Source organism: Saimiri boliviensis, assembly GCF_048565385.1.
Source record: "Saimiri boliviensis isolate mSaiBol1 chromosome 3 unlocalized genomic scaffold, mSaiBol1.pri SUPER_3_unloc_3, whole genome shotgun sequence".
Classification (NCBI taxonomy): Eukaryota; Metazoa; Chordata; class Mammalia; order Primates; family Cebidae; genus Saimiri; species Saimiri boliviensis.
Window position 1 is genome coordinate 207,454 of NW_027412494.1, and position 72,089 is coordinate 279,542.

A 72,089-nucleotide genomic window follows, 5' to 3' on the forward strand; every position below is an offset into this window, starting at 1 on the left:
AAAGGAAAGCTCAGGCCAACATCTGGTGGGTACCCTTCTGGGATGAGGACAGTAGAGGGAGAAACCAGCAGCAACCCTGGCTGTTCTGCAGCCCCTGCAGGCGATCCCGAGGTGAGTGAGATCCGGAGTGGATCCCCAGTGGTTCTGCAGCAGAGGGGCCTGACTGTTAGAAGGAAAACTAAGAAGCATAAATAAATAGCTTCAACATCAACAAAAAGGATGTCCACTTAGAGACCCCACCTGAAAGTCACCAACTACAAAGACCACAGGTAGATAAAGCCACTAAGATGGGAAGAAACCAGCATAAAAAAGAAGAAAACACTAAAAACCAGAAGGCCTCTCCTCCTCCAAGGGATTATAACTCCTCACCAGCTAGGGATCAAAGATAGGTGGAGAATGAATCTGATGAACTGACAGGAACAGGTTTCAGAAAGTGGGTAAAAACAAACTTCTCAGAGCTAAAAGAACATGTGCTGACCCAATGCAAAAAAATTAAGAACTTAGATGAAAGGTTAGATGAGATGCTGACTAGAATAAACAGCTTAGAGAAGAATAGAAATGACTTGATGGAGCTGAAAAACAGCACAACAACTTCATGAAGCATCAAGTCTTAATAGCTGAATGGACCAAGCAGAAGAAAGAATATAAGAGATTGAAGATCAATGCAATGAAATAAAATGAGAAGGCAAGAATAGGGTGAAAAGAAATGAACAAAGCCTCCAAGAAATATGGAATTCTGTGAAAAGACGTAATCTACGTTTGATAAGCATACGTGAATGTGACAGAGAGAATGAATGCAAGTTGGAAAACACTCTTCAGGATATTATCCAGGAGAACTTCCCCAACCTAGTGAGGCAGGCCACCATTGAAGTCCAGAAAGTACAGAGAACACCACAAAGATATACCTAAAGAAGAGCAACCTCAAGGCACATAATCATCAGATTCACCAGTGTTAAAATGAAGGAAATAATGCTAAGGGCAACAAGAGACAAAGGGAAGCCCACCAGACTCACAGCAGATCTCTCCACACAAACTCTACAAGTGAGAAGAGAGTGGGGGCCAATAGTCAGCATCCTTAGAGAAAAGAACTGTCAACCTAGAATATGATATCCAGCCAAATTAAGCTTCACATTCGAAGGAGAAAGAAAATCCTTTATGAACAAGCAACTACTGAGAGATTTTCTCACCACCAGGCCTGCCTTACAAGAGCTCCTGTAAGAAGCACTAATCAAGGAAAGGAACAATCAGTAACAGCCACTCCAAAAATGTACCAAATGGTAAAGACCATAGATACAATGAAGAAAATTTGTCAACTAAAGGACAAAACAGGCAGCTAGCATCAAAATGGCAGTATCAAATTCACACATAACAGTATTAAACTTAAATGTAAATGGACTAAATGCCCCTATCAAAAACACAGACTGCCAAATTGGATAAAAAGTCAAAAGCGGCCCTGTGTGGTGGCTCAAGCCTGCAATCCCAGCACTTTGGGATGCCAAGGTGGGTGGATCACGAGGTCAAGAGATCGAGACCATCCTGGTCAACATGGTGAAACCCCGTCTCTACTAAAAATACAAACAATTAGCTGGGCATGGTGGCGCGCGCCTGTAATCCCAGCTACTCAGGAGGCTAAGGCAGGAGAATTGCCTGAACTCAGGAGGTGGAGGTTGCGGTGAGCCAAGATCGCGCCATTGCACTCCAGCCTGGGTAACAAGAGTGAGACTCCATCTCAAAAAAAAAAAAAAAAAAAATCAAAACCCATCTGTGTGTTGTATTTGGGAAGCCCATCTCATGTGCAAGGACATGTGTAGGCTAAAAATGAAGGGATGGAGGAAGACATATCAAGTAAATGGAGAGGAAAAAAAAAAAAAAGCAGGAGCTGCAATCCTAGTCTCTGATAAAATGGACTTTAAACCAACAAAGATCAAAAGACACAAAGAAGGGCATTACATAATGGTAAAAGGATCAATGCAACAAGAAGACCTAATGATCCTAAACATATACACACACAATACAGGAACACCCGGGTAGCACCCAGGTACATAAAGCAAGTTCTTAATGACCTACAAAGAGACTTAGACTCCCACACAGTAATAGTGGGAGACTTTAACACTCCATTGTTAATATCAGACATATCAACGAGACAGAAAATTAACAAGGATGTCCAGGACTTGAACTCAGATCTGGACCAAGCAGACCTAATGGACATCTACAGAAATATCCACCCCAAATCCACAGAATATACGTTCTGCTCAGAAGCTGGTTTTTTGAAAGGATCAACAAAATAGACTCCTAGCAGAGTTAATTAAATAGAAAAGGGAAAAGAATCATATAGATGCAATAAAAACTGACAAAGGGGATATCACCACTAATTCTACAGAAATTCAAACTACAATCAGAGATTACTACAAATACTTCTATGCACATAAACCAGTAAACCTGGAAAAAAAAGGATAAATTCCTGGACACTTACACCTCCCAAGCCTAAACCAGGAACAAGTTGAAACCTTGAACAGACCAATAACAAGGGCTGAAGTTGAGGCAGCAATTAATAGCCTACCAACCAAAAACAGTGCAGGCCCAGAGGTGTTCACAGCTGAATTCTACCAGACACACAAAGAGGAGCTAGGACCATTCATTCTGAAACTAACCCAAACAATATACAAAGAAGGAATCCTTCCTCAATCATTTTATGAGACCATCATCATCCTGATACAAAAACCCGGCAGAGACTCAAAACAAAACAAAAAAAATGGTCAGGCCAATCTCCATGATGAACACGGATGCTAAAATCTTCAATAACATACCGTCAAACGGATTGCAACAGCACATTAAAAAGCTTCTCCATCATGATCAAGTAGGCTTCACTCTGGGGCTGCAAGGCTGGTTCAACATACGCAAGTCTATAAACGTAAACCACCACATAAACAGAACCAAAGACAAAAACCACATAATTTTCTCAATAGATGCAGAGAAGGCCTTTGACAAAATTCAACAGCTCTTCATGTTTAAAAAAAAAACCAAAACAAAACTCTCAATAAACTAGGTATTGGTAGAATGTATCACAAAATGATAAAAGCTATATATGACAAACCTACAGCCAATATCATACTGAACGGGCAAAAGCTGGAAGAATTCCCTTTGAAATCAGGCACTAGACAAGGATGCCCTCTCTTACCACTCTTATTCAGCATAGTATTGGAAGTTCTAGTCAAAGCAATCAACCAAGAAAAAGAAATGAAGTGTAATCAATTAGGAAAGAAAGAAGTCAAACTGTCTCTATTTGTAGATGACATGATTGTATATCTAAAAGTCCCCATCGTCTCTGCCCAAAATCTTCTCAAACTGATAAGCAACTTCCACAAAATCTCAGAATACAAAATAATATGCAGAAATCACAAGCATTCGTATATACCAATCACAGGCAAACAGAGAGCCAAATCAAGAAGGAACTCCCATTCACAATTACTACAAAGAGAATAAAATACCTAGGAATATAACTAATAAAGGATGTAAAGGACCTCTTCAAGGAGAACAACAAACGAAATAAGAGAGGAGACAAACAGATGGAGAAACATTCCATGCTCACGGTTAGGAAGAATCAATAGGTCAAAATGGTCATACTGCCCAAAGTAATCTATAGATTCACTGCTATCCCCATCAAGCTTCCAATGACCTTCTTCACATAACTGGAAAAAGCCACTTTAAACTTTATATGGAATCACAAGAGACCCCACATAGCTAAAACAATCCTGAGAAAAAAGAACAAAGCTGGAGGCATCACACTGCCAGACTTCAAACTATATAGAGGCTACAGTAATCAAAACAGCATGCCACTGGTACCAAAACAGAGACATAAACCAATGGAACAGAACAAAGACCCCGGAACACACATCTAAAGCACCACACATCTAGAACCATCCGGTCTTTGACAAACCTGGCAAAAACAACAACGGGGAAAGGACTCCATGTTTAATAAGTGGTGTTGGGAAAACTGGCTAGCAATGTGCAGAAAGCAGAAACTGGACCCCTATTTGTCACCTTACACTAAAACTAACTCAAGAAGGATCAAAGATTTAAACATAAAACCTCACATGATAAAAACACTAGAAGAAAACAGGCAAAACCATCCTGGACATAGGCATAGGCAAGGATTTCATGACTAAAACACCAAAAGCAATGGCAATAAAATCCAGGATAGACAAATGGGATCTTATTAAACTCCAGAGCTTCTGTACAGCAGAAGAAACCAGCATTGCATGAATCAGCAATCAAGAGAATGGGAAAAAATGTTTGCAATCTACCCATCTGACAAAGGGCTAATATCCAGAATCAACAAAGACCTAAAACAGATATACAAGAAAAAAACAACCCCATTCAAAGTGGGAGAAGGATATGAACAGACACTTTTCAAAAGAGGACATATTTGAGGCCAACAAACACATGAAAAAATGCTCATCATCACTGGTCATTAGAGAAATGCAAATCAAAACCACACTGAGATATCATCTCATGCCAGTTAGAATGTTGATCTTTAAAAAATCGGAGACAACAGATGCTGGAAACGATGTGGAGAAATAGGAATACTCTTACACAGTTGGTGGGAGTGTAAAATAATTCAGCCATTGTGGAAGACAGTGTGGAAATTTCTCAAGGATCTAGGAATAGAAATTCCATTTGACCAAGCAATCCCACTATTGGGTATATACCCAAAGAACTATAAATTGTTCTACTATAAAGACACATGCACACATATGTTGATAGCAGCCTGTGTACAATAGCAAAGACCTGGAACCAACCCAAATGCCCATCAATGATAGACTGGACAAAGAAAATATGGTACATATACACCATGGAATACTACACACTCATAAAAAATGATGAGTTCGTGTCCTTTGTAGAGACTTGGATGAATCTGGAAAACAACATCTCAACAAACTGACACAAGAACAGAAAGGCAAACACCGTATGTTCTCACTCATAGGTGGGTGTTGAACAACAAGAACACATGGACTCAGGGAGAGGAACATCACACACTGGGGGCAGTTGGGAGGGGTAGGGGAGAGACAGTGGAGGGGGGAAGGTGGGAAGGGCTAACATGGGAAGAAATGCCAGATATAATATGCACCTAAAATAAAATAAAGAATAAAAAAAAAAAAATAGAAAAAGTCACGAGGGGCCGGGCACGGTGGCTAGTGGCTGAAATCCCAACACTTTGTGAGACCAAGGCAGGCAGATCACCTGAATTCAGGAGGTTGATACCAGCCTGGCCAACATGGGGAAACCCTGTCCCTACTAAAAATACAAAAATTAGCTTGGCATGCTGGCATGCACCTGTAATCCCAGCTACTCAGAAGGCTGGGGCAGAAGAATCACTTGAACCCAGGAGGCGGAGGTTGTAATGAGCCAAGACTGCACCACTGAACTCCAGCCTAGGTGACAGAGCAAGACTCCATTTCAAAAAAAGAAAAAAAAGTAACGAGAAAAGATTGAGGACTGAGCCCTAGGAAACAACAATGTGCAAAAGGAGAAAGTTGAGAAGCAAGTAAACAGACCATGACAAAAGGACTAGAAAGGCAGGAGGCCTGAGGGAGTGAGGTCCTTCAGCGGGCTAATTGAAGATGCTATTAGGGAGGAGATGCCCTCCATTTGGTTTAATATTGCTGCCAGATTACATAAAATGAGGTGTTAGAAAAAAATCCCTAGATTTATTACAGAGAAACGTTAAGTGATAACCTTGAGAACAATAACCTTGAGGAGCGTTGAATTTGAAGACTTACTGGCATGAGATCAAGACTGAATGGAAAGAAAATCTGAGTTCATGAGTGTAGATAGTTCTTTGAAAGAGATCATAATTGGGAGTCAGTCATGGAAATGTGATAGGCAAGAAACAGTAGTTTTCAAATTTTATATAGCAATGATATATTTTAAAGGTTATAAAAATTATACACTTATAGTGTTAAAAAATCCTAGACTGAGGTATTAAATTCTTAAAATTATAGAACTAAAAGACCCCTTGAACATTTCTAAATTACAAAAGCTGGTTATCATATTCATGCTTACACATAAAGACCAAGGAATACTAAAAGTTTCAAAGAGAGTATTTCTTGCTTGATAAAAATCATCCAATTCTAGGATAGTTGATACTCATCAAATATACAAAGTAATAATCACAGAAAAATACTGAATGCTATTAACAGGAATAAAATAGAAGAAAAGCAGAAAAAAATCATATTTTATAAATGAAATGTTAAAAATTATATGAAGTTACTGTTGAAAAATGTGGTGAGGTGACTACTTAAATATATCCTTATTTCAAAGGAAGAAGAATGCCACACATGCAGAGCACTTTTACCAATCAGATTCACTGCATTAGCAGCACCTTCCTTTTAGCGCAAGGATCAGCAAATTAGCACTTGTGGGCCAAATCCAGCCCACTGCCTGTTTTTCTAAGTAAAGTATTTTGGAGCACAGCCATGCTTATTCACTTTATAGTCCGTAGAGTCCATTAGCTGGCTGTGATGTTGCACACCTGTGGTCCCAGCTAGTAGAGAGGCTGAGATGGGAGGATCACTAGAGCCCAGAAAGTCAAGACTGCAGTCAGCCATGATCATGCAATTGCACTCCAGCCTGGGAGACAGAGTGAGACCCTGCCTCAAAAAATAAATATATATAGCCCACAAAGCCAAAAATATTTACTAACTGAGTCTTTGCAGAAAAAGCTGGCCAGCTCCTGGTTTAGTGGATAAAAGATCCTTTGATGTATTTTCATAAAAGTTTTACCCAATGTACTGAAATGTTTATATTAAATATAGATTTCTAACTAGTTTTCCCATCCCGTCCCTAAATTCTAAGTATAATCCTGGTACTCACTCCCAAGTTTATGTTAAATGCTAGCCTATACAAAAAATACTCTTTCTCTTACTTTCTTCTTTTTGTTATTTACATGTTGCTTTGTTTCAAGAAAGAATACAAAAATGCCCTACTAAAGGGATTCTGTTTGTTCACATGCTGCAAGAGGGGAAAAACACAAAGCACATTTTACAGAAAATAATTTGTTACAAGTCAGAACTAAGACATGAAGCCAAGCAGGGCACTCCAGGACTGAATCTGCTGGCTTCTTTAATAGGCTTCTTGCTCTCTTTCTTTCCTGGCAGCTGTGAGTCCCACAGGTAATAGAGTGTCAGTCCCTAAGAGAAACACAACTCCGACATTCATCTTTATCTATTAAGTTCATCTGTCCCAATTCTCTGGATGCTGACTTTCAGTCATTGATGATGTTACACATGGACATTTATCATCAACTTTGGATCTTTGACAATTATCATCAACTTTGGATCTTTGACAATTCTTATTATTAAGAGTCAAACTAGTAGGATGCAAGTTATAAATGCTGATTATCCAAATACCTACTCAAAATACCCTGTATGAATATTCCATTAAATATGCATAGAAAAAAATCAGTCATTCCTGCTACTGTTTACTCTTCTGTATTCACCAGAAAATGTCCTATTCCTTCCGCATGTCCAGGTTAAATGCTAGGGTACAATCTGGAAACCAGTGCATCATCTGAGCTTTCTCTCTATCCCCCAAACTTTTCTTATTCGATTATCACTAAATCATATTAACTATACCTCTCTTCTGTCTCTGCTTTATAGTCCCACTGCCATTTGGGACATAAACATTTAGAAAATGGCTTTTATTTAAATAAAAATGGCCAACTATTAATGTTATTTCTTACATAAAAAAAACTTAAGCAAAACAAATGAAAAAGACATAATACCACAAAAAAGGCCAACATTTTTAAATGAGAAACTAAGATTCCTAAGTTTCTTTTTTTTCACCATGCATGGGTGAAAACCTCTCACTACATTGACACTAGTTCAAGGATGTGTGACAAGGAAACTATAGCTGACTACTACTGCAAAAGCTTCCTTTGTCTCCTGGTTTCTTTACATGGTTACCTTCCATCAATCCTTTATGAGGGGTCAGCAAACTACAGGCCACAGGCCAAATCCAGTCTGCCTTATGGCTTTGTAAATAAAGTTTTCTTGGATCTCAGTCATGCCTATTTGCTTACATGTTATCCGTGGTGGTTTTCACACTACAACAGCAGGGTTAACTAGACACAACAGAGACCACATAGTCTAAAATATTTCCCACCTCATCCTTTACAAGAAAAGTTTGCTAACCACTTTTACACCATAACCAGAATGCCTTAATACTCAAATTTAATCTTGTGACTCCCTTACTCAAATTTCTCCAATGAGCCTCTGCAGCAAACACTGCTGGCTCCCTACCAATAGCCTTTCCTTATTCTTTCTTGCCTAAGAAACACAAGTCTATTGGGATGTTTATTATCCCAATTCCCCTCCTCAGCTTCAGAAAGAGAAATGAGTATTCTAAGCTAATCACGTATCTGCTTTCCCAGTGCCTGGTTTTGGGATGTGCATGTGGTTTGACCCATCCAATGAAATGTTACAGGAAGCCCCTTGCATGCTTCTAAGTTTTCTACCCATTTAAAAGACACAGTGAAGAAAAGCAGCCCTTGCGATGTTGTGTTGTGAGAACAAGATGTTTGGAGCTGTTGCGGATTAGCCAACTATGAAAGGAGACATAATAAAACACTGCCAACAACACAGCTGAAAGAGGGACAAGTGGGATCCTGGGATATCACTGAACAACCCAAACAACTCTGATTCCTACTGTTTTAGCCACTGCTCATCTAGTATGGGCAGTCCAAAGCATTCTACTGGTAAAATGCCCATGGCCCACCAGATAAGAGCTATTCATTTCATTCATTCATTCATTCATTCATTCATTCATTCATTCATTCCTTTATTTATGGAGATAAAGTCTTACCCTTTTGCCTAGGCTGGTGTGCAGTGGCACAACAGCTCACTTCAACCTCTAGCTCCCAGGTTCAAGTGATTCTTGTGCCTCAGTCTCCCAATTAGCTGGGATTACACATGCTGGCTACCACACTCGGCTAATTTTTGTATTTTTAGTAGAGATGGGGTTCCACCATGATGACCAAGGCTGAACACCTACTCGTTTCTATAGTATTAAAAAGTCTACTATAAACTTGCCTTAGCTGAGTATTCACCTCACTCCCAACCTCTCATATCTCACACTTTTGGTACTAGCAAAAGTGAACTGCTCACAAACCCTGCAAAGCTCACTCAAGCATCTTGTCTTCTGCACTTGCTGCTCTTCCTCCCAGAGGGAATCGTGTTAGAAGTTCCTTCCGGCAGACACACAATCTTGTTACATCTTCCTTCTGCCAATCATCATTCTTCTGCTTCTTTACCTTGAAACATTCTACTCAGTCTTCATGCTTACCTTCAATCCTACCTACCTTTATTCAAAAAGCTTTCATTCCTCATCAGTTATGTCTGGCACATAATCAATATAATAAATAATCATAATTATAAGTTTCCAGTGGGCATCCAGCACACAGCAAGCCCTGATTAAAGTAGCAAAATAATAAAAAATGATAATCATAATAATGAGCTCCTCTCTGTTTGTATTTTTATTTGTGTTCTGTAGCATTAGAAAAAAATGTATCTAAAAAACATTTCATAGTTATTTGTTAAGCGGACAAGTTAAAACATAAATAAAAATTTTTTTTTTGTCAATTCTGTTGAAAAAGCACAGAAATGAAATAGAGACAATTGTGTTATGAGCACCTTAAAGATCAAAATTACATCAATTTCATCTTTGTCTCCTTGTTATCAAAAGCTCTCTGATAAATAGATGGCTAAATTAAAGGTGTCCTTATACAATCTGGATTGTACAATGTATTAGGTGTCCACATCCAGGTAGCATACTAGCATTTTTGTTATTGTGAAACATTTTCTACTTTTATTATCATCTGCTGAGCCTAGAGTTGGGCAATTTGTATATTTATTATGACAATCTTTTGATGAATGGTAGCCGAGCATCTTGTTCTAACAAAATTACTGTTATCATGACAATTAACCCACAGATAGAAGAACACATCTTGTTCCAACAAAGTAAATATATCTCTTTTCATTTCAAATTAGGAGGAGGGAAGTCAGCAATAGTGAGACCTTGCTGGTACAAGCATAGGTTTCCTGACCAGTGCCTCACAGATTGGTACCAGTCCATGGCCTATTAAGAACCTCACTACACAGGAGGAAGTGAGCAGGAGGCAAACCAAGGAAGTGTCATTTGTATTTACAGCCACACCCCTGGCTCATCTTACTGCCTGAGCTCTGCCTCCTGTTAGATCAGGGACAGCATTAGATCCTCACTGAAGCATGAACCTTGTTGTGAACTGCCCACATGAGGAATCTAGATCATGTGCTGCTTACGAGAATCTAATGTCATATGATCTGTCACTGTCGCCCTTTGTCCCAAGATCAGACCATCTATTTGTAGGAAAAGAAGCTCAGAGCTCCCACTGATTCTACATTACGGTAAGTTGCTAATTATTTCATTATATATTACAATGTATTAATAGTATAAAGTAGCAAAATAAATGTAATGTGATTGAATAATCCTGAAACCACCTCAACCTTTCCCTAGTCCATGGAATAACTGTCTTCCACAAAACCGGTCCCTGGTGCCAAAAAGCCTGGTGACAACTGGCCTAAAGTAACTCACTATCAGAAGTCTTACCTGGATTGCTGTTTTCAGAAAACTTTTTTGATTTCTGTTTTTCTTTGTAGTCCGAAAGTAATTGGCAAATTCTGTGTATAAAAATGTAATAAATAAAAAGACTTTTAATACTGAGATAAAAAATACTTACCAAATGTGAAATGCTTAGAGTAATTCAAACAATATCAGAATATCAGAACTTAACAATATTATTCCATCCACCTATGTGTACATTCTACAAACTTATCATAAACAAGAAAAAGAGTAAAGTGAAATAGTCAGAAATCAAGGGCACTATGACCCAGTAAGTTAACTCGCATTAGTCTGACATAATGTGTACCAACTCTGCCTAAGTCCTAGCTGCATAATGAACAGCTATTTGTTCTTGGACAAGTTGCTCCTCTTGGGCTCAATGTCATCTTCTACAAAATAAGAACTTTGCTGTCTTATTTCACTAGATTGTTATAAAGATTTAACAAGATAACATTTTTTAAAAGCTCACAGAAATATTAAAGCAATGGAATAATCTGTTCCTAAATTTTATGACTGAAATCATGTTGGAATTTCAAATAAAACCCAATCTGTATTTTGTGCATACGTTCCAATATGAAAAGGTTGCTGTTTTCAGGAAATGTTATTAAGTCCTAATTTTGCTTATTAGTTGTCCTACTCTTTGTGGCTCATAGTTCAGGGCATCTCAACTATTTCACAGTTTGTAACTAAATTTATTGATAAATAACTCCTTAAAGTAGATGACATGATTGTCCACTATTATGGAGTCTATCAATCACACTAAGGACAGAAAAACCAATGGATGTTAAGACCTGGCTGGGACCAATGATCCTTCCCTATAGACTCAAACTCTCAAACAGCAGATGTTTGTCAGGATGATGCTTTATATCCATGTTCATCTCCAGCTGACATGAGAGACCAAAACCCTACTTTCATTTATTTTTAGGTTCCATGAAGAAGTTGCAAGATACATACTAACAACATATTTTGCACACAACACCACACACATTATTCAGTTCCAGTGTTATCTCATAGACCACCTTACATGACTATTTTTGCAGTACAAATAACAACTTCAATATTTTGGTGACACCCATTTTGCTTTGAATCACTCTGTTGCATTATAGCTAGTCAGCAAACAGTCAAATGACCTTCCACTGACTGTGTAAAATATGGAATGCTTCAAAAATCTGTGTGGCCTCCTTATGCAGGAAGCCATGCTATTTTTCTCTTTATTGTTTCAATTTGAGAATGTGTGCTGCTGAAGCAAACAGAAAGTTCTACTTTTACACGTGATTAGAAAGAACTTACAGAGTACCTACATAAATTGGTTATGAGTAACATATAAGCAGGGAATAATACACTGCAGAAGGCCACAGGAGGCCTCTGAGGAGGAAGGCCTCTTCATGCCTCATGCTCCAGTGCAGGGTGACCTTGGCTCTGTTACCATAAACATGGTGCTCAAGGCTATAAAAACCCTTCGTAGAACTATGATGTAGCCAGACTTGTGGGCTCCTTGTAAGGTCTGTGTTCCATCAGCTGTACTTAGATAACAAGCTAAAGATAACCACATGTTCTTCTTTTGTGAAACCCCCAAACTGCCACTGTTATCAATCCTTAGAATGACACACCACTTCCCGTTCACTGATTCAGTTCTGGTTCACTGGTTCACTCCACCATCATCCTCTCCCCACCATTACTCCACCCCTACCCTGTAGATCAAAGTGATTGTAACCAATAAATAGAGTGGATGGTCAGAGCTCAGGGCCTTCACTGTCACCTCCAAAGTAATAAGTGATGGCCCTCTGGTCCCATCATCTCTCTTCATCTTTCTTTTTCTCATTCCTTTGTTGCCACCAAACTCAGGGTACCCACAGGTGATGTAGGGGTGGCTCCCTACATTCTGGTGCCCAATGTGGGGCTCATGGAGCCCTACATTCTGGCACCCAACGTGTGGGGCTTATGGATCCCTATGTTCTGGCACCCAGTGTGCAGGGCTCATGGATTCCCTACATTCAGTGATGAGACATGGACAAGGTATGGCTCTGTTAAGTCCAACTAACCTACTTGAGATTCTGAGAATTCTCTTCAATAGCTTCCTGTGAGGTAGAATTTGAAAATATTTTTAAATATTGAGGTAGAGTTGCAAGTAGCTTGGGCAATTTTCATTATTATTTAAAACAGATCAGTCAAGGGGCCAATCACAACTGGGAGTCCGCCGCTTCTGGGAAGGTAAATATGGGATTTTCTACTGCCTCAGGTATTATACAGGATATAAAGGTGCATGAGGGTACAGAACTGGTAGCAAAGAAGAAAGAAACACTCATCTCTTCCTGCCACATTATTTCAACCTCTCTGACCATTTAGAACAAGCCCAATGAATATCTGCTACAGAAAAGACCAAAAAAGGCCTGAAAGGATCTCTTACCATGAAGGTCTCAGCTAAGTCTAGGCTGAATATGGGGGAGATGGTCAATTAGCTCATTTTGTGTGTGGATAAAGTCACATTGCCAGAGAATGGTGCTGGTGCTTTGGGAATAATGGCTGAGCATATAAGCATAGGTATGTGAATTTAAAAAACGCTGTAACTTCAACATCTTTGTATGAATCACCATGAAGACCTGAGGGCTCTGAATCAGTAAGGGCATCTTGGTGTCAAAGATCAACCATTACCAGGCAGCAGGACCAGTTTCAGGGGCAAAAATGCAACAGAATCAACAGAAACAACAGAATGATTGGAGTGCCCTTTGTTTCTAGTCCTTCTGATTTGATAAAAGGGATTGTCTTCCTTGGATTTAGTAAATCCCTTTGGTTCTTGAAAAATTCAAAGAGTATGGAAGAGATAGTCTTCAGAAGACAGTAAATGACTTTCTGATAAACTGGACATTTCAAGACCCAAATAACTAATCAAAAAAAAAAAAAAAAGAAAAAAGAAAGATGTGACACTATTTTTTATCTCATTCATAGGTGTTATACTTGGATGAAATGAACAATGTTGGAATCTGTAAACATAAAGGTCTTACAAGTCCTGAGATAAAGAATCCTGCACACACTGGTACTTCTAACCGGTCTACCTTTTGCTTGATTTCTAGCTGATGCAGGGGACTAACTCATTGCCACTTTAAAACTACCCAAACCAAACTACTACATCTCACTTGATATATAAGACACAGTTGTTGTAATTATTTTAAGCCTTAATTTAGTGTTAACTAGACTTTTCATGTAAACACTTACATATTATGTTGACTAGACACAGCATAATCCCTGGCAGTTTTTCCAGATTTATCTTGACAAAATGCATCAATATCTTGATCAAGTAGAAGGCCAACCATACTTGCTGATCCACAACATACGGCAAGTATAAGCACAGTCCTAAAATGACAGAGAGGTAATTTTTCCCTAACTGTAATAAAGTTGTAAGCTAATCTGGCATACTTTACCCATTTAGTATCTTGCCTGTCAATGCAGAATTAAACATTTGCATGCACTAAAAGACATAAGCATCTTGGGTGCTCAAGTGTTAATCTCTGTAAAATACCACCAAAGTTAAAAGGAAGGGACAAAAAGAAAACCTCTTATCTCAGTGGGTGTTAAATAGTAGAAGCTGCTAATTTAAAGGCCTTTGATGGGCAAGAAACTATGCTAGGGCCACTTATCTGAAGTGAACAAAGATTTAAGTAAAGATTTCCTTCCCGCTTCCCGAGACTGATATACGGTAACAGAAAATCAGCTGTGGGGTCACATAAGAGCTATCTGCATGCTGAAAGCAGTAATATTAATAAGAATGGTGAAAACAGTAGTCATAATAGTTTCAGTTAATGATGCCAACAAGCATGTGCTGGGCACTGAATTAAATGCCGCACACACACATCTTTCTTACTTATGCACAGGCAATTTTGAAGGAGATATTCTCCTCCTTTTCATATATGACAACACATTTAGTGGTAAATAACATTGCCAAGGTCACACACCTATCAAGTAAGAAAGCTAGGAATTAAACCCAGTCTTGTGTGAATCCGAAGCCTAGCTCTTTTCTCTTATCACCCACCTACACCTTGCCTTCATTAAAGGAACAGTGTACCCACTTAAAACTATCTCTACTTCCTCTCTCCATACCAATTAAAAATAAGGCCAGGCACAGTGGCTCACACCTGTAATCCCAGCACTCTGGGAGGCCGAGGCAGGTGGATCACAAGGTAAAGAAATTGAGACCATCCTGACCAACATGGTGAAACCCAGTCTCTACTAAGAAATACAACAATTAGCTGGGCATGGTGAAGCGTGCTTATAATCTCAGCTACTCAGGAGGCCGATTCAGGAAAATTGCTTGAACCTGGGAGGTGGAGTTTGCAGTGAGCAGAGATGGTACCACTGCACTCCAGCCTGGTGCCTGGTGACAGAGCGAGACTCTGTCTCAAAAATAAACAAACAAACAAATAAATAAATAAATAATCAAAACATCAAAATACACTGGAATTAAAACAAAAGCTGATGAACTTACAGTATGTGGGAATAGCAATTAATTGTCTTGGAGGCATAAGCTAACATTTATATTCTTCAAAGAAAGCAACTCATCACAGAGTTATTCAAAAGACAAAATGATTATCAACTCCTATTTATGTTTAATAAAGTGTATTAGTGGAAAAGCATATAAGACATAGAGATTAAAAACTACTAGAAAGAGTTAAGTTCAATACTAAGTCATAAATAAACTAAAAGTTAAAGTTCACACTTCATGAGACAAATATGAAATCCATTTAGCTAACATAAATCATATAACCAAAAATGTCACATAATAACATCAGTCAGTGTAGTAAGAGGAATCCCACTAAAACTGTTCTTTATGTTGCCCAGTCTAATTGTTTTTCTACTTAACTGATTTGTTGATCCTGATCACTATGTTGCAATAAGTTAATCTTATAAATGTTTATGACTTGAGTGACTGCTATCATTCTACAACACAGAGATTAAAAAAAATAACTATACCTTCCAAATTTATCAATTGCATTTACATTAGCTTTTTTCTTGATTAAAAATTTCATCATTTTCTCTTTTTGTCCATATACAGCAAGTGAAAGTGGCGTGAGGCCACACTGTAAAACAATAAAAGCAAAAATGATATTTGATTCAAAAAATTATGTACTTCTCAACTGAACTGGAAACTATATAAGATCCTATAAACTTACACTCATAGAAAGTAAACAAATTATAGTCACTTCCTTCTTACTCTTCGGTGCTTTCTCACACACTACTCTTTCCCTTGGAGACACCTCTCTTCTGCCTCAACACATTAACTCTGATCATCTCAAAAACTCAGTTTAAACACTTACTGGTTCCAGGAATCTTTGCTTCTATGCCAGCGTTTGGCATGGTATTATTGGATGATAATATTTTTTCCATCTAAACAAAGAGCTGTATCTTTTAGCTCTATATTCTCAAACTCTAAGACAAATTGTTGGGTATAAAGCAAGAATTTGTAAAATATTTCTTTAGTTTCATGTTTTACCAAAAGATCAAGCTCCAATGTGCAATAAATATTGCTACTAAGTCTCATACTGCCCATTTCAACAATTTTTCCAATATGTATTCATTTAAAATCAATTTGTATTTAAGTTTTCCAGATTGGTAACTAAATAAATAATCAGTTCACAGAACTAGTGAAACCAAATTTACAGAATCCCTACATGTAGTCTCAATAACTCCATGGTTTTCAGTGTTTAAAACTGCCATCCTGATTAAGCAAATGCTCTACAAACATTTTATTTTTTATTATTTATTGTACTTTAGGTTCTGGGGTGCATGTGCAAATCATGCAGGATTGTCGCATAGTTACAAACATGGCAAGGTGGTTTGCTGCCTTCATCCCCCTATCTCCTCTATCTTGTATTTCTCCCCTCATTATCCCTCCCTACCCTCCCCATGCCCCTGCTGTCCCTCTCCTAGACCCCTTCAACTGACCACAGTCTCTGATGCTCCCCTCCCTGTGTCCATGTGTTCTCATTGTTCAACACCCACCTTTGAGTGATAATATGTGGTGTTTGGTTTCCTGTTCTTGTGTCTGTTTGCTAAAATGATGGTTTCCAGAGTCATCCATGTCCCTACGAAGGACATGAACTCATCATTTTTTATGGCTGCATAGTATTCCACGGTGTATATGTGCCACATTTTGTTTATCCAGTCTATAATTGATGGACATTTGGGTTGGTTCCAGGTCTTTGCTATTGTAAACAGTGCCACAATGATCATATGTGTGCATTTGTCTTTATAATAGAGCAATTTATAATTCTTTGGGTATATACCCAGTAATGAGATTGCTGGGTCAAATGGAATTTCTATTTCTAGGTCCTTGAGAAATTGCCACACTGTTTTCCACAATGGTTGAACTAATTTGCAATCCCACCAACAGTGCAAAAATGTTCCTATTTCTCTACATCCTATCCAGCATCTGTTGTCTCCAGGTTTTTTAAAGATCACCATTCTAACTGGTGTGAGATGGTATCTCAATGTGGTTTTGATTTGCATTTCTCTAATGACCAGTGCTGATGAGCATTTTTTAATACGTTTGGTGGGCTCATATATGTCTTCTTTTGTAAAGTGTCTGTTCATATCCTTTGACCACTTTTGATTGGGTTTGTTTGTTTTCTTATAAATCTGTTTTATTTCTTCGCACATTCTGGATATTAGTCTTTTGTCAGATGGGCAGATTGCAAAATGTTTTTCCCATTCTGTTGGTTGCCAGTTCACTCTAATGATTGTTTCCTTTGCTGTACAGAAGCTCTGGAGTTTAATTAGATTCCATTTGTCTATTTTGGCTTTTGTTGCCATTGCTTTTGGTGTTTCAGCCATGAAGTCCTTGCCTACGCCTATGTCCTGAATGGTTTTGCCTAGGTTTTCTTCTAGGGTGTTTATGGTGTTAAGACTTATGTTTAGATTGTTAATCCATCTGGAATTAATTTTAGTGTAAGGTGTCAGGAAGGGGTCCAGTTTCTGCTTTCTGCACACTGCTAGCCAGTTTTCCCAATACCATTTAGAGAGATACTGGATAGTCTATAATAAAGCTTCAATTGATCAAAGAAGTTTAGAACTTGCTACAATTCTAACTGAGAAAACTCTGATCTTACTAACAACTTACTGAGCTAAGCACTTGAATGGTAACAAAGAGACACAAAATCCTGAGAGGACCATCCTCTACTTATTGAAGACTACTCACTGCAAATTTCTAAAGACCTTCTGAATGGCAGTGAATAACTGATGTTAGGAGAAGGTATTATTCCGTAAGCTGATTGATACTGCCAATAATATTCATTTTAACATCCCAACCACAGAGATAAAAGTCAGATTAGGCCAGCAATGGTGGCACACACCTGTAATCCTAGCATTTTGAAAGCCTGAAGCAGGTGAATCACTTGAGCCCAGGAGTTCAAGACTGGCCTGGGCAACATGGCAAAAAACTCATCTCTACTTCAGAAAAAAAATATATATACTAAAACTGAGGTTGAAGGACCACCTGAGCTTGGGGAGGTCAAGGCTGCAGGGAGCTGTGATCACACTACTGCACTCCAGCCTTGCAGAGACCTTGTCTCCCACCCCCCAAAAATGTCAAACTAGTATTATGGGAAATGAAAGATATAAAGGAATTAGCACATATCCAACTCCAACTGCAACTATTCTAGAGATCTTAAGTTTCTGAGATGTAAGAATTTATATATTACACGTATTTATTCAGTGATTCCTCAGCAGGAGTGTATCCAGATTTTGAGGAATTTGTCATCATTGTTTAGAGCAAGGTCTCATTATGTTGTCCAGGCTAGACTCAAACTCCTGAGCTCAAGCAATTTTCCCCCTCAGCCTCCCCAGCAGCTGAGACTACAGCCATTCACCACCATGCCTGGCTTCAAGGAAACCTTTTGAAACATACATGTCCAGGATTTATTAGACTTACTTTATGAAAATCTGCAGGGGAGAGCCTAGACTTGTAGATTATTTAAAATTTTTCCTCAGGTTACTGAGATGCACAATTCTAGCTGAAAACTAGTGCAATAGATAATTACTTCGGTGTCCTCTCTTAGCCACATGACCAATTCCCTTTATCATTTGAGGATTTGGCCAAAAAGAGAAAAGAGTAGGAGAGAGATTCATTTGCTGAAAACACCACATAATTTTCCCAGGGAAGAGAAGAACAGGGTCTAGTAAACTCAAAGTCCAACTTCATCTTGTTATTTATAAGCTCCTTATCTCCCACCTTCCCATCAAGACATTCTAGATTAGAAAGCAGAATTGAGACTCTAGTTGGCTATTTCTACCAGAAGAGGATCATGAGTCAGTTAAGTACCTGTTACTCCCTCTGCTCAAGGGTTTCCCACTACATTACCCCCTATTCACTGCCAATCTGGTTCCTCAGAGGCCTCCTAACATTGATCTCCAGGCAATTTATAACTAACTCCCTCTCCCAAACTGAAAACTCATTCTCTAAAACTGAAGAGAACTCTGTCTCACCATACAAAAGAAACGAATGAATACCACCACACACACACACACACACACACACACACACACACACACACACAACCGTTTCATGGTCTTTCCCCTCCATTACCTAATTTCCAAACTAGCCTTGATATTTCTGATTGCTCTTTTCTCCCCTTTCCATTTCTCCCTCATGAGCAATCAGAGCTACCCTAAGCCTTGCCACTCAAGATACATCACTTCATATCGATTACTTTTCTTAGAAATTTGCCAAAGCAGCAGGATTTCTATTCACTGAAACATGTTTTTGTTTTCTTGGAGTTTTAATGTAAAACTTATTTCCAGGGCAAATTTTACTATTTTACAGTCATTAGGAAAAATAAACAAACAAACAAACAAACAAAAAACCTGGGAAAGAAAAATTGGAAAAAGCAATAAGTATTACCTTTTACAATGTCAGTGTTTTCAAAAAAAGAAATTTACCACAAGTACATTTTTAAAAAAGCTGTACCCTCTAATTCTTCTTTAAATTTAACAATATTTAAAATAAAATCTTAGACAATTAAGTCATTTCAAAATATTTTCATTCAGGTACGCTTGAGCTTCCAAATACAGAAAACTAACCCTTACACAGGAGGTCGGTGTTAAAACAATCACATTTCAGTATTTTGAAAATAAAATGGATAGATCTATACCTTGTTTTTTGCTTCAATATCAGCACCGTATAAAAGCAGTGCTTTGGCCAGTAATTTGTCTTCATTGTAGACCGCATAGTGTAGCGCGGTATTGCCATACACATCCGGAAGGTCTGGGTCAGTGCCATGTTCTAGCAACGTTAACACACATTCATCTTCTTGGCACTGTACGGCCTGTCAGTATTAGACCAAAAACAAATCATAAATCCTAGGAACTCAAAAGAAATATTCCACAGGTTTCACCAACTAGCTATATTTAAATGAGAAAACTCATCTTTATTCTACATATTGAAATCAAATCCATCTCGTGCCGATACAGTCGGCTACTGCATACCTTTATTAGAGCTGTCCTCTTTTTGCTGTCAAAGGCATGAAGTTCACATCTTCTGTACAGCAAGAGTTTTACTATTTCTGAATTCCCATTGGCAGAGGCCAAATGGAGGGCAGTTCTATGGGAGTGAGAAGACTTTTTAGGAAATTGTAGTGCACTATCTACAGCCACCTCAGCAATTCATGTCATTGCAAACACTGAACAGTCTGCTATTACTCTGCCTTCAAAACAAACATTGCATTTTCCTTTGAAGAAAGTATACTATTTATTACCCCTCCTTACTCACTGTATGAGTGAAAGAGCAGCCTATTTGAACAGAAAGAGCATAGCCCTTGGATTCCATTCAACTTGGGCTGGAATCCTCTTTCCGCTCTGTCACTTCCTAGATGTTGCTTAGCCTTTTTGTATCTCAATTTCCTCAACAATAAAATGGGAATGAAAATAGTAACTTTCTCAGAGAAAACCACTGTAATACTTAATGAGACTCTACACAAAAGACAGAGAATAGTTCCTAACACAACAGCTCAATTGCTAGATATTATAATTTTTACTACTACTACTGGAGACATGTGAATTGAGTGAGATAATACAATTATACCTACACTTTGAGGTATTTTTTAAGGATTACAGGTAACATTCTATTTTAGTGATTCTAAGATGATTCCACGGTTGAACATTTCTTACACTGGAATGTCACTTGTAATTCATGATTTACTATAACTGTAATTGGCAGCATTTAAATAATTCTCTTATTGGGACGTAAAATAATGAGGCATCTTACAATGCCTGGTGCCTTACATTAGCTAGGCCATGTTATAATATAAGAGGTCTGGCACAGTTCTAGTCCAATGACTGGCATTTAGATGAAATAAGAAGGCTGAGGTGAAAACAAAAACAAATTTCTAAAATAAACTAATTCTTACTTTGGTTTTCAAAAAACTTTAAGCCAAAGAATACTTGCGATTTAAATGACTAAGTATGTCTCATTTTTTTCAATACTCAGAATTACAGAATGTATGTAAATCAGGTATTTCTAATCATTAATATTAGGATTTAAGACTATTAGCAATTTTCTTTTTTAAAAAAGGATTTGGAAAACTATTTGTGGAGTTTCTTCAACGTTTACATCCAGTGATACCTGTGCAGGATGCGCAGTTTTGTTACATAGGTAAATGTGTGCCAAGGGGGGTTGTACAGATTGTTTCATCACCCAGATATGAAGCCGACTACCTGTTCCTATTTCCTGCTGCTTTCCCTCCTCCCAACCCCCACCGTCTGATAGGCCCAGTGTGTGCTGCTCCCCTGTAGGTGTCTGTGTGTTCTCATCATTTAGCTCTCACCTGTAAGTGAGAACATGTGGTATCTGGTGTTTTCTGTTCCTGTGTTAGTTTGCTAAGGATAATGGCCTCCAACATCATCCATGTCCCTGTAAAGGACATGCTCTCATTCTTTTTTTGTGGCTGCTGTTTATGTATCCCATTTTAGTTCTTAAAAGTACTAAAACAGTCTTTATCCAAGATTGTTATAAATTTTAAAGGACAATTAAAGGTTATCTTTTTACTATTTCTACCTTCAGAAACGCTTTTGTTTGAAAGGAGAGAGGAAAAACTTCAATTGAGATTAAGTTCTAATACCCCAATTTTAAATATCTCAGTTTGCCCAGCCCCAGCATGTAAACATGAAGTTTTCAAAGATGAAGGACACTGAGAGGGAGTAGAACATGCCTGCCACGTAATAGGTGCGAGACAGTAGAATATGCCTGCCACAAAATAGGTGTCTGGCTTATGTTTGATGAATAAATAGATTGAAAGGATACAGCTGGTGAGTTCAATATTTAAAAAAAAAACTCCTGTAGAGGAATACATTTGTAATAGTAATAATCAGTTATATTTGCTCTTTTAATTTTCATATATAACTAAAGTAAAACCATTAATCCACAGTTTTTACACATTATATATAAGGAGAAGATAAATATATAATAAAATGAATATACAATAAAATCTACTGGAACAGGTAAACAGATTCCCTCTACTTCTGGATAGGGTAAAAGTTTACAGAAGATACCCATCCACAGAAATAAAAATAAATAATAGAATGTGAGAAACTATTTGTATCTATGCAAGTAGCATATTTCTTCTCTTCCCAAGGATTATTTCATGACTACTGAAACTTAACTAAAACTTTTGAGATGTTCATTGCAGAAATCACAGATAAGAGAAAGGGAAAAACTTCACTCACAAATCCCCAGAAATAAATTTGATCGTATTTTCTACATCTTTTCAGCTAACACAAAAGCAGATTGTTGGTGTATATGTAAAACAGATTTTTTTTCCTCACTTTATATACCAAATTACATCTTTGCATGTCAACATATCTCTATCTATTGACGCCCTCAATGGTTACATATTATTCCATGCCATGGATGCACTGAAATTTGTTCATAAAATCTTCATATGAGTTCTTCTCAATACATTGCTATTATAAGCAATACAAAAAAAAGATGTAAACATTTATTAAAGCTATTTCAGAATAATGAAATTGATGAGTAAAAGGTATATACATTTTAAAAATAGAGTTCTTACCAACAAAGTATCTATTTGAAAAGTCACAGCAACTTAAACTTTAAGCAACTGTGTAAATACCACTGTTCTTCATCCTCACACACTTTGTGGATAGAAAACCATATTCCATTACCCCCCCCCCCTTTTTTTTTTTTTTTTTTTTTTTTTGAGAGGGAGTCTCGCTGTGTCCCCAGACCAGAGTGCAGTGGCACAATCTTGGCTCACTGCAACCTAGGCCTCCCAGGTTGAAGCAGTTCTCCTGCCTCAGTCTCCCAAGTATCTGAGATTACAAGTACTCGCCACCAGGCCCAGGTCCAGCAAAGTTTTGTATTTTTAGTAGAGACAGGCTTTCACCATGCTGGCCTGGCTGGTCTCAAATTCTGAAATCATGATCCACCTTCCTTGACCTCCCAAAGTGCTGAGGTTACAGGCATGAATCACTGCACCTGGCTTGTCATTCCTCTTCTAACTTAAATTAGAATTAGAAAACAGTATTTTCTAATTCTGTTAGAAATTAGAAAATATTTTCTCATTTCTAAACAGTATTTTCTAATTTCTGTGAAATAGAAAACAGTATTTCATTCCTCCTCTAGCTTAAATTCCTTCTCTTACCAGAACACTATGTTTTCCTAAGTGTGTCGATCACTGGTAGACATACAAAGAAATTACTTTGCCCAATTTTAAATTGAGTTTATTTAGTTGTCTTTTGGTTGACTTGAAAGAATTCTCTGTAAAATGAAAATACATGTTTTGTAAAGATGTTGGACCTCTGTTAATGTTTTTTTTATATACGGATGTTTTTTATTTTGCCAAGCCAACCTTCAGAATACTTGCTTTGGGAGGTTCTTAGGAAGGTCATTGTGAACATAAAAATACATCTGCATATATAGGCCAGTCACAGTGGCTCACAACTGTAATCTCAGCACTTTGGGAGGCCAAGGCAGGTGGATCACAAGTTCAAGAGTTCAAGACCAGCCTGGCCAAGATGATGAAACCCATCTCTACTAAAAATACAAAAACAAATAGCCGGGCATGGTGATGGGCACCTGTAATCCCAGCTACTCGAGAGGCTGAGGCAGAGAATTGCTTAAACCTGGGAGACAGAGGTTGCAGTGAGCCGAGATCACACCACTATACTCCAGCCTGGGGGACAAAGACTTCACCTAAATATTTATATATGCATATATAAATAGGCATTTGTGTTTTTTTTTTCTGGTACTTTTCACCTTTTGTGTATTTAAAGTTTTTTACTCTATAGTGCAGGAATTTATTTTTGTCACATAAAAACCTAGCTAGGTTTCTCCAAACAGCCTGCATTTCACTTAGGAATAATTAAGTTTTTTACTAATATAAAACATCACCTTTATCAAGGACTAAATTCTTACATACATTTGACTATTTCTGGATTTCCTATTCTGTTCTGCTCATTTATGTCTTTTCAGCTGTTAGTAAACAATTTGTGGAAATAGCACATGCAAATTTTGACATCTGGAAAGCAAATCTTTTTCTATTCTGCTACAAAAAAATTAATTTATCACAGTAACAGACAGCATGCCTAATTTAAAAATGCTAAAACTTTGCTATTTTCATTTGGTTTAGGTCCAAGTGATAAATACAGAAAGAGCTCATATCTTTTTTTTTAGATTTTTTAATTGCATTTTACGTTTTGGGATACATGTGAAGAACATGCAAGACTGTTGCATAGGTACACACATGGCAGTGTGGTTTGCTGCCTTCCTTCCGCTCACCTGTATCTGTCATTTCTCCCCATGCTATCTCTCCCCACCTTCCCAACCCCCGTCCCGCCCCCATTTCCCCCCAACGGACCCCAGTGTGTAGTGCTCCCCTCCCCGTGTCCATGTGTTCTCATTGTTCAACACCTGAAGAAAGAGCTCATATCTTGAGAGAAATGAGTCTTCCTATTCAAAGACACAAACCATCTTCCCATTTATTTTCCTTCTAAGGTTTCTCAGTAAATAACATATTTACATAGGATACATTGATATGAAACACATATTGAATTTTATTTGAAGAATATTTAGCCAGAAGTTGATATACTATGGAACTTAGTTCTCAATATATACCTTTCTATAATGTATATGACATTGTTTTAAAATGTGTACATTAAAAATAATCCACTGCAACGATTTAGTTTTGCGAGGTACATCACTTTAAGACAGTCTATTAGTGTTCTACGAGGGAAATTATAATTTGATTGGAAATCAGTTAAAGTTTTGTTTTCACGTTGCTGCTCATAAAGAGGCCTGTGCCCTGACCCCTCTGAGGTTCCCACAGCCAGGACGGTGTGGGGCCTGCAGAGACGATAAAGCCGGGCACCCCGCCACCGCCCCCACACCAGTAGGGCACATCCCCACCGTCCCGCCTCCTCTCAGCGAGGCCCAGTTACCTTTGTTCCGTGTCCGTCTCGTTCACGTCAGTGCTCCTGAGCATGACGATGAGATCGGCTCTGGGGACTTTACCCCACCAGGCGGCTCTGTGGAGCTGGTCCAGGTCTTCTCGCCGGACCTGGTACCTTGGCTCCTCGAAGGCACCGTCGTCATAGTGTGCCCAAGTGCCCACGTTGCTCTTGCCGCTCCCCCTGCAGCAGGAGAAGCAGTGGCAGCACCATTTGCCCATCCTGCTCCTGAGACCAAAGGGCTTCTTCATAGCGGAGGCAGCCGGCTTTGAACAAACCTCAGCCACCATCTGCTTTTAACAGCCAGGGGAGGCCAGTAGTAGCGGGCAGATCGCCTCTACGAACCAGCTTGACCGACTAGCAGGAAACTCCGGGTTTCCAACCTGGTGGAAGAGAAAGGTCAATCCCAGCCCGAACCTGCCCACCCCAGGAGGGGAGCCCAGCCCAGCCCAGCCCACCCAGGGAAAGCCCACGCCCACCCAGGGAGAGCCCACTCCAACCCAAGGAAACACCCAGCCCGGCCAGGGGAATGCCAAGCTCAGCAGATAAAAGGTCAGGCCCAGCCAAGGAATGAGAGGGAGGAAACGTCAGTCAAAGCTAGGAACACGGAGCCAAGCGAGGAACACCACGCTAAGCCAGGAACAGCAAAGCCAAGCCACCGCGACAGGCAAGCCAAGCCGTTATGCGCGTGCGGCGTGCTCGAGGCTACGCTTCTACAGGCGAGCCGCAGCGCGCGGCGTGCGCGTGTCCCAGCCTCCGCGGGCGAGCCCCAGCGTGCGGCGTGCGCGTGTCCCAGCCTCCGCGGGCGAGCCCCAGCGTGCGGCGTGCGCGTGTCCCAGCCTCCGCGGGCGAGCCGCAGCGTGCGGCGTGCGCGTGTCCCAGCCTCCGCGGGCGAGCCCCAGCGTGCGGCGTGCGCGTGTCCCAGCCTCCGCGGGCGAGCCCCGGCGTGCGGCGTGCGCGTGTCCCAGCCTCCGCGGGCGAGCCCCGGCGTGCGGCGTGCGCGTGTCCCAGCCTCCGCGGGAGAGCCGCGGCGTGCGGCGTGCGCGTGTCCCAGCCTCGGCGGGCGAGCCCCAGCGTGCGGCGTGCGCGTGTCCCAGCCTCCGCGGGCGAGCCCCAGCGTGCGGCGTGCGCGTGTCCCAGCCTCCGCGGGCGAGCCCCAGCGTGCGGCGTGCGCGTGTCCCAGCCTCCGTGGGCGAGCCACAACGTGCAGCGTGCGCGTGTCCCAGCCTCCGCGGGCGAGCCACAACGTGCAGCGTGCGCGTGTCCCAGCCTCCGCGGGCGAGCCCCAGCGTGCGGCGTGCGCGTGTCCCAGCCTCCGCGGGCGAGCCCCAGCGTGCGGGGTGCGCGTGTCCCAGCCTCCGCAGGCGAGCCACAACGTGCGGCGTGCGCGTGTCCCAGACTCCGCGGGCGAGCCACAGCGTGCGGCGTGCGGGTGTCCCAGCCTCCACAGGTGAGCCACAACGTGCAGCGTGCGTGTGTGGCGTGTGCGTGTCCCAGCCTCTGCAGGCGAGCCACAGTGTGCAGCGTGCGTGCCTCAGGTGCCATCACTGCACGTGGCTCAGTGACCGACGTGTGCAACCCATGCGCGCCAGTCCTGGCGCCACCAATGTTAGGGACAGCCTTGTGTTCCCCGTAAATTTCGTGGGAATTGATGGAGGTTTCAGGCCATTGAGAAGAGAAGGCCGCCCCTGAGAAAAAGCCTCTTGAAGCAGTGCTGGGTCTAGAGCCCCTGCAACTTGAGGATGCTGACAGCTTCCTCTGAAGAAAGCCCCCAAGACAGTCTGGGCGGTGCTGGTGCAGGTGGCTGCAGCTGCAGCTTGGAGCTCGGGCTGTCGGAGCTTGCTGCAAATGGCCTCAATATTGTGAGCACAAGCAGCTCATCCAGCCCAGACCCTGCCCGAGGCACTTTTGCCACCCTTCTGCACCCACATGGCTATTGGCGACGGGGCACTCTGGAGCCACAGGATTGGAGCTGGGCGGCCAGCTCCCACTCTGGTTCCCCAGGCCCAGTGTCCAAGCCAGGGCTAAACGCTGTGGGGCTTCTGGTCTGGAGAGCTCTGCTGGAGTGCAGTAGGGGTGTGCTTCAGGCCGCTGTCTCCAGGCCAGCAGGAGGGAGCTTGGAGGAGCACTGACCTGATGGCAAGATGCAGAAAGGCACCCCCATGTGCAGATCCAGGTAACAGGATGCTATGAACTCCAGAGAACCAGACTGGGGCATCCCTGGTAGCCTCTGAGCTGGGCCCCAGGCAGTGGCACGTTGACTTGCTTCAGGCTGCTTCACCCAAACCGCAGGCGCTTTGGTGTGAGAAGACATTTATGCAGCCAACAAACATATGAAAAAAAAAGGCTCATCATCACTGGTCATTAGAGAAATGCCACATTGAGATAACATTTCACGCCAGTTAGAATGGCTATCCCTGAAAAATCAGGAGACAACAGATGCTGGAGAGGATGTGGAGAAATAGGAACACTTTTACACTGTTGGTGGGAGTGTAAATGAGTTCAACCATTGTGGAAGACAGTGTGGTGATTCCTCAAGGATCTTGAACTAGAAATACCATTTGGCCCAGCAATCCCATTACTAGGCATATACCCAAAGGATTATAATCATTCTGTTATAAAAACACATGCACACGTATGTTTACAGCACTGTTCACAATAACAAAGACTTGGAACCAACCCAAATGTCCATCAATGATAGACTGGACAAAGAAAATGTGACACATATATGCCATGGAATACTATGCAGACACAGAAAAGGATGAGTTCATGTCTTTGCAGGGACATAGATAAAGCTGGAAACCATCATTCTTAGGAAACTGACCCAAGAACAGAAAATCAAACACCACATGTTCTCACTCATAGGTGGGAGTTGAATGATGAGAACACATGGACACACGAAGGGGAACATCACACACTGGGGTCTGTTGGGGGGTGGGAGCGAGAGGAGGGATAGCAGGGGTGGGGAGGTTGGGAAGGAATAGCATTGGGAGAAATGCCTGATGTAGGTGATGGGGGTTGGTGGCAGCAAACCACCATAGCATGTGTGTACCTATGCAACAATCCTGCAAGATCTACACATATACTCCAGAACTTAAAGTATAATTTAAAAAAAGACAGATTTTTTGAAAGAGGTGGACAAGCCATGTGCAGACATTTTCCATGAGAAATTTTTATGTCCATTCTTATGGTGCATCTGGTGCTGACTATAAGCTCCTTTTATCTGCTTAGAACTGCAGTAAAGACTTTAAGTAATTTGTTTCTCTGTAAATATAATAGAAAGGGGTTGGAGCTATGTTCCATCAGTGCCAAGATGTGAATAATAAGAAATAACAGCAAGCATGGAGCAGAGAATGATTCGGCGATGTTTGGAAGTCATGGCTGCAGGTGATTATGAAAACGTAAACCTCTCCAAGAATTCACAGTGCATGGGTAATGGCAGCAAAATTCTGGAGACTATGGGGAAAAAAATCCACAAGTACAGGTACATTTATTGGAATGACTCATCACAGAAACTTACTGTTGGGGAGTGATTACTATATGCTAATGTACGTTTGTACAAAACCTTTTGTAGTACCCCCATGATAGAATGACTTATTGAGTTGAAGAGAAAGGAATTCGCCCTACATACCTGAATTTGGTGGAATGACCGCTTGCCCAATATAGACCATTAAGGATGACTAGAGCAGGTAGTTCTTGCTAGACAAGCTTTCCTTCAAATTCTCAATATAACATTCCTGCTAGAGGGTAAGTACAACTTGCTTATGAGAGCCAGTGCTGGAGTACCCAAAGGCTGTTCTGTAATTGGGTTCTTCTCCCCTTGTCCTCTCTGAACTCTCCCCTGCACTAGACGGTTTCAATGTTGGAGCATCTGAGTGCCAGCCAGGTAGACAAGTATGAGAATTTTGCTTTCATGTAGGGTCGTGAAGCATTCAGGGACCTGAAGTAAGTCCAGGAGGATCAAAGGGTGGCCCAGGAGGCAAATCCCTAATTAGTATTGAGTTAAAGCCAGTAAAAATCAGCTCACATGTCCAAGAATATGAGCTGAGCCAAATCAGGTTGAGAAATCTAGACCAGAAAGAAAAAAGAATTGTAATAAAATGGGAGGATTTTAGGGGATAGGACAGAGGAGACTGTCTCTGTTAAGCTGGTGGGTCCCAGGTTTACAAATATTTGCTCTCAGGTATTTGGTTTGGGTTTCTGGCTGTGTTGATTTAACTTAAACGTACAGGTTTAGGACAAATTGTACAAAGAAAAACGCACAGAGGACTCAATGGTAGCTGAGTCCTCACGACAGTGACAGAACCCAGAATGACTCAAACGTTCTGGCTAATTCACCAAAGCAATGATGAAGGTTTTGTTGTATCGTTGAAAGAACATTAAATTCAAAAGAAAGCAACAATGAGTGATTCCCAACTTGCTGAACAAATTTACTAGTTTTCATTTTTTTAGTTCAGGAGACCTGTTTCATGCTTCTGAGCCTATACAAATTAAAATATAAAAAATACTTACCTTGGGCTGCGTGCCCTGGCTCATGCTTATAATCCTAGTACTTTGGGAGGCTGAGGTGGGTGGATTTCCTGAGCTCAGGAGTTCGAGACCAGCCTGGGCAACTCAGTGAAACCCCATCTCTACTAAAATATAAAAATTAGCCAGGCACAGTGGTGGGTGCCTGTAATCCCAGCTACTTGGGAGGCTGAGACAGTAGAATCACTTGAACCCGGGAGGAGGAGATTGCAGTGAGCCGAGATCACACCATTGCACTCCAGCCAGGGTAACAGAGCAAGACGCCATCTCAACAAACAAACAATCAAACAAAAAAACCCCAAAACGAAACAAAACGAAACAAAACAAAACAAAAACATACCTTACCAGGCTGTCTGTGAGGATCAAATAAACTACAACTGTGAAAATAAATCGCACAGTGTTTAGCAACTATTTTTTTGGCATCTTTTTCTCCCTGCCTCTTTTCTTCTCTTTCTCCCTTTCTTTCTCTGTTCTTCCTCTTTATCTTCCACAGTCGTCACCTTAGAAGCATCCCTGCCTGAGAATCAGACCCACCAAGCTGTTCACTGCAGTCTGACTTTCTGACATCGCCAGGGTGACCTTCAAGTGCATTAATTTGTTGGTTTCCTGCCATGCCGTCTCAGCTGGGGGAAGCTCTATGCCCACATAGAAGTAAGCAGAGGGCAACTGAAGCCTTGAGTCAGGGTGCCTCAGAGAAGATGAGCGGAAGCCTCAGCAAATTCAAAGCATGTGTTTTATAAATCAGGAGAGCACACAAGGGCAGACTGTCTGTCAGTTGTTTCCACAGGTGAGTAGGGAGGCTTTACTGACATCACCCCACCAGTCAGTGTTCACACCTCTTTAGTGATGACACATTTCCCTCTGCCCTGTAGCAAATTTGTCTTATTAGCTGGAATGATGCCAGTTTGGAAACATCCTCTACAAAGCAGTTACCTACAGAGTTACAAAGCAGGGCTTAGGCAGACCACATATATATTCATGTGACCAAAATTGTACATTATTTGTTTTGTAAGCAGATGAAAAAAGGCAACTGTAACCTGGGGGGAAAGTTTTGGAGGTATCTATAAGAGGGTGATAGCTGAAACCGTGCAACAGGGTGAGATCACTCAGGGAAAGAGTGGAAAGCAATAGTTAAGGAGCAGACAGACATTAGCCGAGCATGGTGGCAGGTGCCTATGATCCCAGCCACTCAGGAGGCTGACGCAGGAGAATTGCTTCAACCCCAGTGGGGGTGGACGTTGTATTGTGTCCAAATCACATCTTTGCATTCCAGCCTGGGCAACGAGAGCAAAACTCCCTCTCAAAAAAATAGGAGCAGACAGAGAAAAATGAAGTTGAAAAAGCAAAGCCAGAGTAATGGGAACACAGTCAGAATAAAGTAGTATCTCTAAAGAATCAAGGCTAAGAATGTCAAGATGTTGGAGGGCTAGCAAGTTAGGCATACAGATTGATATACAGGTTGGGGACAAGGGAGGAGCCTTTCAGTGGTGTCCTGTTTCTGCTAGGATAAATTCCTAGGATAAGTTCCTAATTCAGCTCACAATGCCCAAATTGCCCTTCAACCTCATGTCACATCATTCCCATTCTCCCACTGCCAATTCTCTGGCCTTCTTCTCCTTTGCCCAGTGCACCATGTTCACTCCTACCGCAGAGCCTTTGGATGGGCTATTTCTCTGCCTGGAATACTCTTCCCTTAAGGTGCACTTTAATTCATCATTCCAAACACAGATGAAGCATCATTTCCTCACTAAAGCCTTACCTGGCTAATCCAGGTCAAGCCAAATTATTTATTTTTTTTTTTTTATTTTTGAGATAGAGTCTCACCCTGTCACCCAGGCTGGAGTGCAATGGCACGACTTGGATCACTGCAACCTCCACCTCCCGAGTTCAAGTGATTCTCCTGTCTCAGCCTCCTGAGTAGCTGGGATTACAGGCATCTACCACCACGCCCAGCTAATTTTTGTATTTTTAATTCTTTTTTTTTTTTTTTTTTTTTTAGACGGAGTTTCGCTCTTGTTACCCAGGCTGGAGTGCAATGGCGCGGTCTCGGCTCACCGCAACCTCCGCCTCCTGGGCTCAGGCAATTCTCCTGCCTCAGCCTCCCAAGTAGCTGGGATTACAGGCACGCACCACCACGCCCAGCTAGTTTTTTGTATTTTTAGTAGAGACGGGGTTTCACCATGTTGACCAGGATGGTCTCAATCTCTCGACCTCGTGATCCACCCGCCTCGGCCTCCCAAAGTGCTGGGATTACAGGCTTGAGCCACCGCGCCTGGCCTAATTTTTAACAGGGTTTCACCATTTAATAGAAAAAGGTTTCACAATATTGGTCAGGGTGGTTTCGAACTCCTGACCTCAGGTGATCCACCTGCCTTAGCCTCCAAAAGTGCTGGGATTACAGATGTGAACCACTGCACCTGGCCAAGCCAAATTATTTAACTTTATAGAATCATGCCTCTTTCTATTCCAGCACTCTTCCCAATTTATAATTATGCCAGCACACGTGTTTTTTGGTGACTATGTGTCATTCACTGGATTGTAGACTTTATTAGAATGAGACTTGAGAAATTCTTAGCACAGCAATATTTTAACTAAACACCAATGGAATAAAGTTTCCCAATGGAATAAAGTTTGATGTAGAAACAGACATCCTGTACTTTCTTCCCATTAGTGCATGCCTAAACAACCCCGTCAGAATAGATGAACCTGGAAATCATCATTCTCAGCAAACAGACACAAGAACAGAAAATCAAACACCACGTGTTCTCACTCATAGGCAGGTGTTGAACAATGAGAACACATGGACACAGGGAGGGAGCATCACACACTGGGTTCTGCAGGGGGGGGACTAGGGGAGGGACAGCAGGGGTGGGGAGTTGGGGAGGGATAACATGGGGAGAAAAGCCAGATACAGGTGATGGGGAGGAAGCCAGCAAACCACATTGCTATGTATGTACCTATGCAACAATCCTCAATGTTCTTCACATGTACCCCAAAATATAAAATGCAATAAAATATCTATTTTTAAAAAAGAATTACTTTAGTGTTTCTCCATGATCTGGCACTCAAGACAACATGGCCAGTCTCAAGTATACAAGCTTGTTGATTAGGTTGGTATGGGATAAGCCATTATGAAGTTTACAGTCAACAGTTCCTAGTCTTTGGAAGGGCCACAGACATCTTTACGAATCCAATGAAAGCTAGATTCTGTTATGGGTTGAATTGTTTTTCCCCTAAGAGATGTTGAAGTTTTAACCCCGGTGTCTATGAATGTGACCTTATTTGGAAATAGAATCTTTGCAGATGATTAACTTAAAGTCATTTGGGAGGGCCCTAATTCAATATAACTGATGTCCTTATATAATGGGGCAATATGGACACAGAGATGAGTATGTATGGAGGAGACACAAGGAGATCGCCATCTATAAGCCAAGGTGGCCTGGCACTACCAGAAGCTGGGAGAGAAGGATGGAACAGGTTCTCCCTCCCAGCCCTCAAAGGAACCAGTCCTGCTCACACCTTGATTTCAGACTTCTAGCTTTCAAACTCTGTGGCAATAAGAGTATGTTGTTTAAGCCACTCAGTTTGGTAGTTTGTTAAAGCAGCCCCAGGAAGCTAACAGAGACACTTGAGAGCATACCCAACTTTCCATGTAATTTCTGGGTGTTGACAGATCCACTGAGGCCCAGGTTCATCATTTTACAGCATCAAAGATGCTATAAAATTTCCAAACTAAAATCCCTCAGGATAAAGGCAAAGGAAAGAAGAAAATTGGCAACAGCTACTATTTGCTCTGCTTGACCCTTGCCTAAGCACCTGGCATATATTACTTCACCGAATCCTCATAACCACTCTATGAAATAAATGGAAATACAGACCCAGAGACATTGAACGTCATGCAGAAATTCACACATCTAGAGACTGACTGTGCTGGGAATAGGACGTGAGTTTTCTTTTACTCTGAAACCAGTGCTTTTTCTGTTCTTGCCCTGCCTCTGAGTGACCTGTGAGAGCCAAAGCACATGATATGTGGCTTCCTGGACTGTGAGGTTACAGCGAGACCAGGGTTGTGTGAATGTCAGTAGCTTAAAGGGAAATTGGAGAAGAGTTTTCTTCAAAAAGTTAAGCAGGGCATTGTGGCTCACGCCTGTAATCCTAGTGCTTTGGAAGGCCGAGGTGGGTGGATTATGAGGTCAGGAGGTCAGGAGACCAGCCTGGCCAATATGATGAAACCCCCGTCTCTACTAAAAATACAGAAAATAATTAGCTGGGTGTGGTGTCAGGTACCTGTAATCCCAGCTACTTGGGAGGCTGAGGCAGGAGAATTGCTTGAGCTGGGGAGGCAGAGGTTGCAGTGAGCGGAGATCACAGCACTGCACTCCAGCCTGGCACCAGGCCTCTGTTTAAAAAAAAAAAACAAACTGTGAAGTCATTATCAGGATCCTTGATTATATATGGATGAAAAATGAGGTTCAGAAAGGTCTATAGCACAGACCAGACCAGAATTTCACAGGGGTCATTTGACCTGAAAGCCCGTGGCTTCCCAGCATCCCCTGCAGTTCAGCTGCATCGAGCCGACAGCGCCGCATAGTGGTTAGAATCTGACCAGCGTAAATCCCAGCTGTGTCACTTCCTGGCTGACATTGGAAATGCTACTTAATCCCTCTGTGCTTCAGATTTCTCAACTATATAAAAAAATAAAATAGGACTATTATAAGTTAACTGAATTAATACTTGTCAAATACTTAGGACAGTGCTTTGTGATTTGTGAGTGCTATGAACAAGTTAGCCATCATTATTACTATAACTGGAAAGGATACCACAGTCCCAAGTTCATCAGGGGAACATAGGATATTGCCCAATGTCTGGGATAAAATTAAATCCATTTATAACCACATAAATATATTTTTAAAAAAGGAGACAATGAACATTTAATACCTAATCTCAACAGCTTTTTCCAAGAAACATTCCCAAAAGAAAGAAAAAGAAAGAAAGAAAAGAAAAGAAAGAAAGAAAGAAAAAAAGAAACAAAAAACTGTGAGGCCGATATTTGAGAAATGTTGGCTTTAAAAAATTGTTTTCCGGGCAGAGCAAATTCCTTTATTTACATCTATCTCACTCCCCTTCTCTTGTCCTGCAACCTTATTAAGAACTGGGATGAACTGAATAATACCACACTTGTCCCATGATTACCATTATTATTGGCATCCCAAAATAAAGCCCATCCAGGGACTCTTAGAGGAGGTTTATCACTATTAAAATCTTCAACCTCAAAGTTTATTCAGCTTATCAGCTATAACTGCGATAATGGAAAGATAGGGATTTAGTGACAGTCTTTAACTGGGCTACACACTAAATCCTAAATTCTACCTATTTCAGATTTAGTGTTTAATCCACTTACAGGTCCAGAACTTTCTATGGACTCTCTCTTCTCAGCGTATGTTTGATTTATGAGTTCAGTTCAATTAGTAAATCTCTAGCGATTCTTTACTTGTGCAAATAACCATGGAGAATTCCAAAAATGTTTAAGATGGGAATTTGCCCTTGCGGAAAATAAAGCCTAATTGGAAAACCAAGGGCTGATTCACATTAAAAAGTAGTAAGTGACTGCCTGAGTCTGGCTAGGATATCTCTCACACACTGGCTGATACTTACTTGAAATTGTTCTATCATAGTTTCATGTTTTTAATTCAAACTTTTGCTCCCTCAAAAACCAAGTGACTGCCCATCCCGCTCACCTTAGAAACACTTTCCTCTAGGCCAGTGGTTCTCTGCCAACATCAGCGTCACCTGGGAGCTCATTAGAAATGCTAATTCCCGGCCGGGCGCGGTGGCTCAAGCCTGTAATCCCAGCACTTTGGGAGGCCGAGGCGAGTGGATCACGAGGTCGAGAGATCGAGAGCATCCTGGTCAACATGGTGAAACCTCGTCTCCACTAAAAATACAAAAAATTAGCTGGGCATGGTGGTTCGTGCCTGTAATCCCAGCTACTCAGGAGGCTGAGGCAGGAGAATTGCCTGAACCCAGGAGGTGGAGGTTGCGGTGAGCCGAGACCGCGCCATTGCACTCCAGCCTGGGTAACAAGGGCGAAACTCCGTCTCAAAAAAAAAAAAAAAAAAAAAAAAAAAAAAAAAAAAAAAAAAAGAAATGCTAATTCCCAGGACCTGCTCCAGATCTACTGAATCTGAAACTCTGGGAGCCGGGGAACCAGCAACCTGTTTTATCATCTGTCTCAGGTGGTTCCAAGTCATGCTACAGCTTGATTCACTGGTCTAGGAATTTTACTCTAATCCCCAAAATTGGACTAAAGGCTTGTGGAGGACACAATGTAGTTTTGCCCAAGCATGTGCATTTCAAAGGAATGAGAATCAAAAGATTCAATGGCTGGTAAAGAGAAGACCCTCAAGGTCTCCATAGCCCATTGGCTTGAATTAATACCCTTTAACGGAAGACTAAAAACAGATGGATAAAAGATTGCCCCAACAGTCAACGATGAATTGACGAACGGCCAATGTTTTCTTTAAAAGTAGTGTGGAGGTAATTCCAAGAAATGGTCAAATGATTCATTAGAACTTAAAAGTTCTGGCCAGGCAGGGTGGCTCACACCTGTAATCTCAGCACTTTCAGAGGCCGAGGTGGGTGGATTACAAGGTCAGAAGTTCATAGACCAGCCTGGTCTATGTGGTGAAACCCTGTCTCTACTAAAAATACAAAAATCAGCTGGGCATGGTGGCATGTGCCTGTAATCTCAGCTACTTCAGAGCCTGAGGCAGGAGAATCGCTTGAACCAGGACCCAAGTGGCAGAGGTTGCAGTGAGCCGAGATGGTGCCACAGCACTCCAGCGCTCCAGCCTGGGCTACAGAGTGAGACTCCATCTAAACAACAACAACAACAACAACAACAACAGCAAAGAACTTAAAGGTTCTACAGCACACTTCCAGACTGCCAGAATTTCGCTGGAAATATGTTTAAAGTTGGCAATACTTAAATGTCCTTCTTACTAATTGGAGGGTGGGAGTTGATGGACGATGTTCTAATAAATTTTATAAGGCTTTCAATTTTGTATCATCAAAATGCTTTCCAGAAGTGAGCCAAAGAATAGAGCAACCACATAAGAGTAATATAATGGACTCTAGGGACTTGGCTGGGGGGAAGTTTGGGAGTGGGGTGAGGGATAAGGGTTACATATTGAGCACAGTGTACACTGCTTGGGTAATGAGTACACTAAAATTTCAGCAATCACCACTAAAGAACTTCTCCACCAAAAACCACCTGTACCCCAAACACAATTTTTAATTGTTTTAAGTGAAAAAAGAATAGGCCAGCAATAGCGTATGAGAATACTTGTCAACCCTTTCACATCTCTGGGGGTTATAAACATTTTAATATTTATAAATCTCAGAGGTAAAAATGGCATTATATCAGTGTTTTACATGCATTTCTTTGATTACTGTTGAAGCTGGACATTCAAAAAGTTATTAGTTTTTTGTCTTCTTTTATGAATGCCTCCCTGTATCTTTTACATGTTTTTTAATAAGTTACATTTCAATTGCTTAGTAAAATGTCGTGTAGAAAATACAAGATTTTTCTCTAGTTGTTTTTAATTTCCTATGTGTACACACACACTCACACACACACACACATACACACACGCACCCACAGACAGCTTTATATTGTCAGTTCTCTTTTTTCCCACATGGTTTCATTCAATGCTTCCTTTTTTCTTAAAAATTTTTAAACCAAGATTAGAATATGTTTGCCCACATTTTATTTTAGCATCCTTAAAAGAATTCCGGAGTGGTTTCACATTGCTTTTACATTTATCTCTTTACTATACTACAATTTATTTCAGTGCATGGTATGAGTTACATCTCCACCTAGACTTCTTTCCTGAATGGAACAGATGACTTTCCAAATACTCTTTGGTAAGAAAACCTATCCCTTATACAGCTTTAGGACGCTTCACTATGAAATGTTAAATTCATGTTTCTGTTTCAAGATCATTACACTCAGCAGTTTATCTGTGAATTCTAGAGTCTGTGCAGCTTTCTAAGAACACATTGTTTTGAAATGCATTCAGAACAATGTTATGAAATACCCAGCATTTCATAGGGAGCATTCACAACTGCCCTTCCTTTTTTTCCCCTAATCTCAACTGTTTCTTTTTCCAGATGAACTTTGAAATTATTTTGTCAAATTGCAAAGAAAATCATTTTGGGATCAGAATTAGACATTTTAACAGCTCATATTAAACTGAAAATCTCATATTTCTGTAAAATGTTTAGTAGATAGATTCAAAAATTTGTTAAAAATTATTATGTATTGCTGTCCATTTACGAAGTGTACGCATTTTTAAGTAGAGGTTATGCAAATTTCTTATAAGGATTACTCCTAACAGTCTGTTTTTCTAATGCTGGTGTAAATATAATTTTATTGTTTTATTTCTAATTATTTCTGGTATTTAGGAAACTATTAATTTTAAAAATATTTATCTTCAATTTTTTTCTGTCTAAGCAGATGCTCAGGTGAGTAGCAAGATGCAGGTCTCACCAGAGGACACACAAACATCCTCAGTTTGGGCCAGGGCTGGCAGACCCGCTGTTTGGAAGCTGTGTGCACCCAGTGAGACTTCTCCCTTCACCCTCCTCGGCTTGCAGGAAGGGAAGGAGATAACATAGGAGTTAGTGGTAGAGTCAAGTCTTCATTAGTACCTCTCAGTACCAGCAAGAGGTGGCTGCTTGGCTTTGGACCATGAAAATAGAAAAAATCTATTTGACATTCTGTTACATAGCATCACAGACAGACACAAGCACGCATGTATACACATTATTTCATAAATTAATAACATTTTCCCCACAGTTCTAATAGCGCATAGACACATTAGCCCCCTGGATACTAGCTTGAGAGATTTCTTCCTGCCACTGTTATCCAGTTCTCTGAATATTACATCAATTTAATCATGACCAGCACTGAACTGGATTTCCTCAACTCCTTCCTCCCTCAGTTTGCACAGCTAATCCATCAACAAGTTCCACTGACTCTTCTTCCAAACATCCCCTGACCCTGGTGCCTTCTCGCCACTCTTCTGCAGCCTCCCCCATGCAAGCCACATGGTCTCTCTCCCAAGCTGCCGCACTGCTCACCAGTGCTCTCCGTTTCTGTCCCACACCCCTACCATCCATTTCCACACAGCAGACGGGAGGATCTTGTGAAATAGAAATCAGATTTTGTGACTCATCACTGAAAACCTTCCAGCAACTTCCCACTGGCCTTGGAATGAAGTTCAGACTTGTTGCTGTGGCCATCCCGGTATGTGAGGTCTGGCCTCCCCTGTCTCTTTTGCCTCATCTGAGCCACTCTCTTTGAAGGTCTCAGCCACGAAGCTCCAGCTACTTGACCTGTGCGTTTCCTCCAACAACATGAACTCCTTGCAGTCTCAGCCTTTCCTTTCTCTATTCCCTCTACCTAGAATGTGACCCACTGGAACTTCCCCTGACCAGCTTCTTCCACAAATTCACAGTATTGCATTGTATGGATGTACTGGGATTTATTTAAATATGCCCCTCTTAATGCGTATTATTTCTTCCTTTCTTGTTACTATGGTAAATAATGCTGAAATCGAGTTTTTTTTTTTTTTTTTTTTTTTTTTTTTTTTTTTTTTTTAAGAGATGAGATCTTGCTATGTCGCCCAGGCTGGTCTCCAACTCCTGGCCTCAAACGATCCTCCTTCCCTGGCCTCCCAAAGCACTGAGATTACAGGCGGGAGCCCCTGAGCCCGGCTGAAATCAATCCTCTTACACAGACACTTGCACAAATGCGGCCCACACCCGTTTGCCGTCCTTCGGCCCGGCTGCGCTGCAGGTGCAGGTGACTTTGGTGTGGTCACGTCGTCTGCTTCTCCGTCATGTCCTTGACGGCTTCTGGGCTTTGTTTTCAGGTTTAGAAAGAATTGCGCCGGGAAACAGTGGAGTGAAAGGGGACTCACCCACACCCTCTCCCGGCCCGTCCTCGTTTCAGGCGTCAGGTCCCTGCCTGCCAGGATCCCGGTGGGGAAGTCCTGGCGGGGGGCCCGACCTGCTCGCCTGGAGAAAGGCCCCGTCCTCTCCGGAGCGCGGACCCGCAGGCGCCCGGGGGTCCGTCTCCGTCCCGCAGCCACCCTCGTGGGCCCGAGCTCGCAGACCGCGAACAAACCATCGGTCCACGCGCGCCGTCTGCCGCCGGGGTCGCGCTGCGCGGGCCGTGGCCGCGGGGAGCGCCCACGCGGGGACTCCGGGGAAGCGCCGGGCCGGGCGTGCGCGGCGGCGGCGGCCCTCGGCGGCCCGCGGTCTGGAGCGGCCCGCGCGGTTCGCGCCGGTCGCCGCGCGCCGCCTAGGCGCCTTCCCAGGTGCTTCTCCCCGGAGCTCGGCCGAGGGGCGCTCCCGGGCGCGCGGATTCCCAAGTCCCCGTCACGCGCGGTCTCATCGCCGCGATGGGGGCAGAGTTTCCCTCCCTCCCGCTCGGACGTTTAGGACCACGTGAAAGTCCTAAACACGTCTCCACTGAGACCTGTTAAAAGGTGAAGGCTTTAAGGATAGAGACGGAATGCGCGTCTCAGGCCACGTGTTCCTCGTGGCAAGGTATTTGGGTGTGAGACAGACACAGGGGCCGCCCTCCGGCACCTGCACGGGTGTTTCCACGCGACTCTGGGAAGAGGGCAGGACAGGCGTGGGGCTGGGTATGGGTCCGGGCAGACAACGACCATAGGGAGGGCACTGCAGCCAGGCACAGGCTGGGGACCGCGCAGGACCCGGCAAATCAGAGCATCCTCACTACCGAGCCCGCCCGAGACCACACGCTGGCTCTTGCCCTGAGCTCTGGCTTTTTTCTTTCCTTTCCTTTCCTTTCCCTTTCCTTGATGGGTTTTCGCTGTGCGCCCAGGCTGTAGAGCAGTGGCGCGATCTCAGCTCCCTGCAGCCTCTGCCTCCCGGCCTCCCGCGCTCCTCCCGCCTCACCCGAGCAGTTGGCACCACAGCTGCAGCCACCACACCGGCCTCTGCATCCGCGTCCTGCGCGATCCCCTGCGAGAGAGGGGTCAGAGACTGCGGCCAGGCCTCCTGGTTCTGGGTAGCACAGCAGGGCCCTGCCGGGCGCGCACCCTGGGCGACCTCCCATGCTCTCAGGCAATGAGCAGGAGCCCTGGGCCTGGCTACGCTCTGAGTACTGAGAGGGGACCCAGATCCCGGCCTCCGTCCTTCCCAGGGTCCCGTGGGAATTGCTCCAAGTTCCCCTTCCAGAGACAAGGAAGGGTCTCTGCATGTGCCCATGAGAGGGCCAGGAAATGCAAGCGCAAGGGGGTCGGGGTGAGACCTGGCGTCCCGTGGGGCAGTCACATGCCTTCCCCCACCGGCAGGTCCCTCCTGAGGACCTTGGCCCAGTAGTTGGATGCCCCCGCCTCCCGCAGCCACTTCTTTTCCTGGCTGTGTCCCCAAGCTGGCCTCCAATTCCAGCCTCAAGCCCTCCTCCTGCCTCAGCCTCCCGAAGCAAGGGGATCCCAGGCATGAGCCACCGCACCAGAGCTGGACGCCGGTATTTTAATCTGTGAATTAGTCTAGCACTCTGGGAGAGTCTCCTTATCCCGTCTCCCAGTGCCCTAAATGACCCAAGACTGAGTCCTCTCTATCCTTCCTCCAGTAGGAATTCCCAAAAGCTTCTCTCCATTTCCAGGACCCCCAACTCATTGGGCCCTGAGGGGGTGCACCACAGGCAGAGGAGGGGCAGCCAGTGGCCAGTTCACACCTCTGTGACGTCATCCCAGAGTCAGCGAAGCTCCCCTCCTGCTGCCAAATTGCAGAAAACCCAGAATGCCTCCCCAGCACAGCCCTGGTTGGGGTCAGCCTGGTCCTCTCCTGCTGGGTGAGGACAAATGAGGTCATGGAGAGGTCAAGAGGTCACACATGGGATCAAGGTCACAGAAGGACCAAGTCAGTCTCCTGCCTGGGAATCAGGGGCTCCCTGGGGGAGTCTGTTTGCTCTGGAGAGAGAGTTTGTAGTCCAGTGGGAGGGGACGAAGGTCAGAACTAACATGGGTCACTCACTGCAGCTCCTTCGGCTCCTTTTGGGTCAGCTGGTCCCTGTGACACCAGGAACAAGAAAGAGACAGTCACAGCAGGGGAAGGACAGGGCTCAGGGGAGTGCAGAGGCCGGGTCCTGAGGCCACAGCAGCCCTGGTTCCTACAGGAGGAGGAGGGCTGAGGAAACCCTGGGACACTGGAGTCCTGGAAGTGTGGGGAGGAAGCACTGGAAGGGTGAGGACAGACGGCGACCCTGAGGACTCGGTGTGTTGTGCGGGAGGTCATATGAGGGAACAGTGGAGTTCTGCATTTAGTGGAGGAACAGAGGCAGTGCTCACGGGGAGGCCAGAGAGCCTCGAGGACCAATGGGACTGGATGCTCTTGAGGTACCCTAGGGAAGGTCCCTAGAGAGGGACCTGGCTCAGCTGGGCCCTCCTCCCCCTCCACTCCGGACCATCTGCTTCCTCACCCACAGCTGAGTTTTAACCCCACCCCCAGTGCCACCTGAATCCCCATCCCTCCCCCTCCCCTCCAGGACCAGGCCCTCCACTCACCTCTCCCCTTCTGTCCAGGGGAGCCCCGAGGGCCAGGATGGCCCCGATCCCCATTCTCTTCCTGCTCCCCCAGGGGGCCCAATAAGTCCAGTGAGACCTGTGTGGCCCCTAGAGTTGGGAGCAGGTGGTCAGGAGGACGTCATCACACGGACGGGGGAGAAGGACCAAGACACAGAGAATGCCCCAGGCACAGGGTCTGTGGGTGTCCCTGAGCAGGGACCCCGAGGCCTGGGGCCTGGAGTGGAGCAGGACCCTCCAGGTCGCTCAGGCCTCAGGGCTGAGGGTGATGGAGGCACACCTGGCTGTGTGGCTGTCACTCCCCTTCTCTCCCTCAGCTCAGCATTGCCCCCAAGGCCAGGAAGCCGTGGGATCCCTCTGAGGAGACAGGAAGTCCCTCTCTCCAGGGAGAGGTGGAAACCGGTCTCCCATCACCCCCCACTTCCTGCAGGGCATTGGCTCACCCCTCGCCACCCCATCCCAGTCACTCATCACAGGACCGGAAGGCCCAGCCCGGCCTGTGGCTCCAGGTTGGTCTTGCTGACCCTGCAGATTCCAGAGGACCTTAGCGCTGGGGAGGAGCACCCCCACATTGCACTCCTCCTGGGCTGTTAGACCCCCTCGCCAGCCGCAGCCCTCCCTGCAGTGACCACACTGGGCCCCAGAGTCCCACAGACCATCAGTGCCAGGCCTTCGTGACGGGCCTGTCTTCCCCGGGGCACCCATGGCACCCAGAGGCCCTGAAACACGCACAGGGAATGTGTCTGGAGGGCAGCAGAGGGGGTGTGAACTGGGGCAGGGGTTCAAGGTGGGAGGGGTGAGCCAGGGAGGAGGGGCTGAACCCTGGGAGCCCCTGAGTCACCAACAGCTATAGGAAACCCTGTGCCCAAAGGGGTTCAGCATGGGACAGGTGAGTGGCGATGGGTGGACACCTGGAGACAGAAGCGCCTGAGGGTCAGGAAGGCAGAGGGGAGGCCCCAGCACCCAAGGACAGTCTCTCCCTCACCTGGGCTTCACTCTTCATCACCCCTGGGAACCGCGCATGCTGGCAGGCCCTCGCAGGTGGGATGGGAAGGGAGAGAGCATGAGGCCCTGTGGAGCCAGGCTCCACGCTGCCCCTTCCTGTGGCACACAAACACGCACACACACACAGGCACACACACTGCACACAGGCACACACACTGCACACACACTGCACACACAAACAAGCACACACAAACACGCACACACACAGGCACACACACTGCACACAGACACACACACTGCACACAAACACACACTGCACACACAAACACGCACACACACAGGCACACACACTGCACACAGGCACACACACTGCACACAGGCACACACACTGCACACAAACACACACTGCACACACAAACACGCACACACACAGACACACACTCTGCACACAGGCACACACACTGCACACAGACACACACACACACAGGCACACACACTGCACACAGACACACACACTGCACACAGACACACACTGCACACAAACACACACTGCACACACAAACACGCACACACACAGGCACACACACTGCACACACACACAGGCACACACACTGCACACATGCACACACACAGCACACAGGCACACACACTGCACACAAACACACACTGCACACACAAACACGCACACACAGAGGCACATACACTGCACACACACACACACAGGCACACACACTGCACACAGACACACACACTGCACACACAAACACGCACACATACAGGCACACACACTGCACACAAACACACACTGCACACACAAACACGCACACACACAGGCACACACACTGCACACACACACAGGCACACACACTGCACACATGCACACACACTGCACACAGGCACACACACTGCACACAGGCAGGCACACTGCACACAGGCACACACTGTAGACACACTGCACACACACACACACACACACACACACACACACACAGGCAGAGGCCCCGCTGTGAAATGGGCAGGCATCTCCCTGCACACCTCACCTGCCATTGCCCGTTCACCACACAGAGCCCACCTCACTCACCCACCTGCCAAGTGGTCCAGGGGTCCATTCTCCCCAGCAGGACCAGGAGATCCCTAGGGAAAGCGGAATTGTGGTGGGTGAGTGTTTGGCCTCCAGCCCAGGGACCCCTCAGGGGTGAGGGCACAGAAGAGGGGTAAGGGGCTGAAAGCTGGGGCTCGGTGGGGGTGGCGGGGTCACTGGTCATTCACAGGCTGCTCTGGTTCACCGTCCTGGCTACAGTCACCCTTCGCACTGTCCTGGCACTGCAGGGCTGAAGCAAGGCCAGAGGTTGCCCCAACCTGGCTGGCATCACCCCTAAAACTGCCAATCCTCCCATGGCCCTGCTGGTCCTGTCACATCCCCAGCTTCCCAGCACCAGAGCCCTTTAGCCACAGGGAGCCTCCTCACAGAAACCCCACCCTCCTTAACCCTTCCCCTCCCTAAGACTCACCCGAGTCACCTTTTCCAGGGGAACCAGGGTCTCCAGGAAAACCAAGACCCTGATCCAAAGAGAAAACGAGGACCAAGGTCATAGCCCCTTCAACCCCTTCACCAGAGACTCACAGGCACTGCCCTCCTCCCCCTCTGCACAGGCAGCGCCCGCCGCCTCCCTAGGAAGAGGGTCTCTGCACCCCTCCCCACCTCATGCACTCACTGCACACCTTCTAATGCTTTAGCGGACCAGCCACAGGGCAGCTCTCTCTCTCTGGATCCCAGACTCCATGCATCCTCCTAGGAGACCCCATTCCCAGAGCCTCCCTCCCAGGCATCCCCCGACTCCTGGGCTCCCCACACTCCAAGATCCTCGCTCACAGACACCCATATTCCCAGGGCTGCCATTCACAGGGGTTGAGAGGACTCAGCCCCCATGCCCCCAAAATCATACGGTTCCCTTCGGGGCCACAGTCACCTGACCCAAGGGCCCTTTAGGCCCTGGTGGTCGTGCCTCTCCCAGCTGCCCCGACTCTATTTTCTCCCCATGCTGCCCATGTGAATGTAGCAGAAAAAGTGGAGGGCACCAGGGGTCTTGGAAGATCAAGGGTGCAGCCTCTGCTTCCAAGACACCTTCAGCCACCCCCAACTGCCCTCAGAGAGACACAGAAAGTCCAGCCTATAAGGGAAGGCCCTCGTCCCTTTCCCCTGGAGGTAAGAGAGGAAGAGGTAAGAGGGGAAGGTCTGGAACAGAGACTCCTGGCCGCAGAGGAGTTCCAGCTCAAGGAGGTCACAGGAAAAGTGGGGTGCAGTGAGCAGGTGAAGGGGATTGGGGGGAAGTAGGGCCCTGGAGCTGTCACTCACCTTGACACCTGGCTCACCCTGGAGATCCCGACTCTCCTGGCTCCCCCTGCAAAGAGATTGAGGTCAAAAACCTCTTTCCCCCCTCAAAAAATTTTGGTATTCCCCACATCTTTCTTTTTTGTCTCCCCAGCCAACGTGGGCAGAAATCCAACTTTCATCCCTCACCCAAAATGCTTGTCCATTCACCCCTTCCCAGTGACTGTCTCTCCAGGGGGACCCAGGTTTGCAATGCCTCCCAGGGCACCTTGTGGCCCCGGAGGAGACACAGAAATAGAGGTCATTGCTTAGGGGCCATTCCTGGGGCAGAGGCCCGGAGGAGAGCTCCAGGGTCACCACCGTGAGACAGCGGAGGCCCCCCCAGGGAAGGGGCTTCTCTTGACCCCTGAGAAAAGACTAGAGTGTATGACCTGGGGAAAGGGAGGCAGAGGGCCACACACATCAATCGGGAGGACCCTAGGGACAGAGGTGGGCTGAGTCAGGAGCGTGGGGTAGGGGCTGGGGTTCCCGCTGGGGTGAGGAGGGAGCTGGCTCACCCAGACTCCCTGCGAGCATGGAGAGAGACACTCATGCCACACACGCCCTCTCTCTGGGGGACTCATGGAGGCCATCACCCCCAATGTTCCCTATGGGGGAAACAGAGAGGGGGAGGAGCTTCTCCCCAGCTGTCCCCAAGGTCAGGGGCTTAAGGGAGAGCTGGGGCTCGGTGGGCAGGGGGCAGAAGGGACCTTGCAGCGACCTTAGCTCTAGACTTCCCAGTGGCGCCTGCTGACCCTGTGGAACCTAGAGTTCCACAGCGGGGAAGTGGGGTTGTCAGAAAAACCCAAACAAACCCCTTTGGACATTGACCCCTGTTTCTCTCCCTTGCAGTTACCATGAGGCCCTGTTCTCGCCAAGGCCCTGGTGGGAAGGGAGTGGACATCCCCTGGGGCATGACTGCCCACGGGGTGCCTCCACCCCCTCCCACCCTTCCCCTGACACCCTCTCCCTGTCCCCCAGCTTCCCCAGGCTCCCTTCTCCCCACTGACTCCAGGAAAGCCCAGGAGCCCCTGTGAGGATGGAGCAGTGCGGAAATTGAGAAGTGATGAGAAGTCCGACTCAGGAAGGGGCAGAGGACGCCCACAGAGGCCACGGAGGCAGCAGCGGCACGGAGGCCCAGGTGCTGCCCATAACGAGGTGGCCGGGGACAAACCCCTGCTGCTCTCGGAGCCTCTGTCTTCGTCTGTAGATTGGGGGCTGGCTAAAGGCTCCTGGGGGCCTCCCGCAGCTCTGCTGGTCTGTGCTTCCTGGCATCCGAAGTCCGGGAAGTAAAAAGGAGGAGGGGCACACACCCGGTGCCACCCTGGGCTCCTGGCATCTGGGAAGGCCAGGCAGACCAGGAGCACCCAGCTTGCCCTGTGGAGGGACAGGGAGCAATTAGGAGAGAGAGGAGGCCCAGGTGCCACTCCACTCTGGAGACCCCAATCCTCACATGTGAGGGCCATGCCCCATTCCTCAATGCACCCCCGCACCCCAGCTCCTAGCCCCTTATCTCCTGCCCCACAGCCGTATTTCACAGTCTCTCCTTCCAGAGATTGAATTTTCCCCAATTCTAGTACCGGGATCCCGCTTCCCCGTGCCTGCAGCTCCGTCAAGTCCTTCAGGGTCACTGCAGCCCCCTGCTGACCTCAGCACCACCTGCCCCAGCACCCACTCCTGCTCCACCAAGACGGTACCCCCGCAGGCCCTGCCCTGTGTGCACGTGGCACCTCATGCCGACTCCCCACCTGTCTTCCTCCTCCTGATGCTGCAAGGCTCCTCCTGCCCAGGCAGCTGTGGGGCGCCCGGATTGGGAGCAGCGATTCTGCAAGCAGACTGCCCTGGCTCAGCCCCCTGCCTGCCTGTCACTGCGCATGTGATGACCAAGCCTCCCTGGGCCTCTGCAAAGTCTCACGTGCAAAACAGGACCATCCACACCCCACCCACCTCACAGGATGGAAAGGACACATCAGCACAGCGCCGGCACACGGCCAGGTCTGCGGGGAGCCAGCCCTGGAGCCCACGGGTCTCACTGCTGTTGGACGCTCCCTTCTCGAAGGGGCTGCTGCTCTGAGTCTGGGCACATTCACTTTGCCTGCAGTCACTCTGTGCCTCATCTCCAGTCAACTCTCCACATCAGGGGCTTTTCCTTCACTACTTCTGTACCCGCCTCAACCCATCAGCATTCAGAAGGTGCCATATACAGAGAGAGGAGCACGATTAATGCCTGGCCATTTTCAATTGACTGGACGATGTCAGCTATGGACGCCCCCAACGCCAGCCCTGACCCTAGAGCTCACATCCCTAGAGGGGCCAGGCACAGATCTCTCCTCCCGTCCTCACTTTGCCTTGAGTCCTGGGGGTGGCTCAGGGTTCATTGTGTTCCTTTTGCTCCTTTGAACCATCCTCTCCTGTGGAACCAGGGCTCCAACCTCGCCCTGAGTGACAGGCTGGGAGAGGTGAGTGTGGAGGACTGGAGATGAGGTCTGGGCCCCAAGGAGAAAAACGCTTCAGTGAGGCTGAGTGGGGCTGGCAGATCCCAGGGGCTGTGGCAGGAGAGGGGCCCATGGAGTATAGAGGGTGTGGCGATCCAGGACCAGCGTGATGCAGATCAGGGTTGCCACCTGCAGGAACCAGGTCCCCAAGGATGCCAGCACTGGAATTGAGGAGCCCAGGGCCTCCGGGGAATGAACCGGCGCTTGGGGGCTCCAGAGTGCAGAATCATTAGGACATGGAGATGGGGCCAGTGTGCGGTCTCTATTCAACCTGACTCCTTTCACACCTCTGTCACCTGTGAACCTTAGAAAGCCACCCTCCCCTAAGCAAGGCGGAGGTGAGAGGACCCCATGGATGATAGAGGGCCGGGGGCTCTCATGGAGGATTCTGAGGACATGGGTGCAAGGGCGGGCTCAGGAGCAGCGATGGCAGGAGTGAGATGCTGGGAAGTCACCTTTGCACTCTTACGGCCCTTGAGACCCTGAATTCCATCTGCACCTTGGAATTACAGGAGGACAGAGTGGCCAGGGATGGCGGTGGGGTGGAAGGAGCAAGCTCCTGAGACCCCATCTCACTCCCTTCCACACAGTTCTTTACCCCCAGTCTGGTGGGCCTTGACACCTTGAGGTCCTGGGTATCCCAGTGGGCCCTGAGGTTCACATGGACCTGGAAGAAATGCGTTTATACAGGGGCCTCAGGGTGTCGCTGAGGGGGCCTCGGGTTGGGAGAAATGGACGCCACAGTGCTGGAGTCTGGGCTGGGCTCCCGGGCACAGGAGTTTCGCACCACATGGACACTCGCTTACTCCTCTAGCATTTACTGAGCACCTACTGTGTGCTGCTGGGTCCTCAAAGCTGAGGCAGACCCACTGTCTGCAGTGACTGTGCTGTGCTCAGCAGGGGCATCTCCTCCCTGGCCCCCCACTGCCTGGGTGCTGGGGCTGCCCACTCATGCACCATCCTAGGATCCTGTATTCCAGCCCAGTATGCGCCACACGGGGGTGGGGTGGGCAGCAGAGCAGATGGGGGCAGAGTCCCTGCTCAGGGTTAGTGGGAGGGACTAGGGTGGCTATAGCCACTAATCAGGGATTCCGAGGGGAGGGCCTGGGCAGTGTAAAATGATGACAGCCTGGGACAGCTTCTTGTGTGCAGGGTGACAACAGGCCCTGGGGAATGCTGGGTGGGCAAGGGTGGGTGCTGGCTCATCCTCTGTCCCAGCCTTGGGTTGGGGGATTGCAGCCCCTATCCACCTCCTGGTGCTGATACCCCAGAGAGCCCCTCTGCATCTGCAGCCCCTGTAACTAATGGGGTGCTGGCCGGCCTGGATTCTGTGCTCTCCTGGCTCCTGAGCCTCTGGCATGGCTGTTGCCAGGGCGGCCACATCTGTCCTTGGGGCCAGCAGAAGCAGGCCCAGAAGTGTCCCCACCCACAAACCCCAGAGCAGGTGTGTCTCTGCACAGCCCAGCCCAGCCTATCAAGGATGGGTCCCAGGGAACAGGGCCCTCTCACCCTCATCTGCCCAGCCTTGGGGGGCCTGGGCTGGGACTGGTATTGGGGTTCTTAGGCCTGTGGGCAGCAGACACCAGGTCCCCAGTGACCAGCCTGTGGCCAGGTTGGCCAAGCGCTCACTGCAGCCTGGGCCAAGAGTGGCCCTGTCCCACTGCCATACTCACCAGACCCTGTGAGACTGGTTGGGGGATCCCAGACAACATGCCTTGTCCAAGGACCCAGGAAGGGAGGAGTTTGATGCCCTTCAAGGAGCACAGAACATCCTCACTGTGGCCGCCAGGATGGGCGGCAGAGGGCCCCAGTGTCTGCAGTGCACAGCCGGGCACATGGCACTCCCTGCCCTTCCACGTGCCCCATCGTCGTCCAGGCTTGGCCAGGGGCCTGCCGAGTGCTACTCCCCTCCCCCGAGTCCCCAACACCTGCACTGTCCTCACTGACCTGTGAGCCGGCACCCACTCTCCACTGTGTCCTCACGCCATGGCCATGAGGGACATCTGAGCCAGGGCAGCCACTGGTGAATTGTTGTCAGCCGGGGAGCAGCTGCACCCCCAGGCCAGCTCCCAGTGGCCCACCCTGCACTTGGGGTGCCCGCAATGCATGTGCAGCCCTGCCCGACTCAGCTCCATGCAGGGGGCTTTCCAGTTCCCTGGACATCTGTGGCCACAGCAGAGGACACCTGAGACTCTAAACTGGGGACCTGCCTTGGGGACCCTTCAGTCCCTTCCCAGGTTCTAGGCACAGTGCGGTCCCTCCTGCCTCCTCCCGGCTTCTGGGCCTTGGCACCCACGTCCCCCGACCCCAGGCTCCCTGCTGGGCCCATTGTCATCCCAGCATTGCCACCTTCAGCCCACACATATTCTTCCGGCTCTGAAACCCTCCCCTGCCCACACCAGGCCCCCAACTAGGGCCCAGGGCTCCCTCCCTTACTGGTCCCAGGCACAGGAGAGCCCAGGTCAGGGACGACCCAGGGAAGCTGACTGAGCCCCCACTGCATAGAGAAGGAATGTGTTCCTGGCAATCTGCCGGGTTCTGGTCTGAGCCAGGCTGGACTGTCCAGGGCAGCTGCTCCTCCTGTTGGTCCTTGTCCTCGCCGATGTGTTTCCCAAATGCACATCTGCTCAGACTGTGATCTTATGTGAAGCTGGTGTCTCCGTGTTGGGGTATGTGATGGAGCTCCTCAGCCCAGCCGGCAGCATCTGCAGCTTGCCCGTGAGAACCCTGACCACCTTGAACCCCAGGCCTCCCTGACCAAGTGTCAACTCCTGGAAGGATCCAGGGACTGCTGAGCACCAGGGATGGGCTCCTGGCCCCTCAGGCCCAGTGCCACTCTGGAAGCTTCTTCTGAACCCCAAGCCCCGAGTCCAGGGCTGCAGGCAAGGGCTTAGTGCTAAATGCAGACATTCAGGAAGCATCGCAAGTGTGGACCCCATCCACACTCGGCCCTTCCTGCATCCTACAGACAGTGGGACCCAAGCCTCCACCCCAGCATCAGCAGAAATCCCCAGCCCCTGGGACACCAGCTCTGTGCCCCTGCGGCACTGCCCTTGTCCCTCAGCCCCAGACGTAGGTCTGGAGGCCTGAGAACCACGTCAACCCCCAGCCTGCTGCCTCTGCCCAGCCGTACTCAAGCTGGCCCACTGTGAGTGCAGGGTGCAGCCTCAGCTGCAGCTTGCCCCCCGCCTCCCTAGTCCATCTAAATGTGCATATTTGGGCCTTCTGCAGACTTAATATACGTATTCAATAGCTGAATCTAGGCATGTAAGAGCTCAGTAATAATGTAGCCACATTAGTGTTGTATGTGGAAGGGTAAACGTTTACTGAGTGTGATTTCACACTCCAGAGAGAAAAAAAATATATTCTTCCCTGGCAAAGGGGAAAAGATTCTCTTATCTTTTCAAAGTCATTAAAGTCTACCCTTAGATACAGAAAAATCCTAGGTGGAGTAACACACAGACTGAGCATCCTAATCCAAAATACTGAAATCTGAAATGACCAAAATCTGAAACGTTTGAAGTGCTGGCATAATACCATACGTGGAAAATTCCACCTCTGACCTTAGGTGATGGGTCACAGTCAAAATGCAGTCAGATTTGTGCTTTATGCAAAAATTATTTAAAATATTATGTCCAGGTAGTTTCAGGGTATTTGTATAAGGTGTACACGAAACGTAAATGACCTTTCTGTTTAGACTTGGATCACATCCCCAACATAACTCATTATATATATATATATATATATATATATATATATATATATATATTCAAATATTTCAAACTCTAAAAAATAAAAAAAAATCCATAGCACTTCTGGTCCCAAGGTAAGGGATCCTTAGCCTGTTTTAAACTTTAATAGCTGTGGCCATTTTAATAGGAATTAATCATAAAATTGTTACAGATTTAACAGAGGGTTAAAAATCTTATTTTTTTAGGGTGAAGGAAGAAGAGAACAATTTAGAACAGGGGGTTCAGACTTCATCAGGTAACTTTCACAGGGCAGGGTAATATGAACAACATGAAGCTTTGAGGAAAGTGTACCACATTAAATGCTTCGTAATTTGAACTAAGGTTTCTCCTAAATAGTTTACATTTATTTATCTATAATATTACTTTTGTTTTCCTTTAAAAAAAATCTAGGAAGGTAGCTATGACAATTTTACATGTGTGGAAACTGTGGCCTGATTAGGAGTTCATCAGTATGCCCAGGGTCACACAGCGAGGAGAAGGCAGAATGGGGTTTTGAATCGAGTTACGACTGACCAGACAGAATGTACTTTAAAAAATTGTTCCTCAAAATCCTTTCATGAAGATTACGTGGACTAATATTTAACAGGTGGGCATCAAGTAAGGAAAACTAGCATTGCTGGATGATTTCTACACTAAAACTATGCTAATATGGTAGAATATACACTGATCTAGTATAGGCACTTTGGGAGGCTGAGACGGGCGGATTGCCTGAGCTCAGCCTGGGCAAGATGGTGAAACCCCGTCCCTACTAAAATATAAAAAATCAGTTGGGCTGGTGGTCGGGTCTGCAATCCCAGCTACCCAGGAGGCTGAGGCATGACAATTGCTTGAACTCGCTTGAGTTTGGGAGGCGGAGGTTGCAGTGAGCCATGATCGGGCCACTGCACCCCCAACCTGGACAACAAAGCCAAACTTTGTCTCAAATAAATAAATAAATAAATAATAAACCATAGGGAAACTCCCGTCGCCAGAGAACTGCTCGGGGTCCCGAGTGTGGGCAGCACAGGGAGGTGCCGCGCTCCTGCCAGGGCTGCACAGTCCACAGTGGCGCAGAGCGCAGGGAGTCGTGGATGCTGCCATCGACTGAGAGCCGGCGGGGGTACGGGGGACAGGATCTCCGATGCCTCCGGGTGCCCTCAGTGCTGGACAGAAGCTCCTCCTGGCTAAGATTCAGTTGGGAGGGTGGAGCCAGCAGCCTCTAGGCCCACGATCCCTCCAGAGGCAGCCTGGCAGCGGATCCGGAACCTGGCTTCCGCCTGCGGCGTCCAGATGCGGAAAGCAGGGAGCCTGAACCCAAAACTGCGATCAGAGAATCGAGAACTGTGTATGAAGAGTTTCTCTCGCGTCCTGAGTGTTCTCCTGTAGAAAGAGTGGAGGTGCGGCGAGCTCACACACAAGATGCTCTCAGGAGACCCTGAGTTCCCTTTGTGCCTGTGAAAGGAAAATTTCTTGAGCCCCCCAAATCACTCAGTTAAACTTTAGCTGGGGATTGCTTAGGGCAAACCTGCCTCCCATTCTATTTAAAGTCACTCGTCTGCTCGCTGAAATAGATGCGTATCTGATTTGCCTCCTTTGGAAGGGTATTGGTGCTGAGCAGCTCCAAGGTGTGGGGCAGGGAACCGTTCAGGACGGAGGGCAGATGCAGGCCAGGGCGGCGTCCAGGAGCGGCCAGGCAGGTGCTGCTGTGTGGTCCGCGGCACCGGGGGCAGTGGGGGCGTGGGTACCTCCAGCTCATGCTTGCGTTTCTCCAGGGCGCTCTCAGGCACAGGGTCTCCAGGGGACACCGCTGAGAGCGGTCTGTCAGAGCGTCCAGAAGGCATGTTGGGCATACAGCATCTGTTGGGGGAAGGCTTGCACCTGCCACACCAAAGGCTCCGTCTGTGACTGTGACTGTGGCGGGAGCTGCGGTGGTGCGCTCCGAGCAACTGGAGGCTGCCGGGACTCTGGCAGCGGTCAGTGGTGCTGTGGGTGACGTATCTGCTGCGGCTGCTGGGGCGGGACCTGGGAGGCGGCAGGCTGCAGCTACTGCATTGGTGGCTCTGTATTGACACTGGGCCCGCAAAGCCTGCTGCTGCTGCTGCTGCTGCTGCTGCTCCTGTTGCTGCTGTAGCCGCAGCTGTGCCCTGTGCTCCTGCAGCAGCATGAGACTGCTGCTGTGTCTGTTGCTGGTTTTGACGATTCACTGTAATTGGACGCTGCTGCTGTCGCAGCACCTGCACCGCTGCCTGGAACTGCTGCTGCTGGGCATCACTCTGCTGAGCCTGGAACCGCTGCGGCTGTAGCGCCGCCTACTGGACGCAACGTTGCTGCTGCTGTGCCACCCATGGAGTGGCAGCCGGGTCTGAAGACCTGCCTTAGGCACCACAGTCATGCCAAGGGGCCTCCCCGAGGTTCCCCGGGCAGCTTCCCGAGAGGAGCATCGGCTGCCCAACAGCGCCAAGGCCGCCCACAGGCTGTCCCGTCCGGGGAGGCCAATTCCCGTGGCTTCCGCAGCCGGCCAGCGTGGCAGGCTCTGGAGAGCGTTCCTAGGATCACTGACGGAAACTTGAGGTTTCTTGTCAGGAATGTCTGGAAAATACATGATGAGCCTCACCACGAGAGAACAGTATCGGTCCCGGGTTTTGGCCTTCGGGGGCACATGGCTCTGCATTTCCTTGCTGGATGTGCTGCAGGCCATGCCAGCTTTCCTCCTGGCATCCTCGGTTCTACTGACCAGCTCCTGCTGGTCGGACATGTATGTACCAGACTTTCTTTATCCATCCAACCAATGATGGACACAGGTCAATCCTTAATCTGGGTTACTGTGAATAGTGCTGCAGTGAACATGGGAGTACAGATGTCTTCAATGTACCGATTTCCTTTGCTTGGGGTATATACCCAGCCGTGGGATTGCTGGATCCCACTGTTTTTACATTGTTGAGGAAGCTCCAAACTGTTCTCCATAGTGGTTGCACTAATTATATTCCCATCAACAGTGTACAAGGCTTTCCTTTTCTGCACACCCTCGATAGCATTCACTATTCCCTAGCGTTTGGGTAAAATCCATTTTAACTAGAGTGAGATGCTATCTCATTGTAGTTTTGCCTTTTTAAAAATATACATAATTAGTGACACTGAGGATATTTTCACATACCCGTTCGCCACTTGTATGTCATCTTTTGGAACATGTCTCTTTAGATCTTTTGCCCATTTTAAATTGGATTGTGGTTTTCTTACTACTGGATTGTTTGAGCACCTTATATATTCTGGTTATTAGTACTTGTCAGATGTGCAGTTTGCAAGTATTTTTTCCCATTCTATGGGTTGTTTCTTCACTTGGTTGTTTCTTTTGCTGCGCAGAAGCCTTTTCACTTTATGTAATGCTATTTGTCTGCTTTAATTTGATTACCTATGCCTTTGAGATCTTACACAAAGAATCTTTATGCAGACCAATGTCGTAGAGCATTTCCCCAGTGTTTTCTTCTGGTAATTTTATAGTGTCAGGTATTAGATTTTAGTCTTTAATCCATTTTTATGTGGTTTTTTATTTGGTGAGAAACTATCTATAATAGTTTCATTTTTTGCCTATGGATACTCCATTTTCCCAGGACCATTTATGTAAGACATGATCCTTTCTCCAATGTATGTTCTTGCACCTTTGTCAATAATGAGTTCACTGTAATTATGCAGATTTATTTTTTGGTTTTCTATTCTGCTCCATCAGTCTATGTGTCTGTTTTTATGCCAGTACCATGCTGTTTTGGTTATTATGGCTTTGTTGTATAACTTGAAGTCAGGCAGTGTGATGCCTCCAACTTTGTTCTTTTTGCTCATGATTTCTTTGGCTATTCTGGGTCTTTTGTTGCTTCATATACATTTTAGAATTATTTTTTCTGTTTCTGTAAAGAACACCATTGGTAGTTTGATAAGGATTGCATTGGCCTTGTAGATTGCACTAGGTACTATGGAAATTTTATTGGTCTTTTGTATTTTTTTGGTCTCAATTTCATTTTTTTCTGTTTTAATTTTTTTTTTTTTTTTTTTTTCAGATGAAGTCTTGCTCTGTCACCCAACTTGGAGTGCAATGGCACAATCTCAGCCCACTGTAACCTCTGCCTCCTGGGTTCAAGCAATTCTCCTCCCTCAGCCTCCCAAGTTGCTGGGATTACAGGCTCCAGCCGCCATGCCCAGCTAGTTTTTGTATTTATAGTAGATACTGGGTTTTGCCATATTGGGCAGGCTGGTCTCAAACTTCTGACCTCAGGTGACCTGCCTGCCTCGGCCTCCCAAAGTGCTGAGATTACCAGCATCAGCCACCACGTGTGGCCTCTGCTCTGGTCTTTGTTGCTTTTCTTCTACAAATTTTGGGTTTGTTTTGCTTTTGCTTTGCTATTTCTCTAAGATGCAACATTAGGTTGTTTATTGGAAGTTTTTCTACTTTTTTATGTAGGTGTTTATTACAAATAAACTTCCCCCTTCATACTGCTTTTGTCACATCCCATAGAAAAACATATTTAATGTAATTTCATGTTTTAAAAAAATGTTTTGTGTCCTACCATACGGTCAATCTTTGAGACTGTTGTATGTGCTGGGGAGAAAGATGTGTATTCTGAAGCTGTTGGGCAAAATATTCTGTAAATATGTATTAGGTTCATTTAGTCTGTGGTGTAGACTAAGTCTGATGCTTCTGTGTTGATTTTTTATTTAGATAATCTGTTCAGTGCTGAAAGTGGGTGCTAAAGTTCCAGCTATTATTTTATTGGGGTTTGTCTCTCTAATAATGTTTGCTTTATATATCTGAGTGCTCCAATGCTGGGTACATATATATTTATAATAGTTATATTCTCTTAAAGAATTGATGATTATATAATAAACTTTATTGCCTCTTTTTACAGTTTTTGTCTTGAAATCTACTTTGTCTCCTATAAGTGTAGCTCCTCCTGCTCTTTCTTGGTTTCCATTTGCATGGAATAGCTTTTCCAATCCCTTTATTTTCAATCTCGATGTGTCTTTATAGGTGAAGTGCGTTTCTCGTAGGAAGCCTATAGTTGGCTCTTACTTGTTAATTTGTTCAGCTACCCTTTTTTAGAAGATTGCTTAGGAACAGCAAGAAGATTGTTAAAAATATGTACATGTTTGGCTGGGTGCAGTTGCTCAAGCTTCTAATCCCAGAACTTTGGGAGGCTGAGGTTGGCAGACCATGAGGTCAGTAGACTGAGACCATCCTAGCTAACACGGTGAAACCTAGTCTCCACTAAAAATACAACAAACTTAACTGGGCATGTTGACACATGTCTGTAGTCCCAGCTACTCTGGAGGCTGAGGCAGGAGAATCGCTTGAACCCAGGAAGCAGAGGTTGCAGTGAGCCAAGATCTGGCCACCGCACTCCAGCATGGGTGACAGAGCAAGACTGTCTCAAAAAAATGCATGTACAGCTGCTTTTTCTTCCTGCAAATATTTTTTATCTGAGATTAGTTGAATCCATGGGTATGAAACCCATGGATATGAAGATTCAATTGTGATTCAAATGGGAAAATGAGACGAGAGTCCTCATGGTATTATTGTTAAACAAGCAGTGCTCTCAATCATTCCCAATTACTTAGACAAGCTTAGATCCTGGGAAGAGAGTCAATGTGGGGATGCATTCTGAGTCACTTATATAAGCTGATTAATGAAGAAGCACATTCTGAATCTCTTCCTGTCTCTGTCATTCTATCTCTCTCAAAGATTCCATGATGATAATATACGAAAGACACTTAGTATCTACGCTATCATTCTATACTCCCTGCCTCCAAACTCACCTGTGAATTTTTCTTAGACAACTATGAATAGGTTTTATCTAAGATTGATTAATCAATCAAAGTGGACTTCAACTGTCAACTCCCAAAATTATCATTCATTGAATTAGTCCTTTTAGCTTTAACATCAAAACTCTTCCTTTCAATAAATTGAATGTAAATAATGTCTTAATTTAGAAACTTTTCCATAGTCAATTCAGATGATCAGAGAGAACACTTTCACATTCTGAAATAGTATTTAAACTATAATAGCAAGAATTCATAAAGAATTAATAAATTATCTTCTAAAATAACAAAAGTGAAGACATGCTTTAGGTTTTCTGTGCTCAACTAGAAAATTCAGAAATGCAGTTAATGGAAGTGTAGCCCCCAATTCTTCTTCCTTCCTTCCTTCCTTCCTTCCCTCCTTTTTTGTTGCAACCTTACTGCAACCTCCAGCTTTCAGATTTAAGCAATTCTCCTGCCTAAGCCTCCCAATTAGCTGGTATTACAAGCACCCACCACCATGCCAGGATAATTTTTTCATGTTTTCAGCAGAGACGGTTTTCCACCATTTTGGCCAGGCTAGTTTCTAACTCCTGACCTCAAGAGATCTCCCAGCCTCGGCCTCCCAAAGTTCTAGGACTACAAGCATGAGCCAGCACACTAGGCCAGTTAGATCTATTTTTAACAGCTTTCAAGTGTAGTCTGCAAACTGAAAATTGTGAAGAGACAGCAAATAGGACTTTTCCAACAAGAATTTTCAAAGCAATTCAACATTTTAAAATTTTACTGTGGTGAACATAATAACCATTACTACATTCCCACATTTCAGTGAACATTTTAGGTATTTGATGGGTTCTATCACTGCATGAAACCCTGGAAAGATATCTTTTCATACCTAAAAAATCCAACAATACAGAAAAAAAAATCAAATAGCAAGGGTACAAAAATGCTGTTACAAATAAAAGACACTTTATCTTGATTCGATGTAAAATCACTAGGACAGCTACTTGTTTGCTTAGAAAAGACCCAAGCATGCTGTCAGGTAAATTTAAAGTATTTTTAAGAGAAAAAGTAAGCATGATGTGTTTATGTAAATTTGATACTCACAAGACTACTATGAATGGTGTCTTTTTAGAAGCTCTGTCGATAACCAGATTAGAAGTAACTCCTGGTGCTCCAAAGCCCAAAAGCCAGAAATCCAGTGGGTCCTCACTGAAGGAGAGGTCCGTGGATGGGCATCCTTTTAGTGTGTAAGGGCCCACACAAGACCACACCCACTTCCTGAAACTGATTAGATTGCACAGGAAGGGGTAAATTGGCTGATTAGATTTATATAGTACAGAAAACCACACTTGGGGGCTCAAAGCTCAACAGACAAGTTTGGGATGCAAGAAAGTTGACTTTACACAACTTGTTCAAAGAAATATTTTATGTAAAACAATTATTTCATTAAATATGTTTTTATTTTGCACATGCTAACTTTTATTTATTTTTGAGACAGTGTCTCATTCTGTTGCTCTGGTTGGAGTGCAATGGTTGAATCTTGGCTCACTGCAACCTCCCCCTACCTGGTTCAAGTAATTCTTCTGCTGCCTCAGCCTACCAAGTAGCTGAGATTACAGGTGCCCATCATTACACCAGCTAATTTATGTATTTTTAGGAGAGAAAGGATTTAACCATGTTGGTCAGGTTGGTCTGGAACTCCTGACCTCAGTTGATCCTCCCACCTCAGCCTCCCAAAGTGCTGGGATTACAGGCATGAGCCACCGTGCCCAGCCACATGCTAACTTTTAAAATTTTATTTCTTACTGTGAGTTTTAAAATTATAATTGCTTAAGTGCCTAGCCATTATTTAACAGAATATGTCCAAAGATAAAACATTAACTGGGATTACAACACATCTGTACTGTGTAACTCCCTTGTTTAAAAAAGTGTTGGAGGAACTCAATTGTGTTTCATATAATTGTATATATAATGCTTAGTAGAATTAGTTGTATTAAGCTTTTTTTCTTATTTTTACTATTTTATGACCATTTCATAATGATTGTTTTATATAAAAATAAAAGCTTTTTTCAATTCATACACCTTTTTGAATAATTTCACTACAGATACTTTACATATATGTACACAAATATCTAAAGCAATGTATGTATTCATATTTTTAAAATTATATAATAGTTATTTACAGAATAATAATCATTATTATTACCTTTTTTTGAGACGGAGTCTCCCTCTGTCACCCAGGCTGGAGTGCAATGGCATGATCTCAGCTCACTGTAACTTCTGCCTCCCAGATTCAAGCAATTCTCCTGCCTCAGCCTCCCAAGCGGCTGGGGTTACAGGTGTCTGCCACCATTCCTGGCTAAGTTTTGTAATTTTAGTAGAGATGGGGGTTTCACCATGTTGGCCAAGCTGGTCTCAAATTGCTGACCTCAGGTGATCTATCTGCCTCCAACTCCCAAAGTGCTGGAATTTCAGGCCTTAGCCAAAGCACCCAGATGCTATTTACAGAATAATTACATGCATAATTATCTTTAATAGTGTATAAAAGATATTTTTAACACAGTCGCCATACTAGCAGATTTTGTTGTTGTTTACCATGATTTAATAAATCACCAATGTTTACACATACTTGTATTAACAGATTATCTAAAGTTTGCGGATTTCGGTCATTTCTATAAACTAAAAATTAACAAACCTTGCTAGAAACTGAAAAAGTAAAAATCTAAATAAAAGTCACCATTTACATATTAACAGACATTAAAACAATTATAAACCTTATAAAAGCATGTCCTAGTAAAAGATGCAGTGGCTGTCTTTTTAATCAATCCATGGCATTGCAAATTAGTATGTTTTCTGAGGTGTCATTTGATCAGCATTATGCTTCAAAAAATAGATCCAAAAAAGTTAGAAAAGGTAATCATAGATACATATATGCAGAGTCTTCCATAAATGTTGTTTTTTGAAAACTGCTTCAAACACTTCTTAAAATGTTGTATATTATCTACCTAAGTGTAGAGAAGAAAGGCTTTCTACTAGTCTCACTTTTCAGGAAAAATTCAATGCTGTGTTGTGTAGAATGCCCTGAATTAGAAAGAAATAAACAATGAGCACTTATGAGATGCATAAAAAAGAATGAGCAATAATTGCAAACTTTAGTGCTAGAGGCTGAAAAAGTTACCATCTATTATACTACAACTGTGTCATCACGCAGAATAGGTAAGAGAGAAAAAGCAGTATTTCATTACCTAACTAAAATATACTGTCATTCAAATGAAAATATCAGACATTTATTAATTACAAATTATATGCTACAAGCTGTTCTAAGTACTAGCTTACTTAATTCTTACAGTAACCCCATGAGATAAATAATATTTCATACTCATTTAAAGATTAATAAATGTAAGAACAGGAAACTTCAATAATTTGAATAGTTATATTCAAATTAAGTAGGGTTTGAACACAGGCAGTCTGTCTCTGAAAACTGTTTTTCTCTCAGTGATATTAAATATGTTGCCAAAGTATGTTCCTAAGCCACAGAACTGCATACAATATTTTGCGGGAAATGCTTCTTGCATGCTGGCAGAATTGATTGGAAGTTTACACAGCTTTCAAGTATTGTGCAGGTTTTGGTGCATTTTATAGAATAATAATATTCACCTTGTCCCACATCTATAACACTGTCCAACTCTCTATCAATGACATCACAAAAAGTCTGTTGGCATGCTCAGCCAAACCCCATAACAAACGCATTGTGCAATTCCTACAATGCAGTGTAGCTCGTCTGTTCAAAGCCCAGAATGTCTCAGAGGATCTCGTGTGTGCACTTCTCTGGTTACTCACAAAATGAGTGTCTACTATGGACTCTCCATATTGGTAGGGATTGGAGCCAAAATAGTAACAAACCTACATGTTCTGCACATGAGTCCCGAAAATTAAATTTTTTAAAAAATTTAAAAAATGAAAACTCAATCCTTAAGGAGCTCATGGTCTAGTAGGTGATACAAAGGAAGGGACAGTCATCCTGAAAGTCTTCCTAAGAGAAGTAACACCTAAACTGAAATCCAACAGATGAGGGTAGTCTTATCTTTTCTGAGGGTAAAGTTTACATGACAGCAGTTGCCATGAGAAAAGATTTTAGGACCTGGAATAGTGGCTCATGCCTATAATTCCAGCACTTTGGGAGGCCTGGATAGATAGACTAGTCAAGCCGAGAAGTTCAAGACCAGCCTGGGCAACCTGGTGAAACTCCATCTCCACAAAACACACACACACACACACACACACACACACACACACACACACACACACACAAATTAGACAGGCATGATGGTGCACGCCTGTAATCTCACCTACGTGGGAGTCTTAAATTGGATGATTGCCTGAGCCCAGATGACAGAGGTTGCACTGAGCTGGGGTTGTGCCACTGACTCTAGTCTGGGCGACAGAGTCAGACTGTTTTTCACACACACACACACACACACACACACACACACTTGTTCTGTTCTCTTGCTGGGTTGAAGCCCTTCTATTTCATCTACGTCCGAATGCTTTCTGAAATACAAATGTGCCTATATTCCTACCTGCTTAACCTTATTACGGGATTTTGATAAACTACAAGAAAGTAGTTACACTCCTCTGGATGTCTTCCAAAACTTATTTGAAGTATTTGATGCTCAATGTATAAATTGTTCTTCCCTCAAATCCCTTGGATTTTATTTTATTTATTTATTTTTTGAGGCAGAGTTTCGCTCCTTACCCAAGCTGGAGTGCAATGGCGCGATCTTGGCTCACCGCAACCTCCACTTCCTGGGTTCAGGCAATTCTCCTGCCTCAGCCTCCTGAGTAGCTGGGATTACAGGCACGCGCCACCATGCCCAGCTAATTTTTTGTATTTTTAGTAGAGACGGGGTTTCATCATGTTGACCACGATGGTCTCAATCTCTTGACCTCATGATCTACCCACCTCGGCCTCCCAAAGTGCTGGGATTACAGGCGTGAGCCACTGCGCCCCTTGGATTTTAATAAGAGTGAGTTATTTATATTTCTTTAACTTGCCACAATCAACCATACTTCTATTATTTTTATGTAATATGATTACCCTGTTAGTAGAAATATAAATGAAATCACTTTAAAACAGTAAGTGGCATTGCTCAGTAGAATTGACAATCCACAAATTTTATAACCCAGATATTCCACCTATCGGAAGATGCTGTCAGGAAAGAGAATCTCTTGATTATTTGCATGAGCAGACATGCTCACAAAACCAAAATACAAAAATAAATCCAATGTACAACAGCAAAAAATGAATAAATTTATTATGCACCAGTTATCCAAACTTGGGTTATCCACTCGCTCTTGATTTTTTACATAAATAGATCTAGACCTTTTAAATATATATATATAGTCAAGTGTTAGGATGTCAGTCTTTTTGAGTAGAAGACATTGGAGAGAATTCCAAAAACGTGCTTCCAATCTGCTTTGGAAATGACATCTCCGGTATCTGGCCCAGATGGTATGCAGGGGTACACCAGTTCCCAGATTCTGTAGTTAAGGCTGCTGCTATAGCACTCACTTCTTCAAGTTCATGGTGACCAGGAGACCTCAGCAGCCAAGAGCTTCTTCTGATACTGGCCTTTTTTCAAATTTGCAGTGGAGCACCTCAGAGATGACATTTCTACCTAAACAGCTTTACAAGTGGCCCAGAAGGCAAGTTTCCAGGGAGTCCTGAAGTGTGGATTGAAACCAAGTTTTTTTTTTTTTTTTTTTTTCCTTTGTATGCGGTGTATTTTAAATGACTTTCAAGATACACATATTTTTTTCCTTTAAAAAAGTCTGCTGTAGCAGTTTTGTTCTTGAATTTTGCTGGTCATCCTCATGGTCCCGAGCCCCCAAACTCTGGGTTGTGGAGGCAGCCGAGGCGGAGGCTGGGGGGCCCACACGGCCTGTCCTGGCGGTGCTCGCAGCACTGGCGGAGCAGCTGGGCCCCATCTTGCCACAGCTCACGCATGGGCAGCATGTGAGCGAAAACGTCCATGTATTTCAAAGCAGTAATAATTTAAAATTATGAAAACCTTTCCGCCACTGAACGCTTAGAAGGTGCGGTCAGACAGCGAGGCCAGGGAGGCCGGGGTGCCCCGGCAGGGGCCGTATGGCGCAGGCCTTCCCAAGCCAGGGGGCCCGTGGGCCGGGCTCGGGTCTCGCCCGGTACAGGCCGGGCCTGCGGTGCCGACCAGCCAGGAGCGGCGCCGCCGGGGCACACGGTCTGCGAGGGCCACGTGGCGCCGGCCGGGGGTGGGGGGCAGAGGCCCCGCACTTTCCCCGGAGCCTCGGGTCCCCCGGGCGGGGGTGGGTGCGGACCGGGGTGGCGCCGGCAGACGCGGGCTCAGGAGCTCCTTGCGGCGTTCTGGTTGCCGGGCGAGCTGGAGGCGGAGGAGGACGCGGAGACGCTCAGCCCCGCCAGGCCCGGGGCGTTCGTGGCCGAGTTCTGTCCCGTGAGGCTTTTCCGGCAGCCGGGGCAGCCGCCGTGCTTGGCGGGGACAGCGGCGAGGGCGGGAGAAGGGGCAGGTCGGGGCGGGCGCGCGGGCGGGCACCCCCTGCTCCCTCCAGGGCACCCCGCGGCCTCGCGGACCCGGGGCTGCAGGGCAGCCGCCGCCCGCGCCGGCCCGGCGCACGGTCGTCCTCGCACACGGGCGCTCCCGCCCGGAGCCCGGTGCCCCTCGGGGCCGGGGCGGCGGGCAGGGCCTGGGTCTTCTCCGTCCGCCGGTGGGGGCCGCGTTCTCAGACGGATTGAGCGGCCGCGTGAGGACGGCGTCCGGGCCGCGGGCCGCGGGGTCGGAGGGCGGAGCTCCCCAGGGACCCGGGCCGGGGACGGCGGCGGGCGCGGTGTCCGTAGGCGCCGGGCGACCCCCTCCAGCGTGGGGGCGCCTTCGTGTCGGCCGGTGGCCCGCCGCGGGGGGAGGCGGCGCGGGGCCCCGGGGGCGGGTGCCGGGACTCGGGCTCTCGCTCCCCCCGGCGCTCGGGGTCCCTGCCGTCGACAGCCTGCGCCCCCGGAGGGAGCGTGGGGGTCTCGACGCCGCCGTCAACGATGCCGAGAGCGAACTGTCTGCGGCCCTGCGGTCCTGAGGTCCTGGTCCACGTTCTCCAAAGGCAGCCGGTTCCAGCGGTTCCAGTCCGTGAGGGCTGCGCAGGGGGCAGAACCATCCTCTGTGCCCCTGGTCTCTTCTGGAAGCTCCTCGATGAAACCAGACTCGCGTCTTGGGCAGATACAATCCTGCAGGCGTGGGACGATCTCCACGGAGCAGCAGTGGCAGAAGCACCGTCCGGGCTGTGGCGACGCCTGGGCCTACTCTGTGCCACCCACCCCCAGCACTTCAAGTCCAGGAAAGTAGACGTATGAGCCACAAAAGGCTGGATTACCAATAACTACACATGTTCTCTCGCAGTAATAAAGTTCTAGCCCAGACACTTTTTAGAGTGATTGTGCTTAACGAAGAGTAGAGTTGATGAATGAAGATTCTGTGTATTGACTTAAAGGAAAAAATAAGTCCTTTGCTTCCTCTTTTTCAGAAAATTTCTGATGGGTGTTCACCGATTTGTCTCTCTCTTTCTCAAGTCGTTCAGTCTTCAGAGACAGCTTGTACATCTCCAGGGCCATTTCCACATCATCTGGGCTTGGCAGGCGCTGCGTGAGCTTTCTGCCTGTGAGCACCTGCTCGCAGCCTTCGGACACCGCCCAGCCACATCCGGGCACTTCTGGGTACCAGGTACCAGGTTCTTCCCTCTGAGCAAGTGATACTTTTTGGACTGACCAAAAGTTTTTCATGCGCAACACCACAGCAACTTTCAACATTCAGTGAGGGCAAGATGTGAGGGGTCTCTTCATCGGCTTCTCAAACTTCACCCTGGAAACAATGGCAATTCCTTATATGTGCTCATCACATATGATTTAGACTTCTCCTTACACTTTACTAGACAATATTTCATTGCTCAAATTCTATCATAATTAATCATTCTTTATATTAACTTTCCTTATTCACATTATTATGTATTTTCTGTGTCTTGATGGTCCATGAATCTTATTTTCATTTGAATAAATGCTATCTATCTAGCTGAACACTTAAAAGCCTGTGGGAAAAAATCAAGTACCATAAAAATATACATGGCATGATTGCATTTATAAAAAATAGTAAACTACATAAAACAAAAACATAAAACATGTAAATAATATAGCCATGTATGATAAAATCATAAAGAATAACAGGAAATAAACATAACAATTCAAGAAAGTGAAAAAGCACAACTGTCGTGAATACATAGGGGACCCAAAGATATTGAAAATATTATTTTCTTAATATAGCTAGTAGGTTCACAAATGTTCACTTCATTACTATTTTTCTCTACCTTGTGTGTTATATGATAGTGTTTTATATAAAATACTTTTAATAAAAAATTATTTCCTATGCTATACAGTGATTACATTTACTAAAAGTGTAATTTAATTAGTTTCTCAACCATGTGCTGAGCTAGTGATCCTCTGAGCCCTGGGGGGCCAGGCAGGGCGTGAGGCCTCCGCCTTGGAGCAGTTGTGCATGTTCCCCAGTGCGCTCTAGGACACACTGATGCTTTCCTATGTGTGAAGTGACATGAACAGATTAGACTTGATTCCCTGATAATGCCAGATGAGAGTTTTACCATATTTACCCATTCCCCTTGGATGTTTTACTGAGTTTGATTCTTCCATTTCAGAATAATTATTATTTTTTTTGCCTAATTATTATTTTTTATTTTTAGTCCATAACAAGGAAATAAAAGAAAAATATATACACAGATAAATATATGAACACTCACATGACTGTATATAATGTCTAGCTTTATTTCTAATATACTCCTTTAAACTTCACCAATATACCCATCATAAGCCTTTCTGAATGATATACCACAAAAATCTCTATGGATTCTCTAAAGAACCCTCTCAGGCTGCTTCTTTCAAAGCCTCTGCAGCTGCCTGCACTGTGAAGGCTGCAACAGCAGTCTTTCTCTTCACTTCTCCCTTAGTTTTGCAAAGATCCACTTTGGTTTCAATATCAAACAGAGCATCAGAAATTCCTGAAAATGACTCCCTTGAATACTTGCTGTGGCTGCTTGGAGCATGGATGACATGCCTGTTGATAAAACAGTATGGTCTTTATTAGTTGCCTAAATGTTACAGAAGAGAAACACAAGAGCATGCTACCATTTTAACATTGAATATTTCTAATTTAACAATTTGAACAAGTCACTTCTCAACTGAACTTCCACATTCAATCATCTCTAAAGACTAGTCTGGCCAGGGAAGGTAGTACAAGCCTGTAATCCCAGCCGCTTGGGAGCCAGAGGTGGGCTGATCACAAGGTCAGGGGTGCGAGACTAGCCTGGAAAGCAAGATGAAACCCCGACTACTGAAAATACAAAAAGTTAGCCAGGCATGGTGGCGCATGCCTGTAGACCCAGCTACTCAGGAGGAGGGAGAATTGCTTGAACCTGGCAGGCAGAGGTTGCAGTGAGCTGATTATGCCACTGAACTCCAGCCTGACCTATAGAGAGAGACTGTCTCAAAAAAAAAAAAAAATCATAGTCTATGAAATACATATTAATTAATTATATTTTCACTTTGAGCAAAAACTTAAAAGTGGTAAGTGGTTCAGTGCTACAACAGTAACAACAATATAGAAAACACAGCAATCATTCTTGATAAGAGTATTTAGTTACAATTTTCCAAATTCTTCAAAATAAATTACACACAGTTTGTATTAGTATTTCACAGAGAAGAAAATTGAGGTCTGAGAAATCAAGTGACTGAAGTATCTGTCTCAAGGCATATTATAAATAAGTCCTGATTTTTTAATGCATTATAATAAGTTATAGCACAACAGTGATCATTAAAGTCTTGTTTGTGATTAGCCAAAATTTTATTTTTTTGTTCTTTTTTAAAAAGTCACACTATCATGTTAGAATATGTGACATAAAACATGAAGAATCATCAGAAACAATTTTGTAATGTTTCACATGACCACGGCAGAAGAATATTTTACAGTAGGAGCTAAGATAGTTCATGCAATAGACCAGGAAGAGAAGAACAAACTCTGACGTAAATAAATAAGCTCCAGAGCAGTGGCTCATGCTTTTAATCTCATAAATTTGGGAGGCTGAGGTGGGAGGACTGCTTGAGGTCAGGAGTTGGAGACAATCCTGGGCAACATAGGGACACCCTATCTCGACAAATAAAAGTACAAATATTAGCTGAGCATTGTGGCACGTGACTAGTCCTAGTGATTTTGGAGCCTGAGGTAGGAAGATTGATTGAGCACAAAACTCACATTTTGTAATAGTATATGGTAAATGAAACACAGAATCCCTGTTAGCAGCTCCCATAAACAGATGAGACAATCAAATGAAACATAATTTTAATAAAATGCTATGGGCTTCTGAATCAAAATTACAAGGCATTGCTACAAATACAAAAATTGATGTGGTTACCATATGTAAAGCATGTACACATATAAACACACACAGACACACATTCTCTTTCTCTGTATCTTGTGTTAACACGCTGTATCCTTTGTTACAGGGGAAAGAAATAATACAAGAAAAGAAGGATGAAGACACAGTTCTTCCTTTGGTTTCAAAGGTTTGGATGGAAATTCAACATTCAGCTTAATTTACTTAGTGAGAAATTATTATGTGCAATGCACTGCTCAGTTGTTTCAGGAATTGTAAACATCAAATAGAGACACAAACTAGATCTTTACTATTATTTGGAGAAAATGAAACAAATATAGAAATAAGGAAGAAAAAGCTATGTGTCCTAAACAAACCATGTTTCTAATGATGAGGCATTTTGTCAAGGAGGGACATCATCATTTTTCTTTTCAAGTTAGAAAATCAGCTTCATGGAATACACCGTGTTTGAAATCTACTGAAAGTGTTATTCTCATTATTGACTTCTTACCCACAAAAAAAATTGGAAAGAATTATAAACAATAAGGAAACAATTCTCCCAATATTTCCCTAAAGATAACACAATTATTATACTAATTGATTAAATCCCTTTAATTTTTTCTATATTTGTTAAAGTAACCAAATTCTATTTACAATTTTATATGCTTTCTGCTTACTTTATATTTTGTCATAAATATCTTAGTATATTGTATTCCTAATCATCAATTTTTTTATATTTATTTATTGATTTATGTGTTTTGGAGACAGAATCTCACTATATCATTGCAGTGGCATGATCTCGGCTCCCTGCGACCTCCGCCTCCCAGGCACAAGCGATTCTTCCGCCTCAGCCTCCATAGTAGCTGGGACTACAGGTGCCTGCCACTGCACCTGGCTAGAGCTTTCTAGACTTTCTCCCTATACCCCTTGAGCTGGGTTGAGCAGTGCCAGGTAATAAAGGAGGGAATCATATGTCCCACGGCTGCTGAGAGGCCCTTGGAAGGCTTCATCTGCAGCACAAGGAGAAGGAGAAATATTCCTTCTGGAGTGGGGAGGCCAGGAGTAGCCCTAGATTAAATTCTTACATTACCATAAAAGTGAATAGCTGGGGGCTGTGGCTCAGGCTGCAATTCCAGCACTTTTGTAGTCCAAGGCAGGCAGATCACTTGAGGTCAGGAATTCCAGATAAATCTAGCCAACATAATGAAACCCCCTCCTACTAAAAATGCAAAAAAAAAGTTAGCCAGGCCTGGCAGCGGGCACCTGTAATCCCAGCTACTTGGGAGGCCGAGGCAGGAGAATTGCTTGAACTTCAGAGGCGGAGGTTTCAGTGAACTGCGATAGCTTCGCGGCACTCCAGCCTGGGCGACACAGCGAAACGTCGTTAAGAAAAAAAAAAAAAAAAAAAAAAACCTTTTGTTTTGAAGAAACTTAATCAACTGTGTTAACACCCACCTACGCCCTCTGAAATCCAATTAGAGGAAAGGGGAGTGGTCTTCAGAGATGTATAAAAGGACACCGCAGGAGCCAAGCTCATGCTTCTCCAGCACCCACAGAGTGGCTTTGCAACTGGCCTTGGAGACTTCCAAAAGCTACCGCCACTGCGCCGTGAGACCCTGATCCCTGAGCTGACTTCATCTTTTTGGACAGCAAACTTTAGGTGAGAACGTAGATCTATTTCTGAGGTAAGTGTACACTTTCCAGAGTAGGAGCTGCTATTAGGTTACAAACCAAAACAAACAAAATTTGGGGACTTTATCTGCAAACTTAGATTTTTTTTTTTAGATGAAATGATGTCATTTTCTGAGTTTTAAAAACAGCTCCATTTCTTTTTTTAAATTATTTTAAACATAACCCATAGGTTTACAAGCTCCATTTAACCTATTTACAAATTAAACATTTTTGTCATCTGTCTTGCTGCATGATCCTCAAATTAATGTTATGATTAATTTTTTACTTAACGTATTTTTTAGTTGTTTTATAGATTATAATCATTTTGCAGTAGTTTCCAAATATCTAGTAATTCTTTAATCTCTGAAGACTCTGTAAATGGGTTAGGAGTGTTGTAATCTATGTGTAAAAATGTGTTATATTCTACTCTACTAGGGAAAATGTGCCTATGTTGCAATGTATGCCTGTACATAGGTAGAGTGCTTTGAATGATTTGGGCAAACATTTTTTTCTAAAACACGGTAAAAGTCTCTTCAGAAACCTCAGTTCCTCTGTGGGAGAAAGCCAGAAATGGCTATCCATGTAGGAAAGTCTCACGGGCAACTATGCAGAAATATCAGAAATAGAGGGTTTCTGTATTTATACTGTGTAGAAACCAGGATTTTAGATTTTTCCTTTCTTTGTCTCTTTGTTTGTTTTAGACAGGGACACACAGCCTAGAGTGCAGTGGTGGAAATAATCCTCACTACTGGCTCTACTTAATACCTCAAGCAATTCTTCAGCCTCATCCCCCAAAGTAGATGGGACTACAGGCATGGACCACCATGTTGGGCTTTACATATATAATCTATATAGTGTGTGTGTGTGTGTGTGTGTGTGTGTGTGTTTAAAGATGGGGTTTCACCATGTTGGTCAGGCTGGTCTTGAACTCCCGACCTCAAGTGATCCACCTGCCTTGGCCTCCAAAGTGCTTGGATTACAGGCATAAACCACCAGGCCCGGCTGTGTGTGTGTGTTTTTAGAGACAGGCTGATCTAGACACTTTGCCATCATGTCGCCCAGTCTAGAACTCCTGAGCTCAAAAAATCTGCCTGACTTGGTCTCCCAAAATGCTAGGATTACAAGTTTGAGCTACCTTGCCTGGCCTACGTTTTCTTCCCCCCACCCTTCCATTTAAAACACCACCTTACTGTCTAGTGCCTTTTATTATTGCATGATACTGAGTATTTTTCTGACTGTGTGAAAGAGTAATGACAGTGCTTCCAAAGGGCTTAGAAAACATTTCTATCCTCTGTTAACCCTTCTATATTTTATCAATATATCCCCAAACTAACAGACAGTCCAGGAATAGTAAACATGCCACAAAGTTTTTGTTGATTGAATGAACACAGCAGCCTAAAAAATGATTGTTTGTTCTATCTTGGAGAAGTGCCTTTACCTTGGTTTGTTTTGCCTTGGAGTGTAAAGGCTAGCTTTGCCTGATTTTGGACAAAGAATGACCTCTGCTTTATTTTCAAGCAGGGGCCCTCTGGACAACTCTGAGGGATCCTTGTTACAGTTAAATCAAACGATGAGAGTAGAAGAGCTTAGTTAGCATCCCTTCTCCAAACCAGTCCCTGGCAATTTAGAGTGTAACTACCCCATGAGTTGATAGCTTGATTAAATCCTAGAAGCCCCAGCAACTTGGTGGACACTAACACCTCAAAAAACTGACATTCTTCTGTGCAAAAGAGTTGGGTTTGGAAAGCTGGTTGTGCGTTGACTGGAGAACAATCACATTTTTCTGCAGAGGTTGATGGCTCTTAGTGCCTCAGTTTTCTATTTGTCCTATCTCTGTCATTGCAAATGAAAGCCAATTCTTCTCTAGAAAAAAAAACAAGATGTTATTTGATCACAACCTGATTGAGACTTTGCTTGGATCTTTGTCTCTCCAGGGCAGAAGATTAAATTCTTGTGGTTTTCTTCCCCCAGGAAAATGGACTCAGACTTCCCACAGGCCTTCCGGAAGGAACTCACCTGTGTCATCTGCCTGAACTACCTGGTAGACCCTGTCACCATAGGCTGTGGGCACAGCTTCTGTAGACCCTGCCTCTGCCTTTCCTGGGAAGAAGCCCAAAGTCCTGCCAACTGCCCTATGTGCAGGGAGCCATCACATCAAAAGGATTTCAAAACTAACATTTTTCTGAAGAATTTAGTGACGATTGCCAGGAAAGCCAGTGTCTGGCAATTCCTGAGCTCTGAGACACAAGTATGTGGGACCCATAGGGAAACAAAGAAGATGTTCTGTGCCACGGACAAGAGTCTGCTCTGCTCACTGTGCTCTAACTCTCAGGAGCACGGGGCTCACAAACACTGTCCC

General features: G+C 44.8%; 2 protein-coding genes and 1 non-coding gene across 3 annotated transcripts in view; 1 reads left to right on the plus strand and 2 right to left on the minus strand.

The window, feature by feature from the left end:
• Positions 1-9,290: 9,290 nt before the first annotated feature.
• Positions 9,291-25,462, minus strand: LOC141583121 (uncharacterized). The gene is made up of 7 exons (XM_074392494.1): positions 25,096-25,462; positions 20,131-20,245; positions 19,797-19,970; positions 15,622-15,728; positions 13,870-14,007; positions 10,645-10,715; positions 9,291-9,310 (listed from the first exon to the last, which is right to left on the minus strand). Exons 1-7 carry the CDS (start codon positions 25,392-25,394, stop codon positions 9,291-9,293), a joined length of 924 nt encoding a protein of 307 aa, XP_074248595.1. The 5' UTR covers positions 25,395-25,462.
• LOC141583124 (U6 spliceosomal RNA) lies at positions 11,802-11,905 on the minus strand. The gene has a single exon (XR_012515865.1). It is a non-coding gene; the product is annotated as a U6 spliceosomal RNA (small nuclear RNA).
• Positions 25,463-71,705: 46,243 nt separating the features above from the next.
• The window catches only part of LOC141583119 (tripartite motif-containing protein 43-like), a 6,798-nt gene continuing 6,414 nt past the window's right edge, over positions 71,706-72,089 (plus strand). The window contains exon 1 of the mRNA XM_074392492.1: positions 71,706-72,089. This exon is cut by the window's right edge and continues 27 nt beyond it. Coding sequence (XP_074248593.1) covers positions 71,706-72,089 — 384 coding nt within the window.

Coding starts and splice junctions, on each gene's coding strand:
- LOC141583121 (XM_074392494.1), bottom strand. CDS start 25,394: ATGGTGGCTGAGGTTTGTTCAAAGCCGGCTGCCTCCGCTATGAAGAAG. Junction 15,729..19,796: donor ATATTGAAGCAAAAAACAAG/GTATAGATCTAT, acceptor ATTGTTTTACAG/TGTGGCCTCACGCCACTTTC. Junction 10,716..13,869: donor GTGTCTAGTCAACATAATAT/GTAAGTGTTTAC, acceptor TTTTATACACAG/AATTTGCCAATTACTTTCGG.